This window comes from Carya illinoinensis, chromosome 2 (genome assembly GCF_018687715.1).
Source record: "Carya illinoinensis cultivar Pawnee chromosome 2, C.illinoinensisPawnee_v1, whole genome shotgun sequence".
NCBI lineage: Eukaryota > Viridiplantae > Streptophyta > Magnoliopsida > Fagales > Juglandaceae > Carya > Carya illinoinensis.
Genome location: NC_056753.1, coordinates 31036347 through 31108435, shown reverse-complemented (window position 1 = coordinate 31108435; position 72089 = coordinate 31036347). Strand labels below are relative to the sequence as shown.

Here is a 72089-nt window from a genome sequence, read left to right as displayed (position 1 = left end):
TGTGCATATAGACTTCGCATTCTACGTGCATGGTCCTAAGCAGACAGGGGAAACTTGAACAATTCATGTTCATTTTTCCTTCTGATGTTCTTAGTAGTAAGCTGCAAAAGTGCAGAGTTCACAAGGGTGTTTTTCTATCAAGTCGTACCATGCAATAGATGAAGTAAACTACGTCCGGGAATGTACTCATAGACCAACAGCTTCTCGTCTTTTCGGTAATGGTAAGCCAAAGGCGTCAAGATATTCTGGTGACGTTGGTTGGCGAGCCGCCTCATCTCTGCATCAAAAACATCTCTTCCGAGTGTGTTCATTTCTTTCATCCTCTTCACCACCACTGCCACCCCATTAGCCATCACGGCCTTGTATGAAGACACCAATGCCCCATTTTCAAGCACCTCTGCGGATGCCTTCATCAAATCCGACAACCCAAAGACACCCTTTTCGTCATTCACCACCACCAATTCTCCCATCCCCACGCCCTTGCCATTAATGGATCCTTTACAGCTTGAGTTGTTGCCCTCCTCTCGCATTGAATCCGCTTCTTTCCCATTTGGCACAGACTGAGATACGTGCACCTCAACGGCTTCTTCCTCGACATCTTCAGGGGCATCCAAATCTTCTCTATTACGCCTGAATCTCACGATGATCACTGCAGCAATCGAAATAAACGCCACTACTGATGTCATGATCGCGGCAATCATCTTCTTTGAACCGTCCCCATTGCCGGTGGTCGGCTGATCAAGTGCCTTTTGGCACTCCCTGCCCAACTTTTCCCCACAAAGTCCAGCATTCCCGGCAAATGAACTTGCATTAAACCTAGAAAAGCTGCTAACCGGGATTTCCCCTTCCAATCTGTTGTTTGACACGTTGATCGATGTCAATGTCGGTTGATCTAAAGAAGGAATTTCTCCAATAAATTGATTGTTTTCAAGATGCAATTCCATTAGATTGGGAAGTTGAGCTAGTGAAGAAGGGATTTTGCCCGTAAGTTTGTTGTCAGAAAGATAAATTTTCTTCAAGGAATCCATTTTTGCGAAGTAATCCGAGGGAATTTCACCCGAAAATTGATTCCCTGACAAGTAAAGGGCCTTCAAAGCACCTAACCGGTTGAATTCGGGGATCGGACCCGAGAAGGCATTATTTGTAATGCTAACACTTCTAAGCGCCGGCATTTCAAGCAAGGCTTCAACATCTATCTTCCCCGACAAGTTCATTCCTTCAAGGCGAAGTCCTGCCACAATGCCTTTGTAACAAATTAGTCCGATCCAATAGGCCCCTTCTTTGCATGGCGACGAGCCAGGCACCCAAGAACTTAGCGCATCGGCTTTTGTAAATGATTTTTTGAGCTTAAGCAAAGCTTTAGACTCGATTATAGAATGCGTCGTGGGAGAAAGGACCAAGAAAATGTATAAGAAAAGATATGGCCGAAGGAGAAGCTGAGCCACGGCCATTACTCAGCCGGTATCTTGATGCCCAAGGAAGGCCTTTTGGCCGCTGAAGATTTTGTTGTAATCTTTTTTTTCTTTTTTTTTTTCTTTTTTCTTTTCTTTTTGGGTCTTTCTCCGATTTGCCGATTTTTGGTTCTTGCTTAATTTGATGGGCTATTTGTGAATGGTGTGCATTCTTCTGGGAGAGTGCGAGCAGAGCCACAAAATGAGAGAAACCTAAGGGAGACACAGAATTGGAGCCTTCTGAATGAAAAGTTGAATTGGTCAATTCTCGAACATCAGAACACATCTTGAATTCTATCAATTATCTATATATAACTAGCAACGAATTTTGCAAAACTAACGGAATTTCATGTTATACCTTACCTCCTGAATTCTATCGATTTTTAAAAAAGTTTTTGTTTTTGTTTTTTTTTAAATGTTTTCTTAAAAAATTTCTCATTTTCTTTATTATCTACTTCTATTTTCCAATACGCATACAAAAATACCTAATAAAATAAACGACATAAATCTATTTAAATGTCTTTACATCACATATTATTTATGTAACATAATTTAATTTGAAATATAAATTTTATATTTTAAATTTTACAAATCTAATTTAGATGTCTGCGAGATCTTTAAATAGCATTTTTCAAATTCAAATTCATTTCCTATAATCTTGTAGAATCAGACGTTAGACAATCTAGCGATTGAGTCTTGATGTGGTGTTAATTTTTGGTTGCACTTGAGGGGCTATCGGTTATGGTGGTACATCAATATAGCTAAGGAAATCAAGCGACGGATTTTCTAGCACGACAGGATGATATGGGATTAAATGTTCGATATGAGGGGCATCATACTTTACCACGGCTTTTGAAAGGCATAATCAGACTTGATAAACTGGGGCTCCTTATGCTAAGGATTGTATATGTTAAATTTAAGATTTTAAATTTTGTGTAATTATATATCTAAATATGGATTTTGATGATAACAAATGAATTCAAAGAATAAAGAAGTCTCAAATTCAAGTTGTCTACACAATGGAGTCAAGCACATCAAAGAAACAAGCATGAGCAAGAAGGGAACCCGTTCACATTAAAATTATAGAGTAATGTTGTAAATCTTTTAAAAATTTGAAATTAAAATTAATGTTCAAAATTAATATTTTATCATAAAGCATTAAAATGCATTTTCCACATGTGCATGAATATTTTGAAAATTAAATTTAAAAATTTTAAAAGATGATTGATTGTCATCTTTTACATATGCATATCTTGATTAAAGGGTTGAACTTTAAAAATATTAAAGATAATTGATTGTCATCTTTCACATGTACATGTTTTATTTGAATATTTTCAAAAGCGATTAATGTTTTTTTTTACTTATGCAAAAGGTAGATGATTTTGTTTGAAAATTTTGAAAAATAAAGTGTGCTCCTTTTGTCATATGCAAAAAGTAAAAGATTAGGTTTGAATTTTTTAAAAAGTAAAGTGTGCTCATTTTGTCATATGTCAAAAGTAAAAGATTAGGTTTGAAGTATTTTTAAAAAATGAATGATGCTGTCTTTGACAATTGAAAAAGAAGAACCTTTTATTTGAATTTTTTAAAAAGTGAATGATATTGTCTTTGACATGTGAATCTTTTTAAATTTGAATATGAAGTCTTATGTGCCTATAAATAGATCATTTAAGAGTTTCACATTTACAACACCAAGACAATACAACATTCATTCAAAACTTTTACTCTCTCTTCTCTAAGCATTGAGCCTTAATTCTTGTTCATTTTGAGAGATATAATTTGTGTTGTATTGTTCTTATTCCACTCATTGAGGAGTGTTTTCTAATAACCTACTCACTATCAGCTCTTGTATCAGTAAAAGGGTGTGTATAACCCTTGTGCATGTAAAAAGTGTTCTACACAGGGAATAGTTGAATCACCACGTGTAAGGTGATTGTAAGTGTAGAGAGTGTTATACACGGATCCTTTGTAGCGGTGTTGTTCAAAGATGTAATAGGTTTCTATCTCCACCTAAAAGAGGTTTAATAGTGAATTTGAAAATCCTCAATGGATAACTTGAGGCGAAGATGTAGGCAGTGGGGCCGAACCTCATTAACATACTGAGTTTGCTTATCTCTTACCTTTACTCTTTATATTTATTGCTATTTCGTATTTTGTTTATATTTTATATTGTATATTTGATTTATAATTGTTATTTTTTTTAATACAACTTAATTCACCCCCCTCTTATGTTAGTCATATAGGCAACATTATAGCTTTTGTTCTTAGAATAAGTTGATTTGATGCATGGGGTTTTTTTTTTTGTAAAGTGTCCTATTATTTAATTGTATTTCTCCACCATAAGTGAGGGCTCCTTAATAAAATTGTGACGAAACTGCTACGTAAGTAGCTACCAGCTCTTTGGAAAAAAAAATGTGGTGTTAATTTTTGTTCTTTAAATAAAAAGACTACTTAGACAACCTCAATCCTTCTTTCTGAGGGGCTCGACGCCCACCAAGCAACTTTGATAGTCTCCCTCGAGTAAGACACATGGGTGGTTAGTCCGACAACTAACCCTAGTTTTTATACATATATATACACATATATACACACATAGGAGGGGGATTGGATAATTGGTTCTTGAGAAAAAGACTGATTTGATTAGATAAAATTAAGAATCCAGAGTTTATATAATTATTATAATTTTTTTAAATTTCCACATAAAATTTAATAAATAATTTAATTTTTTTAAATTTCAAAATAAAATATTAACAAATTATATTAAACAATATTTTATTTAATTTTCAACAAAATATTTTATCTCATTTCATATAAACTGTGTAACCAAACGATGCATAGTATTGCCAATTGATCCAAATGATCTTGGCAACTAACCCTAGTTATGCGTTATGTTAGCGTGTGTTCATAAAATCAAGGTGAGTTCTCTATCTCTTATTGAATGGTAAAAAGCTACACAATTTCTTACCATTCACACAGGTTCTACATATCACATTTTTTTTAATTTTTATTATTTTTCTTTTATCAAATATTTAATATATGAATAATTAATCAAATAATTCAATTAGTTTAAGAAAAATAAACTCTAAAAAAAATTTAAAAAAAAAAGATGATGTGCGGAGGTTTGGGAGGTTGAGTAGCATTACTCAATTAAATATTGGAATGTTAGGAACTTAGGAGAAATGGTGTACATTATAAAATTAAAATATAAAAATGATTTTGTATTTTTGGTCCTTTTAGTGCTCGTTTTAGTTAGTTTGAAAGCTTGAAATTTATTTTAAACAGTTTCATTTTTTTTTTTTAAAGAAAGGAGATATGTACCGTAAATTTATAAAAAGTACTTGAAACTCTTGAACAAATTATAATTATACCTTTTTAAAATCATCAAATTAAGGCTGTAAAAAAAATAGTGAATAAGTAAATTAGACCGGATCAAACCGGTGAGATCGGTTCTGTCCCGAGTTTGATTTGGTCCAGTACCGATCAAAATCGGTCCTGTTTCGATTTTATTTTTAAATAGGACCAGACTGGTCTATATATATATATTAATTTTTTATATTGTATATAATTTTTATATATAATATATAATTATATATAAAATAGTTTTAAATTATATGATAAATTATTAATTAATATAATATTAAATTTTAAACTCTTATATCATTTTGTTTATTATATTAATAGTTATACTAATATTATATAGTGCATATTGATAATTATACTAATACTATATATTATAATATAATATAATATATCACTATATTATAATATATTGCAATATATTATCACTAAAGTATTATATACTCTAATGTACTATATTATATATAATATAGTACATTAAAACAGAAAAATTAAATCAAATTAGACAAGAAACTAAGTACCTATTTAAGAGGGTAACCGGTGCGTAATAAGTTTTAAAAAATATAAAATCGGTACATACTAATTTAGTCCTAAATTTTATTCAAAACTAAACTAAATTAGACCAGTTACATCTCTACATCAAATTGATACTGATGTTAAAAATATCATGTAAATAACGCTACATTTTTTTAAAAGTCATTATTGCAAATTTTAAATGCATGTTAGCCAGCCAACAAACAACTTTTTAATTTTTCAATAAATTACAAGCTTCAATATAAAAGTTGGATCATCGGGAAGCAAATTAAGGCACTGCCTCCTATGCTCCCACCAAAATTGATTAATTATAACATCATATTTTCATTGTCAGATGAAAAATGATTTGTGGGAATTTAAAGTCATTCCATGCAGACCTTTAAAAAAAAAACAAAAAAGACTTAGTCGAGAAAAACTCTTTATTTATTTATTTATTTTATAATTAATATAGTATTGTCATATCCTTTCAATTGCACTTTGTGCCATACATAATTTTGTACAAAAGAAAATGCTGTAATTTTCTGAAGCTTGCTTCCTCATTTTTCTCATTTATATATTTAATTTTTTAAAATTTTTTTATTTAATAATTAAAAAGGTGACTTTTAATATATTAATATATTTTTTATTTTTTAAAAATATTTAAATATGTTAAAAGATTGTATTAAAACTATAAATTTATTTTTTGACACCAAATTCAAATCAATCTATTTATAATTTATATATAATTTATTTATATATAGATTATTATATTAAAATATAATTAATATATATAATTTATTTATATCAATTATTTTGAAATGGTATATAAAACGGTATTAATATTAAAAATTTTTATTTTAATATTTTGATCATATTTAAAATATTGATTTAAAGATTATAAAATTATTATTTTTTAAATGTCGCGTCAATAATTATAATAAAAATTGAAATAAAAAATAACGCCGTTGTGACGTGAAAGTTGCAACACGAGAATTGAGTCCGTGCGCGACTGTCACAATGAAGTGGTGCCAATAGCGGTGGGCACGCCCTAAGGTGTAGGGTCGCGAAACGTGGCGACCAAAATCAACCTCACTTAAAACACCTCATTGTCATTGTTATCGAAAAAAAAAAAATGTAATTGTTAAGTCAAATAGTTATAATAAAAAATATAAAAATAAAAATATATAGCATCATTGTTTTTTTTTTAAGGAAAATAAATAGCATCGTTAAAGTAGGTGGTGGTGGAAGATGACAAGTACGTAAATTGAGTGATTCACTGTAAGTGGCGCCAGTAGCTGTGGGCTTGCCGCTGTAAGGCGCGTATCACGAAACGTGGGAATCAATGCCGACAGGCGACACCGTCAAAAATGACATGACCACCCTACTAGAATTGTCCAATGGACAATGCTACTCTAGATAAAAGCCACGTATGAATTTAAAAAATATATATAATTTAGTAATTAAATAATTTTTAAATGATATTACGAATTTTTTTAAAATATACATATATTTAAAAATATGTAAAATAATAGTAATAATAAAGTAGTCTTTTAGATGGCCACTGGCCCACTATCTGTAATTTAAAGAATGTTATGTATCATTCTATATCATATATTTTATATATTAAAATTTTATTTTTATTTTTTTATTTTTATTAAAATAATTAAATTATTTTATGTGACGCATAAAGTGTAAAGGTGATAAAAAAATTTTTCCTATAATTTTTATGCGTGGCTGTAGCATCATCTTGTCGAATTGTTTTTCACGTGCTCTGATTCTGAACGAGTCTCGTCGAAACGTGGCTTTGGCGCCGCTTGCTTTAATGGGGATACAGTATACACTTGGGCCCACTGACTACTGGTCCTACCGTTCTATACCTAACATCGTCAATGTTCTAACTCCGTCAGTTCGCTAAGTTACTGAAGTAGACATCTAAATTCCTCGAAACACAAAAGTACCCTCAAACAGTGAAACTTTATTCGCTTTAGATCCGAAAAAAAAAAAAAAAAAGGGAAAAGCAGAGGTCAGTTCTAAGAAAGCCAGATCTGACCACAACTCAGCGGGTGAGTTCGTAAATGCATCAAACTGGGTAAGCATATCGAGGATGACGGCGTCTCTCTGTACAATTGTACGTTGACTACTTTTGTTTGAGTGAATGCTATGACTCTTTCTCACTTATTTTCTATTTTATTATCTTCACGCAAAAAACATGTGCTTGAAATCAAAAGGTTAAACATTTAAAAGGAATCTATCTAAATTCAAAGAATAGAGAAAAAGCAAAACAAAAAGAGAAATGCTATACATCATCCTACACCACACACTTTATATATTAAAATATTATTTTTTATTTTTTTTATTTTTTATTTTATTTTATTATTATTAAACTAATTAAATTATTTTATTTATCATCCACACACTACATATTTATTATAGAAAAAATAAAAAAAAAATTAAAATAAATATAATGTGTGAAGTGTGAGGATGACAAGTAGATTTTTCCAAACAAAAAAACTGAGAGGAGGATAGTCAAGGGCTTCTCAGGTTCAAAAAGCACACGCCCAGTCTCGTTCCGAGCAACCAGTCATTTCCCAAGCCCCCCACCCCGAACATTCACTCATGGCTCCCAAAGCAGAAGAGCGTTGAAAGCACCAGGATTTTATTCTTGTGCAAGCATATCTGAAGCTGCTTATAGCCAGGAAACATGTCGAATCCCAGAAAGGCACCGGAGAAGTCCAATTTTGCACAGAGATGCAATCTCTTGAGCCAGTACTTTAAGGAGAAAGGAAGTTTTGGAGATCTTGGCCTCGGGATGAGCAGGCAATTTGAATCCAAAGGTTCTATTTCTTTATTTATCTTCGAATCTTTACTGGGTAGCCTTATCGGTCGCGTTTGCTTACTATAAATCGTTTGATGTTGGCTTGTGTTAATTGGTTGTCCAGAAAATCATGCTGCTTTTTTTTCGTTAATTTTTTTTCCCCTTCTCTTGTATTGAAACTGCCTATATTCAGATTGATGTACTCTTGGTGCTTTTAATTAAGTTTGATTTACACGGAGTGTATCTACGCTTTTAGATCAAAGTTTCTTATAATTTGTTAATTGCCCATTCACGTTGCAGAAACTCCCGAAACATCTCTGCCGGCGGCAACCACTCTGGATTTATTGAAAAACATCGAGAATTCAACTGATCAGGCTTTGAAACAAAACGGTGCCGTGGCTCCCTCAAATGCGCAACCCAAGGATTTCCTTCTACAGCTTGGTTGTTTTGGCCCCCAAAACGCGATCGACAATATCGCTGCTAATAGGACTGATGTCACTGATCTCAGGTGTGTGGCCATTTGTGTTTTCTTTCTCCGCCCACTAATATATAAACAGATCTTAAGAAAAGTACCGTCGTTTATTTTTCTGAGGCTCAAAGCTAATTACCTCAGATTTGATACCCATTAGGCCATTAATCTCAGACTTTTATACGATATGTACCATGTGAGATTACTGAAGACCCCCAAAACCTAATAGTACCAAGGGTACATCAGGAAAAGAAAAATTCATGCACGTATAGAGCTTAATTTTATGCATACAATTAACTTTTATGGGCATTAAATCTTCTGTGCTTTATCTAAATTAGCAGTAGTATCTGTTTTGTAGCAGTACGAAACCGGAAATCAAGGAGCCTGAAGCATTATTGACAAAAGAAAAGAAGCCCGAAGCAACACCTCAGATGACAAAACAAAAGGAGCCTGAAGCAACAGCACAGATGACAAAACAAAAGGAGCCTGAAGCGACAGCCCAGATGACAATATTTTATGCCGGCGAAGTACACGTACTGAACGATTTCCCGGCGGACAAGGCAAGGGAGATCATGGCCTTGGCCAGCAAGGGATGCTCTAGCATTTCAAGAGGCTCTACGTTTACTTCTGGCGGGAAAAATCTTAGATCATCAGGATGTTCTACGGCTCCCGAATCAAGTTCTGTAGCCATGCACAAAAAGAATACCACCCAAGGACCCCGTCTGCAAGCTGCTGGTTCTGGTAATATATTGCCCCTCCTTTTTTCCCTGTGAATGGTTTGCGAGGAGCTGTTAATGAAGGGTTACGACTAGAGACCTAAGAATTAACATTCTTATTGCAACTTTTTTTCTACATCTTAGATCTTCCGATTGCAAGGAGGGCTTCGCTTCACCGGTTCCTTGACAAGAGGAAAGATAGGTAAGCACTTTTTCGGAGCTAAAAATTAAAGCAGAGATTTTTTTTTTTTTTCTTTTTCATTTTTTTTATGGTTTTAGTTTTTGTTTGATTGATTAATAAACTAAAATCCTCTGGTTTTTTTTTTGGGTTGTTTTTCAGGGCTGCGGCAAAAGCACCGTATCAAGTGAAACCACCTTCCGAAGCCTCTCCAGATTCCGAGGAAAGGAATGATATAGTGACTGCATGGTTTGGGCATGAAGATCAATCTTCAAAACATTTTGATCTTAACTTATAGCGACTGCCACCAGATCACCATTTTCTATGACATAGGTTCCTGATCCCTCCGGCTCCGGCGGCTTCAAATCCTAACTATACATGTAATACTTGCAAGGCATTCTGCACTTTTTATGTTTTTTTTTCAGGGTTCTCTTATTTAGAAAACTTTGTACACGTTATTAATCGATTAGATCCAATTTCTAAAAACATGAAATCTCGAAAAATTCCAATTCCATGTCGTTTGCGTACATATCTCGTGTGGTTAAAAATTCATTCACGTGAAGGCTCCACCCAGGTAAAAGCTGTTCCAAAAAAATTTATGGGCTTGTTGGACTCCTAGAGCCATTTTGTGTAACGTCTCATACCCGCATGGGTTAGAGAGTTCTCTCACTTAAAATCATGTATCGCAATAAAGATATAAGTTTCAAATTCTCAATTACACATATATCTCATTCTTTTAAACTAACCATTCCAAAATAATTATTTAGAAACTCTGCAAAGTCTTAATATAAACTTAAATCTCTCAACATATCATATCATCGGAGCACTACAAATTTACTTAATGACATTCTCCAATCACCATAACATCCTATTTGTGCTTATTCCGTTATATTTAAATAATCTCACATATACTCCTTAACCTTGATACTCAATCAAAATATTTAAATTATTTAAAAAATATTATGGAGAAAATGAGTGAGTTATCAACAACTCAATAAGCATAGAATTATATATGCTAGTATGTAAATATGAGTCTTTTCACATAGTTCATAAGCAGAATAAAAAATTTTAGTTCCAAAATAGAGATCCAATACATGTTATCAAAATATCAGAGCGACAATTCAAAATATTCATATTCAAAAGTCATTTGGCATAGCATAACTGAACATTATCATCATATTATCATATTATATCATATCATGTTAGAATATAGACCATGTTTAACCCTTATGATAGGGTTGTGCTATCTCCAGTAGCCAAACCGGATAGAGACATAAGTGAATTTTTTCCTTATCATTTTCGGAGTTCCGAGTGTGCACACAGAAAAAATCACAAAAAAAAAAACCACTTTGTTTCCAAAGTTAATACACTAAGAGATAGTGAAGTTGGTACCTGTGACGCCCCCAAATTCCGTTTGGGATCGGACGGACATTTGAAGCGTCGAGACATGCAACACAAGGTTACCTGCCCCTGTTCATGACATATAAGATGCAATATTCCTAACATGCATCTAACAATATGCAATATTCGCAGCGGATAAATTTTTTCTTTAGCAATACTATGCACCAAATTGAAAATATCCCAAATGCTTAAAACATACTTCATACATAAAAATCCATTGAACAACTAAGATCACAACACTAGTCCAAAATGGTTATGATCCAAAAAGTAGTAGAGATGCAACTCAATCGTACAAGTAGTAATTTACGTTAATTACTATATCAACATTTATGTGGCACCGTCACTTAGTCAACTATGTCTAGTTGATCAGCTCCTGATTCTCCTTCAGGTCCTGTAACAAGATCTACCATTCGGGGGGAATGGTAGTTGGGACTACCAAAGTGAGATTTGATTACAAATCTCAGTAAGTTAACAAAAAACTTCTACACAAGCTAATGATGCATGCATGACAGTAAAAGCATAAATGCATAATCAAATTCATAAGTAATTAAAGCATAACTTGGCGTACAACATAGCATAATTGACATAACTTAAATTGAAACATGAACTGAACTTGACCTGACATGAACTTGATCTGAAACTTGACTTAGCATGAACTTGCTTTGAAACTTGAAACATGAAAAATACATACTCCACAGTTGTTGTGGCCCCATGTATTTTACGTGTAAATACATACTCCACAATTGTTGTGGCCCTATGTATTCTACGCAAACTTGACTTAACATGAAAAATACATACTCCACAGTTGTTGTGGCCCCATGTATTATACGTATAAATACATACTCCACAGTTGTTGTGGCCTCATGTATTCTACACAAACTTATTCTTTAACTGCTTAAATACATACTCCACAGTTGTTGTGGCCCCATGTATTCTACGTGACACAATTGCTGTGTCTCATGTAGTGTATGCGTCACAATTGTTGTGACCCTATACATAAGTAATCAAGATGAAACGTGACTGGAATATGAAAGGACTGGAGCCCTGACGTAACATAACGTGATTTGAACATAACTTGAAATACATGACCAACTTGAGATAGAAATATTTCGTAACATTGCATAACATATAATAGACAACATATTTAACATGACATACTTGCAATAGTGAATATTACATGACTTGACATACATGTAATAGATGGCATACTTAGCATGACGTACTTGTAAGGTACATTAATACATAACAGAATATATTATGTAACAGATAAAAATTTATGACAGAATAAATTCTGTATAATAGACAATTACGTGATAACTTGGCATGGCATGACATATATGATAACATACATACATACACTGTAGTTCCTTTACTTAGCACACATACACAGTAGACTGCTAGTAAGTTAAAAGCTAACTTACCTCGATCTCCGCATTTCTTATAAAATTTCAAGTGCGATCACGAGGAACTGTAATTAGTGATTCTAAAAGTTAGAACTAAATCACTAAAAATTTGAAATATGAAAAATACTAACTTAAAGAGTAAAATTTTTATTTTACTCTCTACATGTGGGAAAATGACCGTTTTACCCATAACTTAAGGATTTTGCATACTAACTCCAAAAGTTTCCAAAATTTACATTTCTCATGTAAATTTTGTCCTAAATTTAAATATCAACTCAGAAAAATTTAAAACAAAACACAACTATGAAGAACACACTATGATCGAAACATCCATAGGCCATTTCCCTTTATTTTTGTTGCAATTCCTTCCAACTTCAAAACTCATGCTTAAACCAAAATTTTGCAACAAACATCTTCCAATCCTAAGTTCAAAACCATACTTAAAACATTCATTTAGAAAAAGCTAATAATCAACACCAAACTTTTTTGTAAAAAGATCCAAGCACTTGAATCACAAGTTTTGACCTTAAATCAAAACATCTCCAAGAATTTCAAAAATCAAATCTTACTTCTAACATATTCATAATATCATCCTAACATCAACCATGTTTTAAATCATCAAACTAAAGTCACCAAAATCACAAAATAAGATTTGGAGTTTTTGGTTTTACACTTAGTCCAAAAACAGAAACTTTTTCCTCAACTAGTTTTGATAAATCTCTTGATCTATGACTTATAAATATATGATCTTCAAACCAAACCATTACATGGTTTAAAAAGATATCCTAAAACATATACAAGCTTCTAATTCAAGATCACATGGTTAGAAATTAACCAAAACATAAATTTAGCCAAGAATATCCACACTTTGGCTTATCTGAATATCTCTTTGCATAAAATTTCATATCTTTGAAACTAACATCAAATATCTTCAAAATAATAATATAACATGTATATAAGATGTTTAGGATCCTCCAATAAAATTATCAAAGTCATTAGAATAGGTTTAGACCACCAAAGAGTTAAACTTTCTCAAAACAGAAATTGTTTTTCCTCTTCCAGTTTCTAAGTTTCTAAATCTAAGAAAATCTTTCATCAAAACCTTTAATCATGCAAAAATCCTCAACCAATAGTCATATATACATGTTAACAATACTCCATAAAAATTTCGGACCAATATCTATCCATTAGCTTGGTCAAAAACTCCAAACTATAACATATTCTCCAGTTTATCTCCCAGAATGACCTTTCTATAGTTTACACAATATTTGACTGACCAAATGATCTTCAAATGGGGCAAATAAGATATCCATGTAAACTAGACTAAAAAAGGAACAACTTATATGAAGGAGACTTTATGATAAAACACTTACAAAAGTTTCGAAATGGGTGTACAAAAGACCTCCTAAAAGCTGTCCGAGAGAGAGGGTTTGATATTCTTTTAATGGAAAGTGTAAATGAAGATAATTTCGTGGGGAGAGGTGGCTGGAGATACTTATGGATGAGATATGGAAGAGATGAGGCTGGACTTGAGAGTTGAGTGTAGTTTTCTCCTACCCAAAAAAAATCTATAAATGATTATCTTATAATATTCTATCCAATAATATCTAAAAAAAAATCAACTTAAGATATTTTTATCTAATAATATCTATCAACTCAAAATATTTTTACCCAATAATATTCACGAAATTTACCTCAAGATATTTCTTTTTATCCAATAATATCTACGGTTTTGAACAGACGTTTTGTCCGAAAATATGAAAAAATGTTATTGCGCCATAAGACTTTAAATAATCATCCGAGTCTAATGGCACAAACTATAATACATTTTGACACTTCTAACTATCTCCAATAATCAAAAATACACTTATGATGCCATAGTAAATAATAACACTAACTATATAGTTAGACAAAAACCTATACGATTAATGGATTCATGAAAACTTATGGGGTTTTCACGAGGTTCCTAAAGTTAATAAAAATTTCACAATTGAATTTCTAGCGGGCTGTTACAGTACCAATCATATAACAGAAGCCACAGTTTTACACCTGTGGTAATGTCAGAATAGAGAACAGAAATAGATTCAAAATCATCAAATTAAAGCTAGGAACAGAATCAGAATGTCATACCAAAATTTTTTCAGATGCCACATCATATCAAAATAGAGTTATGATCATATACATATCATCTTCAAAATCAAACCAAATTTAGAGCATCTTCACATAATCAAAATAGACTCAGAACATTTCACATAACACGCACAAATTTTCATATTTCATATTCACTCTTTTTGCACAGTTCAGAAACAGAATATCAAAATTTTGCTAATGTAAACACTAGTCATGACAAAAAAATCTTTCTTTTTTCTCCTTCAAATACAATGAGTGATGCAGAACGAAATGACCAAAGTTGTTTCCAAATTTCCTTTCATATCAAACACGCATATTTTCTATAAATTAACCGCAATCTATCTTTTATGCAATGTCTAGCGGACTTTTTAACTTCTCTTAATTTCCTTACAACAGTGTCAATGGAACCAATGTTTTGAATACCGTACCAGATATTGTACTGGTCAAGGCACTGGAATGAAATATTTCGATACCGATACCGTTTCGAGATAGTCGATATATAAATAAATTATATATATAAATATATATATATACAAATTATATTTCAAAATAATAGTCTATATATGAATAAATTATACATGAATACATATATATAACTTATAAATAGTTTTGTCTGAATTAGGGGTCAAAAAATGAGATTACAGTTTGAAAAACTAAAGGCCGAAATACTAGCCGGTACAGGCCGAAATATAGGCCATAAGGCTAGTATTTCGGCCGGTACGAAACAGGTACAATACCTGTACTGGACCAGTGGCTGGTATGAAATGTACTGACCAGTACGGTACAATATTAAAAATAGTGAATGGAACATCAATCATCACTTATAATATATTCACGTAACTTGAGTAAATTTTCAATTGAGCACATGCTTTGCAACTAAAACATGAGATATAAAAATCTATATTTTCTTAATGTCTAAAAATCCTCGAAATCCTAAAATATCGGCTCTCCCCAAAATACTTTGATTTTCACATATTTTTTGCAAATAATTATATGATTTAACTCTAAAAATATTACCAAGCCCAACATCTAATTTCTCTCAATTTTCATCATCAAACATATCATGATAAAATAATAAACTCTAAAATGGTTTTTCCTCCAATATCCACTTAAAAAAAAAAAAAAAAACCTAATGTTTGTAACCCAACTTCAATTTCCCGACATTCCGTCATTTTAAAAAAATAATCTAATATTTGATAGGCCGATCTCTCACAAATTCATATAAGCCATAATGAACAAGTTTTACGTTCAAGTATGTCCTAACTTGTGACACCACTCTCAAACATGAGAGGGTATCAATGAGCTAGAGGAAGAACAAACGAACACTCTCAAACATGAGAGGGTATCAATGAGCTAGAGGAAGAACAAACGAGAGAGAGAGAGAGAGAGAGAGAGAGAGAGAGAGAGAGAGAGAGAGAGAGAGAGAGAGAGAGAGAGAGAGAGAGAGAGAGAGAGGCCAAAGTTGGGTGAAGGTTGTTTACGGCAATGCAACCATGGGTGCTTCAATGCTGGCTATGTAGATGGGGTAGAGTTGGCCTAGTAGCTCTCGACTTGGGTTTGTAGCAGCTTGTAGTCGCCGCAACGTGGTACATCGATGAAGCTACAATGGGTGCCCATGCATGGTTCAGGGTTGGCCAAGGTGGGATGTGGCCTTACATAGTGGTTCTCGGCTGAGACGGGGATGTTGTTAGTCTCAAGACTGCTATGTTTTTGTTGTGGAAAACAAAGGATGTCGATTGGTGTTCCCTCCACCCGTGTGCGTGTTTCCATGGGAATGGCTTGAAGTTGTGTCGATTCGAATGCTTTAGGCATAGGCTTGTAGCGATCTTGCAGCAGCATGGCTTTCAGTCTTCACATGGCACTATTGTACAATGGATGATGTGGAGGGTTTGACGTGGCTATTGCGGTGTGGAGGAGGCTCGAAAGGTAGTGGTTACGGACTGGAATAACCTAGTAGTGGCGATGGGCAGTGGTGCTTGGTTAATTGTTGGGTTTTTTTTTTTTTTATAAATGTGTGTGAGTGAAAGGAAACATGGACTTCTGTGCATCGGTTTGGACTGTGTATTGTGGTTTCTATTTGATGTTGGGTAAGGGTGGTGGGGCACAATTGGGGTTCAGTGCTTAGTGGTTCTCAATGTTGAAGTTGCTTTGGTTGTTCCTGTCGGTTTCGTGGTGATCTCTAATTCTCTCAACTGATTTGGTTGTTTTTAATGTAAAACAGTGACTTGGAAAGGCTAGTGGCTCGCTTGATGTGAGGTGGTAGTGAGGCTCACGATGGCTTTGGCATGATTAAGGCTTGCAAAGGGTTAAATTCGTTGAGTTGTTGCGTGGGGTGGATTGCAACAGTCTATGGTTGTTGGCTCTTGGTTTGATTGTTAGACGTGGGTGTTACCATGAATTGAGTGGAGGTATGACACACTATAAGTGTGGAAGATAAATTGAGATGGAGTGCAAAGATGGGGCATGGGGAGATAGAGGGTAGGGGTGCTACCCACACCATACAGTGTGGAGTAGACTCATCCCCGCCCCCCGCCCCTGCATGGGGCGAATGGGGAATTCCTTTTCGGTCCCGCATAACGGGGTGCGGATTGGGGGGCAATCCGTCCGCTCACCTCTTACTAGGCCTTGGGCCTAGAAACCGTTGAAATGGGTCAAAAATGGCCTACAAGCTTTTCTTTTAGGCCCAAAAAAGTTTTTAGGCCATTTTCAGCTAATAAAATTATAAATAAAAAGAAAAAAAAATAAAAACTGATTAAAAAAAAAGTTACATGAATAAAAATTGATTTTATGGCTAATAATCACTAGTCAATCTAGTCTACTAAAAAAAAGTTACATAAATAAAAATTACTAGTCTAATACCAAATAAATTAATGATAATAATTAAGATATTACAAAATTGAAAGGCTAAACAATTACAAAATTACAAACACAAAAGTGTCCAATGGATATTGTATCAACATTACAAATCGTTGAATACAAAATATGAACAAATGATTCAAATTTTGAATATTCTAAAGAGAGAGCTGTCAGCTATAACTTGTTTTTTACTGTGACACTTGGAGCGGCCCGGGTTTGAGCACAAATTTATATTATAGCGGAGCTAGACGTTGTCTCATGTGTTGCTACAAAAATTAATACTAAAATTATTATTGATGAAATCGAAATGAATATAAATAAATCAAAATAATAAAATTAAAACAATTACCAGGTGGTCCAAATCTAGACTGATCACCACCACCCTCCTCATCGGTCTCCTTAAAATCTAAAACATCCGGAGCATGAATATTCTTTCCTATCGTCCAACTCTGTGTGCATATCAATGCCTCCACAGTTATAGAAGACAATGAACTACAGAAATGATCCAATATGCGACTTCTGATACTAAAAGCTGACTCTAAGGCAACGGTGTTAATAGAGATGGCTAAAATACAGCGGACAATCTTGGAAAGGATGTGACATTTCTTTGCTGCATTCTTCCACCATCTTAATATATAGACATTATCATCATCATCTTGGACCATATCCGCTGACAAATAGTTATCTAACTCCGAAACCACCTCCATAGATTGATGGATTAGTGTGTGATTCTATGCGAGGGTCTTAATCCACGGCATTCTATGCTTCTTTGTAGGAGGTCCGGTCACGGTATCTGTAGAAGGTGTTGGGGTAGGTGTATGTATTTTGGATGCAGTACCATCATTAATTGCATTAAACTTATCGTACAATTTAGCCAGGGCATCTCAGGCCAATTCACTAATAAGATCAACCCATGCCTGATCGTGAGCAAGTTCCAAACCATATAACATGCCTGAAACTTTCAGACAGGGATTGAAATAACAGCCATATATAACAAAATATTCATTCTACTCAAATTTTTCCAATACCTATCATATTTTAGCATCATGATCACTGTCATCCCCCTCATCCTTTAATTGGAACTCCTATGCATATCTTCTAATTCTTCTTTCACCTTACATATTTGTTGATAAAACCCATGGAATCTAGGATACAAAAAACCAGATATATTCAATGTAACATCGTAAAAAAATATGAGAAAATCAACAAAAGTAGAAATTGCCACCCAATCATCATCATTAGGCTTTCCTAATCCCCCATACTCATCAAAGTATTTGATATATTGGATTAAAATGTTGTATTATATTCTTGGGTCATCTCCAACATCACGAAGGTTGAGTTTCATCTGGTAGAAATATCAGTACAAAGACTATTCTTTGATGTTATGTCCGCAGCCTTTACAATAATTTTGAATTTCTCCAATCTAGAAGGAGAATAGCTCACAAATTTCACAGTCATTCTAACTCGTGCAACCAAGTCATCAACATCTTTCAACCCCTCAGTAACAATTAAATTCACAATATGTACAGCACATCTAAAATGCAAATATTCACCACCCAATAATGTCTTATTTGTCTCTTTAAGATAATTATTTAGATATCCCAATGCAACATCATTAGACGACGCATTATCAATCGAAACAGTCAAACCTGTGCCAACCCCACTCTTTTATTGCTGCCTCTAAGGCCTTCCCAATCGCGTCATCCTTATGATCAGTTATTTGAAAAAATTTAATAATTTTTTTGTGAAGAACCCAATCAGAATCAACAAAATGCATAGTCAACAACATGTAATTCATATTTTGGATAGAAGTCCAAGTATCGGTAGTGAGACAAACTACCAAACCCACCAATTGACCCTTCAAAACATCGTTATATTTTCTGTATATCTTTTTAATATCTTTTGCCATAGTGTGGCGAGAAGGAAACGTAAATCTCGGTTCTAACTTTTGGACAAATTCTTGAAATCTTTTACCCTCCACAAGCTGAAAAGGCAGCTCGTCTATGACAATCATACGAGCTAACTTTTTTTTACACTTATCGAGATTATAATTCGTATACCCCTTCAATATTGGACTCCCGGCCCCACTACTCACATCCACCATTTGTCTTAATCCAATATCTAGTCTAAATTGATCATTCTCTAATAATGATTTTAATATTGGACTTTTATTACAGTATTCCTCTAAATGGACTTTCAACTAGGATGTATCATGTTTTCTATAGTGAAATCCATATATTTTTTTACAGTGATTATATTTAGCTTGTGGGTTGTTGGGGTCACCACCCTCTAGTTTGGTAAAGTGAGACCAAACTATGGACACAGGTTTCTTGCCCTGTGTGGGATTGGGGGTAGGGCAAGGTGTACTCCCTGTAGGGGTGGAGTATGGTTAGATTTTGGGGTAGGGGTATTAGCTATGATAGGAGAGCTATCACTGAGATCCGGATCCATTTGAGAAGACATTCCTGGATCCCTAACGCAATAAAAAACTTTCAAAGTGCAATCCAACACAACACATAAAAAAATAAAAAATAAAAAGGTATAGTGCAATCAAACACAAGACATAAAAAAAATGTAATAATACACCAAACAATAAACAATGCAAAGTGCAATGATTGAAACCAATTTAAAAAAGTTCATGATATTATTAAGTAACATTTTCTTAATCACTAAATCAAAAAAAAAAACTAAAAAAAAAATAATTGTAACCGTAAGTATTATGAATTAAAAGGGTAAAATTAAAAATGCATAAATATTTGTTTATTTAAATCGTGCAATTTATTTATTTATTTAAATATTAAAATCATTGATTTAAGTACACAAAAATCAGTATAATTGTGCTAATATAAACTTCAATTAAAAAGCTAACACATTAAATTGTAGGATAAAAAAAAAAAAAGGTAGCGTCATGAGAATTGAACATTTAAAATATGAAAAAACTATATTTTTTTTATAAATTTTAGTGTCATGAGACTTGGACATTTAAAATGAAATTTAGGGTTTCTAATCACTAAATAAAATTAGGGTTTTAGATTGGAACCCTAAATTAATTTAGAGTTCCAATCTGAAACCCTAATTGATTAAGGGGTTTCAATCATGAAACCCCTAAATCAATTTACAGTTTCCAATCATTGAAACCCCTAAAAAATATTAGGATTTCAGATTAGAATCCTAAATTATTTAGGGGTTTCATCAAATCAATTTAGGGTTTCCAAAACAATAAAAACTACAAAAAAAAAAAAATCAAACAAATTCATAGAATCAATCACAATCATAGATACAATACAATGAATACACATGCACAATCCACGAATCCACAACACACAAATTCACAAATTCTCCTCCTCCATCCTCAATTCAACCTATCCTTCCTCCAATCTCCGATCAAAACTAAAAAAAAAAAAAAATAATGGAGAAACTGAAACTGGGTTGTGGAGTGACTTACCTCTGCGACGGCGAGAGTGAAACTATGGAAGTTGGATATCGTGCATCCAGCGTTGTGCGAGAGAGAGGAAAGAACGAGAGTGTGACTCAAAAAGAGAGAGAGAGAGAGAGAGAGAGAGAGAGAGAGAGAGAGAGAGAGAGAGAGAGAGAGAGATGAGAGAGAGAGAGAGAGAGAGAGAGAGAGAGAGAGAGAGGAGTGTGAGAGTGAGAGAAGAGTGTTCGAGAAGCGTGAAGGAACCAAACCAGAAAGGGAAGGGGGCACCAGAGGGGGAGAATTAAACACTTAATGAAACGATGCCGTTTTGTCATGGACAAAACGGTGCAGTTTCATTAAGTGACTTAATTCAACCCATGCTTTATTGAAACGACATCGTTTTGTCACATACAAAATAGTACTATTTCATCTCTAAAATGTTTATATTATATTATTATATAATATATATTATATATATAATATACAAAGTGGGGTGGGGGAAAGACGGAGTGGGAGCAAAGTCCATTTGTCCCTCGCCTCCGCTGGGGGACTCCCATACGGGCAAGATCCCCCATCCCCCGCCCTTGCAGTGCAGATACCCCACCCCATACGCCGTTTTGTCCATGACAAAACGGTGCTGTTTCATTAAGTGACTTAATTCAGCCCAAGCCTTATTGAAACGGCACCGTTTTGTCACGTACAAAACGATGCCATTTCATATCTAAAATGTATATATTATATTATTATATAATATATATTATATATAATATATAAAGCGGGGGCAAAGCCCCTCCGTCCCCCACCTCCGCTGGGGGACTCCTATACGGGCGGGGGGTTCCGTCCCTTGCCCTTGCGGTGCGGATACCTCGCCCCGCATATGCGGGGGTGGGGCGAACGGGGCGGCGCAGCGGGGTGCGGGGCCACGTTGCCCACCCCTAATAGAGGGAGAGTTGAAATGTGATGTGAATGGGAAGTATCGGGGATGAGAGAAAATGAGGGAGAAAAATCTAGGAGAAAGAGGAAACTGTCGGGTGAGGGGGAGAAAAGGCAGGAAAAAATAAAGAAAAATACTAGTCACATAATGATTACATAAAAGTAATCTCACAAATTGATATAATTTGATATGATTTGTCAGATTGTAAAATTACTTATATTGTAAAACAGATCTGATGGATTACATAAAACCATGTCAATTTATGAGATTAATTTTGTGCAATCTCTTTGTGGTTGTAACACTCCTAAAAAATAAAACTCACTTATCAGAAATGTTGCCCTTTTCCTCAGCCCATGACTTCTTTGTAGGCCTGGCCCAGAGAGTAGGCTTGGATATTACATTTTGGGCTTGAGGTTCATTTAAGACAAGGCTCCTTATGAATTAGGACTATCATTAATTCAAAGGTTAGATTAAGTGCGAATCTTATGGCATGTGTTCAAGTTTGAGTCAAGCTCTTTAGCCTTGGTTTGGATAGCAAAGTCCTCCAAATTAATTCCATCTCATCTCATTCTATCACATCTCATCTCAATATCCAAACACCACAAAATAAATATTTTTTAATTTTAAATAGTAACTTTTTCATCTGATCATTACCTAATAATTACAATTTTTCTAAACTTCCAAATAAAATATAAAAAACAATTTAATTGTTTCAAATCTCAAAACAAAAATTATATTAAAAATTATGTTCTAATAATATTTTAATTTTATAATATTTTTATTCAATTTTTTTCTCATTTTTCAAAACTCAATAAAATATATTAACTCAAATAATTTAATTGCTATTCACAAACTATTTCACTGCTATTTATAAATAATATCATCACATCTCATTATCCAAACGAGACCTTAAGATTACAAGTTTTAAAGTAAAATTTCCCCCAATATCTTGAAATTAAAACATAAATTTTTTATGAAAGAATTTTGCGTTTCTAGTTACATACACACGCCACTTGCTATAAGGTCATTACAATCATTAAAAAAAAATTAAAAAAATAAAACATCAATACTTTTTATGTTGACTTTCACATGGTTGATGTATTGGCTGTTTGAGGGCGAGGATATAAAATTATAATGTTAAATGGGAAGTCATGGAGCATGGATATATGTTCTAGTTTCAGCTTCAGGCCTTAGATGATGGATGGTGTTCTTTCATCTTTGTTAGCAACTGAGATTTTTCACCGTTCTTCTAAAAATATGATATTTTTAGTACGAAATCAATATGGAATCAACACATCCATTATATTCTATCTAATTGAATATAAAGTATTGCAATGTACTTTATAATAATATTAGATATAAAAATACACGTTGAAGCAGCCAATTTAATTATTATTATGATTCAATTGAGCAGAAAAAGAAGATTAAATGGGGAGTCGTCTGTGGGTTATGAAGGAAGAGAGGGTTGGAAGAAATTATGGTAGCTTAATATTCAAGAAGTCACAAAGATGTTTGTGTGGAAGACCCTTAATAATTGTTTACCTACAAAGGGGAACCTTTTCAAAAGGAGAGTGGTAGATAATCCTTTATGTTCCATATGTGAGAAAGAGTTTGAAACAAGTTGTCATGTTGTTTGGAGTTGCCTCGTTGCAGTTGATATATGGGCTGAGGATGGTAGCCCAGTTCAAAAATGGGTATTAGGTAAAGGGGATATAGAGATAATATGGAAAAACATGGTGTAAAGGCTGAGTATAGAAGATGTGGAATTAATAGCTACTGCAATGAGATGTATTTGGTTGAGGATAAATAAATTTTTATTTGAAAAGGACTTTACTAGTCCAAAAGACATTCTTATACAAGTTAGGCATAATGTTACAGATTTTTAGCTAGCTCAAACTAGCAAACCAGAGACCATAAAGCGAGTAAGGAGAGACATGGTAAAGTGGAAGGCGCCTGAGAAGGAGATTGTTAAACTAAATTAGGATGCAGCTTATGACAAAACCTCTCAACAAATGGAGGCAGGGATAGTAATGTGTGATAATGAAGGGGAAATGCTAGTGTGTTTGTGTATGTCCTAGTCTAATGTTGGGTCCCCTTTTGTAGCAGAGACAATTGCATTGTGAAGAGTATTGACTTTATGTACAAAATTGAATGTCTCGGAAGCAGTTTTTGAAGGTGATGCTTTGGATGTCATTCAAGCTACCAATAGCAAAGAGGAAACGTGGGAGTGGAGTGGGTAGTTAATTGAAGACATAAGAAGTATGTTAGTAAATAGATCTTTTTGGAAAGTCCAGCATAAATACAGAGAAGGTAACAAATTAACTCATTTTTTAGCAACTTTTGCTTACAATGTAAAGGAGGAACAAGTATGGATAGAAGATGGCCCTTAGGTTATTTTAGTTTCTTTTTACAGGATAAGAATTGTATTGAAAACAGTTGATTAATAAAGGAGGTGATGTTTTGATTTCAAAAAAAAAAAAAAAAATATTATTATGATTATTTGCAAGGTAAAATGAAAAACTCAATCTCTTATCCAAACAATTCTTATAGATTCTCTATATAATTATAGACTCGTCATTATTTTTTTTAAGAAAAATTATATGCAGTCATTTTTGCGTACTTTTTATATACTTTATTTATGTGATTGACTAGATCACTTTTTTAATATAAAATAATTGTTTTAACTAATCATATAAATGAAGTGTACAAAAAATATGTAAAAATGATTATATATTACATAACTTTTTTTTTTATATTATCTTTTCATTATTTTATAATGTAATATAAATAATTAAAAATAATTTATTATATTTTACTTATAAAATGATATTTGATCTCACCTTATAGAATTCTAGAAAATGGAGGGAAAAAGAAAGACACGTACAATTCCTATAAAGAAATGCTCTGCACAAATATTTTAATATTTTCTAATAGTAGATGCAATGTTTGGATTAAAAAAAAAAAAGAAAAAAAAAATTCCTACAAAGAAATGCTGGTGTACTCTTATCGCGATTCACAACAAAAGGCTTCTCTATAAATAGCTGCCCACACTATCAATGCTACTCCTTGAGTGGCCTCGCTCTTTCTTATTTTTTTTTTTTCTTTTTTTTTTTTTTGGTTTCTGTCACATTCTCTCTCTCTCTCTCTCTCTCTCTCTCGTGGCCCTTACCCGACCCCCCCCCGTCCCCCAACCCTACCCTCAGTTTCTAGGAGCATCGATTTTCTCGTAAATCGACGGGAAAATGCAGCAACAGAGGCTGAAGCAGCAGCAACAGGCTTTGATGCAGCAAGCGCTTCTTCAACAACAGTCTCTCTACCACCCTGGCCTCTTAGCTCCTCCTCAGGTTCGAGCTCTATCCTCACACTTCCTTTGATTTTCGGTTTTGATATTATCGGTTCCATTTCGCACTCGTTTTCGCTTCGATTTTCTTCTTCTTTGTTTTTGATCGACCAGTTTTGCAAGTGGTTAGGCGGAATTGGGTTGTAGGAGCTAGGGTTAGCTCGGTTTCTACTTTCTACGAACCTGTATTTGAAAGCTAAGGTTTCCGATGTATTTTGTTTATCTAGGGTTTTCTTTATTTCTATTTTGGTTAGAGAGAATTGGATGGGGTTTTGAATATGACATTACCTAATTTTTCCTTGTTCTGTGCCTGGTTACTGTGAAAATTTTGGGAATTCAATGGGAACTAAAAATTCGTTGAACGATGTTCTGTATACTATTTTGGTGTTGTGAAAATGAAACGCTATCCTCTGACGAGCATGTTATCGTATCAGGATTACTTGATCGTGGGCTGTAATACAAGTCAAAATTTTTCCAGATGAATTTTTACCAGAGATCCTTGTTTCAATGTTTATGGGCCTTTTGATGAATTTGCGTTATATCTTTACCATTTCCTTATTATTGCATCATAGAAAGGTTTAGGTATTGTGCCATACCATGAGTGAACTCCTCTTTTTAGCTGGTAGAATCTCTCTTGATTTTGTATCTTTATTTTCTAGTAAATCATTGAAGTTCTATTCCTTTTCACATGCATTGAGAGTCTTTGTGGTTGTGTTGTTCATGTCAACAGCTGATTGGTTGCTCTTGGCTACTATTTTATAAAGTTGTGCTGAATAATCTGTGTTTGCGCGCCTATCAGAATATGGAAAAGGACCCAATAAGTGATACTGGACGTTGAACTTAAAGTTTCGGTTTGGTAGCATTTAACCAGTTTGGAAGTGGTGGGCAGTAACTACAGTAGAAAATTCCTGTGATATGACAGTATCTATCAGTTTGAACAGCACTAAAGTAGCATTTTTCATCTGTAATTTTAAAATTAGCGAGGACCATTTTGCAGGAAAAATTTCCAATGAAATTTAATTTTTTGGAATTATATTTCATTGCTCACCATCATTGCTAAAACCACCCTTACACATTCATTTTTGGACACAGTACCCTTTTTGTGGCAAAATATCATTTCTTTTTCATTTTGCCTTTCATGCACTTGGAAGTAAATTGTAGGCATTGCGCTTAAGGCTTCCTTGGCATTACGCGCTGGAGAGAGATTGCATCACACAAAGCTCAGAGTTTAAGGTCTGAAATTTCAGCAAAGGATATTCTCTATTGAATAGTAAATGTCACATCCATATAGATTATAGGTGACCTAAGGAGAACCCAAGAAACATCTGAACTCATACTCCAAAAGGAGCAGTCAATGTTTTTTTGATAGTTAATCAAGAAGTTTTATTCATAGAAGTAAGCAAAGCTCAATTACACAGGGAGTATACATTAGAATAACCTAATTAGAGTTTACAATCAAAATGAGAAAATCATGGACCTTTAGCCCATTACAAACAATGGCCCCCGCCCATAACAATGTTTTAGAAAAGAAAACTTTACACCCATCCATTGTTCTCTTGCGATCTTCGAAGCTTCTATCATTTTTTTTCCTGCCAAATGCACCAACATATACATGTAGGAACCATTCTCTAGATTGCTGCCACTTATAAGTTGCCTCGGAGGCCTTTCCAGCTTGCAAGGAAATCCACCAGTCTAAGAGGCATGACACATGACAGTCCAATTCTCGTGAAAAAATCATCCCACCTGATCCTGGCCACCTCACAATGTAAAAGTGAATGATCTACTGATTCACAATTCCTCTTACACATACAAAACTAGTCTAATACCATAACCTGACGTTTCCTTAAATAATATGCGGTGGGGATCTTGTCCAAAGATGTTGTCCATACGGAAAAGCTGCTTTTGAAGGAGCTTTCATCTGCCTTATACTCTTCCATGGGATCATGGTCATTCCAGGTCGTTAGAACTCAGTAAGACGATCTAACTGTGAGTTTACCTTTCTTGGAAGGGCAAGCCTCTTATCTATGGTACCCTTTGTCATGCTTACGGAATAAAATGCCGCATAGAACTCTGTGATAGTCTCCAACTTCCTCAGGCTACCCTAATGAATCTACATTCCATTGAGGGGAGCAACTAGAAAAGACCCAAGAGATCAGCTATTGCTGCATCATTTTTTTCGTGCGAACTCAAAAATGGCAGGGAAGGTGTCTTGGAGGCTTCGTTCACTCCATTTATCAAAACAAAATAATGACTTTTATGCTACTATCCGTAGCATTTAGTTTGTAATTAAGTAGAAACTTCCAATTGATGTGATCATAGGCTTTCTCCATGTCTAATTTGTAAAGTAACCCGAGTTTTCTAGATTTGGGTTGTCCATCCAAAACTTCATTTGCTATTAAGACCAAATCTAGGATTTGTCTACCTTTGAAAACTGAGTTTTGTGGCTTCGAAATTAACTTTTCCATCACCGTACTCAATCAATGTTATAGTTAGTAAGGAGCCAATATGAGACTTGACTCCTATATAAATAGATAACTTACAAATGGTAATAGTACTTGGACTTTTTGGGCTTTGAATGCCATCCCATACCAGTTAACTAGTAAAACCCACAGTATGCCCAAAGTAAAGCCTAATGGATCAAGAGCAAAGCCTATATCAGAAATGACGAGTTTACAAAGGCACCCCTAATTCCTAAAAGAAAACGTAACTAAAATAGAAGAAACAAGCCTTTTGCTTCCTGTATCACATCATGATTAATGGCTTATTTTTGTTTGGAGAAATAGGCTCGTTCTAGTTCAGATTTTTATATTTTTAACCTTCAATTATGATTTGAACCTGAAGTTGTAGTCACAAATGCTGTAGGATTCAGTTATCTGCCAGAAAAGAGGAAAAATGTGTCTATTCTCTCAACTTGATCATGGCATGTAGTATTTTGGAAATGGAAGTGGAAACCAAAGCATGTGAATAACATAATGTCCAAAAGCGGAGCATCCTATGGGAGTTTCTAGGTATAGTGTTGTTTTAGGTTGAACAAGGGAACTCTATTTTCTTACGTGCTTTAGGTCGGTCTGCTTATAGGTCTTTTCTTTTGAAATGTGGCAAATACCTTCCCAATTTGGTTTAATCCTTGGATTGAAATGGTCTTATGTTGGTAGAGCGATATTTTTGTTTTAGTTTGTTCTTTTTATTTTCTTTTCTTTTTTCACATTTTGGTTTTGCAGATTGAGCCAATTCCAAGTGGAAATCTGCCTCCTGGTTTTGATCCAAGTACTTGCCGCAGTGTGTGAGTGTTTGTCTAGACAATTTTCTGTTTATCTTTGTTTTTTTTTTTTTTTTTTTTGGTTTGATTTTGTGCTTGTTTCTTAAAGCTTGATTAGCCTTCACACTTGTGAGCCTGTTCACGCTACTTTCATATTCCTTATTCCTTAACCAGAAACTGATAGTAACTCTCCTTTGAGTCTCTTGAGCCATACGAAGGGCTATCATTTATTGATTTATTACCTTTTTTAACCTATGCTGCTAAAGTCATTGAGGATGGTGTTAAGTATTATGATTAGGTGTAAATTATTGCATGTTTTGAGATATGGGATTGATTAGATATATTTTGGTCCCCCCCCCCCCCCCCCCCAAAAAAAAAATACAATTATCTCTTAATCTCTTTACTGTTATTTCTTTTGAGAAGTAAAGATAAATCTTTTTACTATTGAACCACAGATACGTGGGAAACATCCATACACAAGTAACAGAACCACTTCTACAAGAAGTTTTTGCAAGTACTGGCCCCGTGGAAAACTGCAAGCTTATTAGAAAGGAGAAGGTAGTGTTTCACTTATCTTAGATGGTTGTCCTTTCCTTTTTGGGTATCTGAATTGGTTTATACTCAATCATTCCTAAGTTCTTCGAACTTAATTCAACTGACAACTTAAAACAAAATTTTGTTGTTTTCTCTGCTTTTGCAGTCATCCTATGGTTTTATTCACTACTTCGATCGCAGATCTGCTGCACTTGCTATATTGCATCTGAATGGAAGGCATCTGTAAGTGAAATGCTCAATATTTTTTTGATCTGTCTTTTTGGTTTTCTCTTAAATCTTTTTACATGATTTTCAGGTTTGGGCAGCCTATCAAAGTTAATTGGGCATATGCTAGTGGTCAGAGGGAGGATACATCAGGTTGATGCTTTTTTCACACATGCACCCTTATACTTGCAATCAGTTTGCATTTATAAGCACGGGCTCTTTATTTTACTTGTAGTAACGCTGTGCAGGTCACTTCAACATATTTGTGGGTGATCTCAGCCCTGAGGTTACAGATGCTACATTATTTGCCTGCTTCTCTGTTTATCCTAGTTGTTCGTAAGCTTCAGATCTCTGATTCCTCCTTGATTCTTCTTCTTCTTCTTCTTTTCTTTCTAGGTAGACTAAGATGCTTGAAGAAACTTTTTAAAACTTTCGGGAATAAAAAATTCATTAGTAAACGACCTTATTCATGATGTGTGATGCTTACAATAATACTTCATGCCTTATTGGGTGCACTTAATCTAATAGTTGCTGGTTTCAGAGATGCAAGGGTTATGTGGGATCAGAAGACTGGGCGGTCAAGAGGATTTGGGTTTGTTTCTTTCCGGAGCCAACAGGTGATGATTTTGTTAGTGTCTGCTTGTATTTTGCATTTCTTTTCTGTTGTTATGTTGTTTATTACCATAGTTTTGACATTTTCCCTGCCTACTCAGGATGCACAAAGTGCAATAAATGACTTAACGGGTAAGGGGTTATCTTGTTATATTTTATATTTTCTTTGTTCTGCTATAATGAAGCTGCAATTATTAGCTTTAAGATGCTTTATTTTGGGTGAAACCCTGAGGTAAAACTGTGGATTTAGCTCATTTTCTTGAATTCATTTATTTATTTATTGTTAAGTAAACGATTTTATTAAATAATGATAGGCATAGCCTAAGTAGACAAGAATTGAATCCATTTAATACAGCTGAGACTCAAATTTAGTGCAAAAAAAGGGATTAGATTTAGAAAATAAAATTAAGAAAATAAAGCATTATTAGTACTAATATTATATTCTCTAGAGTTATTTCTTTTTTTGACATGTAAAAAAATTGATCAAAATGTTTACACATGAAAGGGTTACTTCTTTCATGTATCCATGCCCTGTGTGCCTATAAAAAAAAATGTCCCTGCCCTGTACATATTGTTTCCATTCAAGACATATACCTTGTATATTTCTTTTTTCTCAAAAAAAAAAAATAAAAATAAAAATATACCTTGTATATTTCTTTTATCCATTCTGTGCGACCATACTGTGAAGTGCGGGATTAATTTTTCAGGGAAGTGGCTTTTTCTTGTATACTCCCTGTGTACTCGGGCTTGGCCTATTTACGAGGATCAATAAAATTTATTTACCTATCAAAATTTTTTTTTTTCAGGGAAGTGGCTTGGCAGTAGACAGATACGTTGCAACTGGGCCACAAAAGGTGCTGGTTCCAATGATGACAAGCAGAGCTCAGATGCCAAAAGTGTGGTAGAACTAACAAATGGTTCATCAGGTGAGTCCAGTTGGGTGTGGATCACCATTATACTGTTACCAGTCCAGTTTCTTTATAATTATGCTCTTTTCGGAGGACTGGATGGTGGGAGCGCAGATTTTGGCCTACCTAAGTTCAAATTTTTGTCAATTCTCCTCAGACTTCATGACTAACTGTTGTTGTGCTGAGCATATGAAATCCTTTGCTTTGTATCTTCATTGTGCAGAAGATGGCAAAGAGACGGCAAATAATGACGCTCCAGAGAATAACCCTCAATATACCACTGTTTATGTGGGCAATATTTCTTCAGAGGCAAGATACCATCCCTTGTATTTCAGCTTCTTGTTTTGTTCATTTACATGTGCACACATACACAGCATGCTCTCAGATACAAATTAGTATTTGTTCTGCTGTGGTTGTGAAAGTTCTATTTACTTACTGTGGGTTACAGCAATGAGGTGAATTTCTGCACTTTATGCCTTCCAGCTTCTCAGACTGACTCCATAAATTTTCTGAGAATAGGGAAGGGGAAATATAGTATTTCCTTTCTTATGAGCTCTGTATGTTACTTGGAATTATCTGTATCCTTTTGAATATGTAGGTTTTAGTCTTTTAGGCTTTTAAAAGTCCATCTGCAAGTAATTATATTTTTTCCTGATTGCAGGTCACTCAGCTTGATCTCCATCGCCACTTCCATGGTCTTGGTGCTGGAGTTATTGAGGAGGTCCGGGTCCAGCGAGATAAAGGCTTTGGTTTTGTGAGATACAGTACTCATGCTGAGGCAGCCCTGGCTATTCAGATGGGAAATACTCAGTCATATCTTTGTGGTAAACAAATTAAGGTGTGTTTTCCTGCTTTTTAGTAAGGCTATATTGTCGCCACAGTAGGACATAGATTGTACTTGCCCTTGCTTGCGGTGGTGCAATACTCATGCCAAGGCATCCCTAGCTAGTAAAGATGTCTTTGCTAGACAACTTGGGTCATTGTTTAATGATGCTTTATGAATAAAAGGACATGCTTATGGTAGATTTGTTAGGTGGGGTTCAGACTTCTTTTTCTTCTCTTTCAACTACTCTCTCATAAGTTTTATGTGGCCGGGCTTCACTTCAGATTCAGTAACCTTTTTTTTCAATTGCTGTTGGTATTGATATCTCAATATTTGGTATGCAAAATGCTGTTTTTAGTGTTTTGATGTACACCACATAACACTATCTTCTCAATTCTCGATAAATCAGTAAAATACTCCCATGAAAAATTAAAATCTATGGTAACTGTAATATTTTTGGTGCTAATATTTGTATTAATTTTTCACAATAGTAGAATTTTTTATTCCATCGATTTAACTAGTAGGGAAAGTTCCGAGAGTGCGGTGCACGGGACTGGTGTTTACTTTGCAGGGGTGGGTCTGAAGGGCCATGCCTTGAAGAGGTTACCCGATATAAAAAAAGAAAAATAGAATTTTTGAGATTTTTGCATATATGGTTGTTTTTGCGTTACAATTTCTGGATGAACTAAAATATCATCTGGCAGATGATTTGGGAATCTTTAATAGAATTGTTTTATATATATATATATAAATATATATATATTTTCTCTCTCCCTCTGATTAATTGGGGATTGGGTATATTGACCCTTAAATCTGTTTCTCCTTGTTTGTAGTGCTCTTGGGGTAGCAAGCCGACACCACCAGGAACAACTTCAAACCCACTCCCCCCACCTGCAGCTGCACCTTTACCTGGCCTTTCTGCCACTGATATTTTGGCCTATGAGCGGCAACTAGCGATGAGCAAAATGGGTGGAGTTCATGCTCTTATGCACCCTCAGGGGCAGCACCCTCTTAAGCAGGCAGCGATGGGCATGGGTGCTGCTGGAGCAAGCCAGGCTATATATGATGGTGGGTTCCAGAATGTTGCTGCTGCTCAGCAGCTCATGTACTACCAGTAATATACGCAATGAGAGTTTGGTTATATGGTGATATCCTTATATCCTGCTTTCTGCAGAATTTCTTTCAGTTTGTAATCCTCTAGGAAGCTTTATATTATCTTCTTCTTTTTACCCCGTTCTCCAACGGTGAGGTTGTTACCCAATATCATTTCATATGCTTGCTTTCTGTTTCGATATTTGTATCATGATGTATGTTTTGTGTTTTCTACTTTGTAGTGATGATGAGTGATTAATGATATTATTAGAGGGAATACAAACCGTAGTCTCGTTTAAGGCTTTTCAGTTCAGAGTAACTTGAATCTGCCCATGCATCATTTGTTTTGTCTCATTTCACGTTTCCGTGCTCTTGGATATGTACTAGTGCAAAACCTGATGCTACAACCCCAGTCGCTCGAAGAAACCAAAAATAATTACGGAAGGTATTCCACATCAACTGACCTTCAACGTAAGCACGAAAATGAAATGATCCGCGAGGCAATGTTGTTGACGTGGATCATCGTGCGCATCATTACTAAAGAAAACTAGTTAGTTCCGAGGGACACATAAGTCTGTTTCCAACCTTGCAATATATTTGTCATAAAATTTTGCAGCTCGTTCAAGGTCTCCAAGCTCAGTGTAGCAATCGGCAATTGCTCCATAAGCTTTTGTGTTTCCTGAGTCCTCCCCTTCTCTCTCAGAGATTGCCAAAACCGGGGAATGGTATCTGATGGCTTCCTGGTACTTGCCTTTGCCGTGAGGCTCCTGGAAGATCATCATCTTTGAATCAGAAGAATTTGAGATGAATAGCTACCATGGTAAAATCACAACTATATGACCCAAGCAATTATGTTTTTTTAGCAAAACAAGTAAACGAAAAGAAGGCTTAAAACAAAATAATAATGGTAAGACCAGGATCCCTGGGCCATGCCTTTGGTGGTTTGGTTTGTTGATTTTGTATTATAAAAGTAATCATAAGAGGCCAATTGCAGGATAGAGAACGCAAACAAACCTAAACCCCCAGCAGCCTTCTTCTCCTCTGCAGGATCATTTGAATTCTGAGCAAGCTTAAGAGCTGTTTTAAACTCCATCAAGGCCTTTTCCAGTTCTTGATTCCTCAAAAAAATTCTTTCCAGTCTTCAGTCGAGAAATCAACTCATGTTTCTTTGGATCAACTATCACTTCATTCTCTGATATTCTTCCACCAACAGGAGCATAACTCAAGCTAGGCGCATAGGACTCAATTTTAGCTTGCCTTCTTAGAGCTGCATTGATCTGGCGCATTTGTTCATTCAGCCGCTTCAATTTCCCTCTCCTTTGCCGAGCAACCCACCCTACCATACAAGCACTCTGCAATTAGGGGAAGAGTGTGCATAACATAGCTGTAGATCTACACTTCAAATTCATAATATATATACACACGCGTGTGTATGTATCAGGAAGGGTAGCATGGGGCTCCTTTCCCTTAATTCACATAGCCACTGCCAATTATAATCCTTACAATGAGGTAAGAAATGAAAATACTTCCAGGTGATATTTCTAATATTCTATTCCAAACTGAAAAATGCTACTTTATGAAGAGAGAACGAAATCATCCTATATTTCTGAAGCTTGGATGTCCTAATCAGCTGAGTCCATTGTCTATAAAGCGATCCTTCCTCTAAAAGTGAAGAGAGACCAAGGAAATGAAGATATAACGCTAGAGGCGGCTGAGACATTAACAATTCATGCATGTTGGGAATTGAGTAGGCAATTTCCATGCCTCTCAATATTAAACTTCTACGTGGCTGCCTGGGTTAAAAACCTGGCCCTTGGATCGTTCTATATGAGGCACTTTCTTACACTTTTTCGTCAAGATAATAAAAGAATGAACTTTGCAGTAAACAAATGAAATTGGTTTTTAAAGGACAAACAATTCTACCCAAAAAATAGAGAAAAAACCAGATATATATTCTGAAGACATTCTCCAAAGAAATCATAACCAAAAAAACTAGAGAAGGCCACGAAGCCAATGGTACCTTACCTCCAACAGTAGCTCCTAGCCTCCTATAAGGGCCACAAACAGCAGTAATGGCATGTTCATATTGAAAACAGAGTTATGAGCCTCGCATGTTTCTACCAGAGCTTTAAGAGGTGTAGTTAACATCAAGGCATTACCAACAAGAAATGCCATCGTCGGGGTTCTTAACTGCAGTACTTAACTGCATGTTCCTCTGTCATACCGATAATTATTGATCAGATGGAAGAATTGACCACAGTGGTCGCCGTCGAGGAGGAAGATGAAGAGGTGGAAAGAATGGAACCTAGAACACATAAAGGGTAATTTGGAGCTCGTGTATATCGCTTGAAACATTTACGCTGACTTAACTTATTTGTTTTTATAGTGATATATTGTTCATTTTTGTCGTCGGTCAAATGAAATCCAAATCATGAAAATTTTATTTAGCGAGTTGTCTGTTGAACTTGATAGGAGCGGCTAACTTGGAAGGTAGATGTTGTACTAAAAAAAACAAGAGAAAACATAGAAACAGCCGGCAACAAAACTTTGCATAATATCGTTCTCCAAGGCAACCACAATTCATAGGAAATACATTGCCACTGATATTGGGGAAGTCACCATCATACCTGGCGTTGTAATTTTGCCAAAATACGGCAAATCTCAGATGCCCCCCCTTAAAGTAGCTCTTGAGGACAACACAAACCTCCCCACTTCAGATGAAAGAGACGCCAGCTTCCCTGATTCAGTCAATGAATATATTGGCATGTTATTCAGAGGATGATTATCTATATTGGAGTCGATTTACAAAACCCTGAAGAGATATCCACTTTCAATGATGGTGGTTTGATGAAATATAATGCATTGCACATATAAACACGGGTGCTGCTAGTATGGGACTGCCCACTGTACAAATTGTATATCTTAATTTTTAATTTTTTAAACGTTTTTTAAACATCTGCAAATATTTTAAAACATAAAAAAAATATATTAATACTCTAAATGTCACTTGTTTAAGTAAAATATATATATATATATATATATAAACAGTTAAAATGAAGGAATAAATGATAGTATCTATAAATATAGCTTCCATTTTTTTGGAAAGTTTTAGTTTTTATTTATTATGCAAGCCATCATCAGAAATCACGCAACACGTACCATCTTTTATTTTTTAGCTTCTACTATAATCATCCCTCGATGATCTAAAATACCCTGGATTCAAATAAGAATAATGCTAGATTCCCTGCTGTGGAATTCTACTGGGAGCTACTGCTTTTAATTTTTTTTTTCTTTTTCTTAGTGATTCAAATTTTTTTTAATATTATTATGAATTTTTTTTATATATTTTTAAATATTTAAAAGTATTGAAAAATGATGTGAAATAATAATAATAAAAATATATATTTTTTAAACCGGGAGCACCAGCGGTGGTTATCCCAGGCTCCTTCAAATAAAGTCCACTTCATTTTCCTTCGTATTTGTTTTTTCCTCGGCAACGAAACGGAGCTTAAAATATGAAACTGTTCAAAATCAAAAGGTAATTGAGGTCGGTTCGAGCCCATTTTTAAGATTTTAAGCTTAAAGAGCAATAATTTATTCAAATATCAGAAGAGATCATAATAAAGCAAAAAGGTGCAGAATGATTGGACAAGAAAGAAGTGATTGCATTGCATACGCCATGGGAGGGATAACTAACCGGGAGCAAGTGATTTTCCGGGGAGTGGAACGAGCGATGGAGACGGGGGAGGTTTCGGGGAAGTGAAGAAGCAGGAACAAAGGAGCAAAACCGTCATTGCTTCGGGTAAACGTCATTGCCATCTAAAATTTTCTCTCCGTACATTCTGAGAGAAATTTTTCTTAGCGTAAACACCAACACAGCAACTCCCATGGAGAGTTAAGGTGGTTTTTAGGTGCTGTTGTAATGGGTTTGTTGAGAGAACTTGTGATAGAGTCAAAATTATTTATTCTTACTAAGGTAGGCAAACATCTTCGTATTATTGAGCGAAAATGGAAGAATGAACAAGAGCTTTGGTTAGAAGAAAACTCTGTTCAGTGGTTGCGTAAGACCTTGGAAGTATGCTTAAGTGGTGAGCAAAAGGAAGTCTATAGCACCATCAGGGAAGGGCATCGACGTTTGCTTGCTCAGAGATGTCTCAATGGTAGGGGAAGATTCATTGTGGTGTCTGTGTACAGGGAGGATGGAAAAAAAAGTTCCATTTTCATTCCGGAAGGGGAAGGGGGAAGTGGATGGAAGAGAATGAGAGATGTGCTGGAGGAAGCTGTGATGGAAGGACAAGGAAGGGCTGCCGGCATGCATGGAGGTGCTCAGCCATGGAAGACAACTATGAGGTCGTATAAGGAGGCATTGGTCCATGATGGTATGGGAGGTGGCGTGGTAAACTCTGACAGGAGATGGCCTCGAGCCACTCATGGTGTACATTTTTCAGAAGGAAACAATGTAGGTGACAGAGACGTGGGAAGGAAAATTGAGGAGCTGTAGAGACAGGTATGGCAACTGCAGTGGGAGGTGGCTGAAATGAGAAAGGTGGTCGGGCAATATAAGGCAGGGGATATAAGTGAGAGGGGATGGAAGGGGCCGGGCCAAGTTCTGAGGCCCACGGGTAAGGGAAAGGGGAATGAGATTTTGGAGTATGGGTTTAAGTGGAGACAAAAACCTGGGCTGAAGATAGGGCCTCAGCCCAAGGCCCAGCCTATTGGCATTTCCGAAAAGGGCTCAGGTTCACAACAACCTGGCCCCAGCCCGTGGCCCGTTGGTCTGAATCAAGATAAAAGCCTGGGCCAGGTCACGGCTCATAAGCTTGAGTCAGCCCAGGGTCAACCCGAAAAGATACCGGGCACCCAAGTCACGGCCCATGTGTCGGTCTTCAGCCCAGAGATCACAGCTCAGGAGAGAACCGAGCCTTGTGTTCCTTCGTCGGAGCAGGCGCGACGGTCGCCGGCGCAGGGTAACTCGTCGGAGGTGAGCCAGAATCTGCCGATGCTGACAGTGGAGCTCTCCGACGACGGTACGCCTGAGTGGAGTGGCCGGAAAACCGTGACAGAATCCTCAAATCACCTTCTGAGGCAGATGGCCTCTTTTCTTTCGCCGGAAATGGAACATAACTCGCCGATGGGAGGCTTAGTGACCCTTCCGACGGTGGATGCACAGGATAACGACGCCTTCTTGTGTTTGGAGGCTGGTGGGATGCCGGCAACAGAAAATGGTCTCTCGGTGGACTCTGTCAGTGAGGAGTTGGGGTGTTCTGATGATGAAATGCTCTTAAGGCATTCTCAGGGCTGTTTAGATATCATAGGGGTGGAAGAAGCTTCGTTGGTTGAAGACACTTTCCATAGGCAAGGAGTTCAAGACATGGATGCAGTTCTGAACAGTATGGTTCCTTTACAGATAGCTGTGGTAGCAGGGGCAACACAAGATGAAGAGAGTGAGCCAATACCCCTAAACTCCTTGAGTCCAGAACAACCTAGGATTTCAGATTGGGTTTTTAATACGGTAAAGGAAATTCAGCATTTGGTGGGATTGAGGTGTGAAGGGTACGAAGAACAGTTCATGGCTCTTCTTACAGTTATTGAATCAGGCCATCATCAACATAGAAAAGCAGAGTCAAAAAAACAGAGAGAGTTGAAGAGGTTAAATTGGTCCATGAATTCGAAAGGAAGTGCTAGTAAGGAAAGGACCAAAGGGAAGGGGGTGACATATTCCAAGTGAAACCAAAAATTGTATCTTGGAACGTCCGCGGGTTAAACGAGGTTAGTAAGCGTCTACAAATAAGACACTTACTACGTGAGTGGAAGGCGGATATAGTGTGTTTACAGGAGACAAAGCTGAAACTAATTAGTAGAAATATGGTGCGAAGTATATGGAGCTACACATATGTAGACTGGGTATACTTGGCAGCTAAAGGGGCATCGGGTGGCATTTTAGTGATGTGGGATAGAAGAGTGGTGGAGAAAATAGAAGAGTTTGTGGGAGTTTGCTCGGTGGCTTGCTCTTTTAGAAGCGTGGAAGATGACTTTAAGTGGGCTTTTGCAGGTATATATGGTCCTAACCTAGACCATGAGAGAAGATTGTTGTGGGAAGAATTGGCTGGAGTACATAGTTGGTGGGACCTTCCTTGGTGTATAGGTGGAGATTTCAATGTAACTAGATTTCCAACAGAGTGTTTTGGGAATCGAAGAATGAGGCCAGCTATGACTAATTTTTCAGAGTGTATTTTTGATTTGAATCTAGTGGATTTACCACTAGTGGGGGGAGCTTGTACCTGGTCCAATAATCATACATGGTCTAGACTAGATAGATTTCTTATCTCACTAGAGTGGGAATGCCACTTTCCAGATATGTGGCAAAAGAGATTGTCGCGTTTGAGTTCGGATCATTGGCCTATTTTGTTGGATTGTGGAGGGGTTCATAGGAGACGTAGGTCCTTCAAATTCGAAAATATGTGGTTGAAGGCAGAGGGTTTTGAGGAAAAGGTCAGACAATGGTGGTCTTCTTATCAGATACAAGGAACCCCTAGTTTCATTTTTGCAGGTAAATTGAAAGCTTTAAAAGAAGACCTAAAGCAGTGGAACAAACAATCTTTTGGAGATATAGGGGAGCGTAAAAAAAGCAAGGAGTTGGAGATCCAAGATTTGGAAAGAATACAAGAAAATCGGCCCTTAACACAAGAAGAAATAGCTGTAAAAAAGGGGTTGGAAGCAGATCTGGAAAGAATAGTAGTTCTTGAAGAGACATCATGGCGTCAGAAGTCAAGAGCGTTATGGTTGAAGGAAGGAGACCGAAGTACCAAGTTTTTTCACCAAATAGCTAACTCACATAGAAGATACAACAACATTGAAATGCTGAAAATTGATGGAGTGGAGTGCCGGGATGAGTCAGTGATAAATCACCATGTAGTAGACTTCTTTGAGCATTTACTTTCTGAACAGGTGGGTTGGCGACCTAAATTGGAATGGCTTGCTTTTGATTCTATCGAACATAATGAGGTAGACCGATTGGAGAGGCCTTTTGAGGAGTTGGAGGTTTTTGAAGTTGTAAGGAAAATGGTAAAAGATAAGGCGCCGAGCCCTGACGGTTTCTCGATGGGTTTTTTCCAATCTTGCTGGGCTGTATTAAAAGATGACCTCATGAAGGTTTTCCACGAGTTTTACTCTGCCGGAAAGTTTGAAAAAAGCCTTAATGCTACTTTCCTTGCACTTATTCCAAAGAAGGTAGGGGCGGAAGAGATTAAGGAGTTCTGACCTATTAGCCTAGTAAGTGGGGTCTACAAGATTGTCTCTAAGGTACTAGCGAATCGTCTGAGTGAGGTAGTGGGAAAGCTTATTTCGAAACCTCAGAATGCTTTTGTTAAGGATAGACAAATCTTAGATGCAGTTCTTATTGCGAATGAATGCCTAGACAGTCGGTTGAAAACAGGCGAGGCAGGGATTATATGCAAGCTGGATATGGAGAAGGCATATGATCATGTCAATTGGGAATTCCTTCTGGATCTTTTGGGGAAATGCGGGTTTGGAGAGAGATGGTGTTCTTGGATTAGGTGGTGCATATCAACGGCGAAATTCTCCGTCTTGATAAACGGAAGCCCAACTAGGTTCTTTCGTAGTACACGAGGCTTGAGACAAGGAGATCCGTTATCCCCTTTACTCTTTGTTATTGTGATGGAGGCACTGAGCAGGATGTCATCAGCCTTGGTTACGAGTGGTTTTCTAACTGGTTTTAAGATTGGCTCCCCGAATAGGGGACTTGTTAATGTCTCTCACTTGTTGTTCGCAGATGATACTATTTTCTTTTGTGAAGCAGATCCTAACCAGCTCAGAATTTTGAAGGCCCTTCTCCTGTGCTTTGAAGTAACTTCCGGATTGAAAGTCAATTTGGAAAAATCTGAGATGGTGCCTATTGGAAGTGTTCGACATTTTAGACAGTTGGCTAGCATATTGGGATGCACAACTGCATCTTTACCCATGACTTATCTGGGACTTCCACTAGGGGCGGCGTCGAGAGCGGTGTCATTATGGGAGTCAGTAATTGAGAAAGTGGAACGTCGGCTTGCCGGATGGAAGAGATTATACTTGTCTAAAGGCGGACGGATTACTCTAATCAAGAGTACTTTGTCTAATCTACCCACATATTTTTTGTCTCTGTTTCCTATTCCAGCAAGTGTTGCTCTTCGGCTGGAGAAACTTCAAAGGGATTTCTTGTGGGGGGGGCTGGGAGCGGAACAAAAATTTCACCTTGTTAAGTGGGAAAAGGTATGTAGCCCCATCTCGAATGGGGGTTTGGGCCAAGGTTTTAAAAACCGTTCCGTTCTGGCCGGAATGGCCGGAATTTTTCGTGCCGGAACAGTGACCGGAACGGGATAGGTACCTATTCCGTTCCGGGTCAAATTCCGGCCGTTCCGGTCAATTCCGGCCGGAATTCCGGTATTCCGGCCGGAATAGTAATTCCGGTCCGAAAAAAAAAAAAAAAAAAAAAACTCTTGTAAATAAGTTAAAAAATAATGAATAAAATTATACTTTTAGAATTCAAATACCCCTTTTCGTGCACTAGAAGTATTGTTATTTTTAATAATTTGTCTATTCTTTAATTTTTTTTCTTTTATTTTTGTGTCTTAACTCAAGTTTGTGATTTTTTTCAATATATATTCATTTTATAAATCTTTAATTCTTCTATATATATATACACATATACATATCACACACTTACATATATATGTATTTATTTTATTAATTGTTAGTTTATATATACATATAAATATTTATATATAATATATAATTAATCCCGAAACGGTACACCGAAACGTACCGGTACCGAAATATTCCGTTCCAGTGCCTCAACCGGAATGGTCTCCGGAACGGATTTCAAAACTTTGGTTTGGGCATTAGAGATATGAGAACCTTCAATCGGACATTACTAGGTAAATGGCTGTGGAGATACCATAAGGATCCTGATACCTTGTGGAGGACGGTAATAGAGAGCAAATATGGGGACCTATGGGGGGTTGGTGTACAAAAGAAGTGAGGGGAGCATATGGAGTGGGCTTGTGGATACATATAAGAAAAGGGTGGGAGGTCTTCAATCGATATACTCGAATCCGGTTAGGAGGAGGAACCCGTATTAAGTTTTGGTACGACACTTGGTGTGATCATGTGGCTCTAAAGGAATCATTTCCTTCTTTATTCAGAATTGCAAGAGATATTGATGCTTCAGTAGCTAATGTACTGGAAAGATCAGGGGAGCAAATTCAATGGAACATCCACTTCAGTAGGGCGGCACAAGATTTGGAGATGAGCAGTATTGAAGCATTTTACAGCCTTTTGTATTCTATTAAACCGGGTAATTCACAGGACAGTCTTTGGTGGATACCTACAGCTAAAGGTACTTTTTCGGTACGCTCGTTCTATAAGTCTCTTTCTCAAGAGACACCTGGTCAGTTTCCATGGCGAAAGATATGGAGACATAAGGCGCCACCCAAAGTAGCTTTTTTTGTGTGGACTGCAGCATTGGGTAAGATTCTCACAACTGATAACTTGAGGAAGCGTAGGGTGATCATCGCAGATTGGTGTTGCATGTGTAAGAAGGGAGGTGAATCGGTGAACCATCTCTTAATACACTGTGAGGTAGCAAGAAGGTTATGGAATGAGGTCTTTGGCAGATTGGACTTAGTTTGGGTGATGCCGAAGACGGTGGTCGGGGTTCTGGCTAGTTGGAGTAATTTGAGAGGAAATCAACAAATAAAAACGGTGTGGAAGATGATCCCTATATGCATCATGTAGTGTTTATGGCGAGAGCGCAATGACAGGACTTTCGAGGACAAAGAGAGATCGATGGAGGATTTGATAGTTTTTTTCTTTAGAGCTCTTTGTACATGGACCATAGCGGTTGATTTCAATGGTTTGGGATTACATGAATTCCTTATAGCCATGGATCAAACATAGAACTGGTCACTAATCTTTGTATAAGGCTTTTGCCTCCTTTTTGATAATATAATTACCTTTACTTATAAAAAAAAAAAATAGATGCTCAGATCAGATGCATCACAAAGATACCAAACAAACTACAACATTCGTTTCCCGTTAGGGTTTTTTGCTTTGCCCCAAAAATTCCCGAACTTTCCCATCCTTTTTCTCTTTTATTTCCCCCGCCTTCCCATGAGCTAAACACTACCTTGAACCCTCGTTTTCTCAAAACCCTCTGATATGGGTATCTCCTTTAAGATCTCAAAGACCGGTACGAGGTTCCACCCAAAGCCTCTGCTTCCTCCCGAGGTGAAGGTCGTCGACGACTTGTCCGAGACCTCCAAGGATAGCTCAAGGAAGCTCCAGGTAAAATTTTATGAAATGATTCGATCGTTTGATTAACTACTAAGTCCGGTTCGCCAGGAAAAGAAATTGAAATTGAGAGAATTCGAAAGTGGAGGAGAGAATAGAACCGGAAACGGAATTCTAGTTCTTTGATTTAAACTTGGTTGTGTGTGCCTAGAAGCTGAGAGTTTTGGTATATAAAGCAGAGAACAACAGGCATACTAAAACTGAAAATCTAAAACTTCTCTGTGTGTTTTTTTTTTTTAAAAAAAAAAAATCAGAAATTGAAATACATATCTATACATTTTCTTCTTTCTGAAAGAAAAAATAATGATTTTACTTTCGCTTATATTGCAACGAGAAAAACTCTTTTTTTATGATTTGGTCTGAAGCTTATCAAAAAAAAAAAAAAAAAAAATGATTTGGTTTGAAGCCCTTGAGTTGGCAGGCTGGGGAGTAGGTTTGATGTAATACTAACTTTAATTATATTAATTTCCTTGTATGATAATTTCGATTGTGTTACGATACAGTGTGATCTTATTGAAGGAGCTGAAGACGCTGCAGGGGTGTCTGCACCATCCTGGTCTTCTGAAGGACTTCTTCCTTCTGCAGGTTAGAGGCATCGTTGGTTTAGTTGGCCACATGGTCAGGTTTGGATCCTGATGGTTTTGTTCCCTTCTTGCAGAGAATGAAGTTTCCTTCACATTGAACCTATTTGAAGATGGATACTCAATTGGAAAACCCACAGAGGTTTGTTGTAAAGAACACTAACTGGATGAAACATTTGTTGAAGAATAAGTTGAATGGAAAAAGTGACTCCTTGTATCATTATATGTATTTCTTTCTAATACTATATGCTTATGAATTTTCAGAATGAAGCTGCTCATCAGGCTACTCTTCAAGATGTTCAAAAGTTGTTACATCCGTATGGTAGAGTGTCTGAAACTCTCTTCTCGGTAAATTTCTACTTGTCCCTCACGCCACCTTTTTTTCAAGTTTTTTTGAAGAGGTGTGCGATTCGAACAAAATATCCTCTTTGTGGCTTCTTTGGTTGACGTTTGCACGCACTTTAGGAGTGCAGTGTTTGCCATTTGGGTTGTTTGATTAACACAAGAAAGTTCACTCTTAACAATTTGTGATGTGGATTATCCAGTGCTGGATTTATTTGTGCAGACCTTTGGTCTCATGTGGTGCAAGTGGTGAAAAGCTTTTTTTTTTTTGAATTTCTTAGGAACTACTTTATTTACTCTTTTTATGAATGTGCAATGCGTCAGTCTATTTACACTATGCACTATTACTTGCCTTCGGCATCATAACCACTGTCTATATATCCTTACAACTTTGCCTGTATTTGCTATAGGCTTTTCTTACTCTAATCTGTTTCCCTCTTTATTTGTGAATCCATTTGGAGGCAATTGAATCTGGCCGATTGCCTGGCGATATTCTAGATGATATACCCTGCAAGTTTGTTGACGGCGCACTTGTATGTGAGGTGAGTCATCTAACTATGGGGTTTTACTTTTACCACACATATTATGAATGGTTTCGCTCATCAGAATAAATGATAAATAGAAAACTTAAATGAATAGTACAAATACTAATAGTCATACGTATATGCTGACAACATATATGCATGAATGCATATGTGCAAGAGGCGAGAAATTGCTTAAGCTCACTAACTTTCTTTCCGATGATGTCATGATACTGCCTGATGGGCCCCAAGGTGGACCAAGGGCCCATCACTGCCACACAATTCTTTACCGCAATTGTGGACAGCTGTATTGTTAGCGAATCCTGTTCATTTTAGGTGGTCATTTGAACCATTTGACCAACAGCAGCCTGCCTCTCTACCATTACTGCACAAGTCGTACTAGACTATCCTTCCCCAAAAGAAGGGGAAAAGAAGAAGAAGAATAAGCCAGTGAACCATATGAAACACCTCCTATGCTCGCACTGTTTTAACCACCATTATGTTGGTATTGGTATCATTGAGTTTGCCAATCACAAGAAGTGTACTGCCTCCACCATTATATGAACTTTTATGAACATCTAATGTATACTGTTTTAGCCATTCATACCGTTGACCATCTCTTAGACGTTTAGGTTGTGATATGATTATTTAGTGCAATTTATATTTAGGATTCTTATAATTGCATATATGAGATTTTTGTAGGTGCGGGATTATCGGAAGTGTGCTTTTTATCAAGGTTCTGGTGATCCGAAAAATAATGGATACCCTGTTGTTAGTAAAGTATGCCTTAAGATGTCATTGGAGAATGTTGTGAAAGATATTCCATTGATATCGAATAATTCTTGGACTTATGGCAATCTGATGGTAAGTACGATTGGCACCTCATCTCTGGCTACTAAATTTCTATCATGTATTGGAGTGAATTCTCATGTTCATATTCATTCAAATGCAGGAAGTGGAGTCCCGCATATTGAAAGCATTGCAACCACAACTTCATCTAGATCCTACACCTAAGTTGGATAGGCTTTGTAATAACCCAGTTCCCACAAAGGTAATGAATTGTTAGATAAGAGTTCATGTCACTGATCTGGAGTATGACTGTATCTTTCTTAACTATCTCGCACTCCATTTGCAGCTTGATTTGTCTCTTTCCAGTGTCCGGAAAAAGAGATTGAGGCAACCACCTGAAGTTACTGTCACTTCTAGTATCAAGACGCATGGGAAGACAGTTTGCATAGATAGAGTACCAGAAAGCTCTAACTCAAGGTTGGGAGATACAGGAATCATTTCTGGAAATGTGATGCCACAGCAAGTACATGAAAATCTCACTGCACAACATGTTGGCCCAACAAACATGTTAGCCTTAAGACCAAAGAGCTTTGTATCAGACGCCTCAGTTTCTGCACTACCTGTTGCTTCCCATCAACCAAGGTATCAAATGGGGGTTGGGACCCCCAGAAGCATGCAGGATCCTGGTTCAGGACTTGCTATTAATGCATCAGGGGCTTCTCCTGCTGGGCAGGACATGATGATCTCTTATGCTGAAAATGTGAACTCAAGTGTCTCTGTTCTTGGAAAGAGGGAGAGTCAGGATGGGCAAATGTCACCCTTATCCAGTTTTAACAAGAGAGCAAGACCTTCACCCGTGGCTCTTGACGGAATGCAACAGCAGCAAATAGGGCCGCATGGTGATGGACTACACCGTTCGGACGTCAATTGGAAGAATACTTTGTTACAACAGCAAGCAATGGCAAGGGGAAGTCCATATGCAAATACTGGCATTCAAAAGTTTTCCCAGCAGGTGTTTGAAGGTGCTCTGAACCAGGATGCTGGGACAATGCCTTTCACTGCAGGACAACAGGGAACACGATATGTTACCAAGGAAGAGCATTTTGAGATAGATAAAATAGATGGTTCAGATATCCACTGCAGTAAAAATGATATGCAGGTGATGGAAACAGAAACAGGCCATTTGGACCCGCAGCAAGCACGGCGGCAAAGATTACCACATAATTCATTCATGAGATCTAATTTCCCCCAGACATCTTGGAATAATCTTGGTCAGCGAATGGAAAAAGATCCAAGAAAAGACGACCAGCTCCATAAAAGGAAATCAGTTCAAAGTCCTCGGATTTCTACTGGTGCTTTGGCTCAGTCTCAATTATCATCAAAATCAGGGGAGTTTTCTAGTAGCTCAGTGGGACCCCACTTTGGACAAGTTGCAACAGCTGCTGCTCTTGTAGCATCACAAAAGGAGACAGCAATAAGCACCTCAGTTCCTTCTGTTGGTGGGGCCACTTCTTTGGCTTCCAGTGCTAATGATTCCATGCAACATCAACACCAGGCCCAAATTGCTGCAAAGCGGAGATCAAATTCTCTCCCTAAGACCCCAGCAATGAGTGGAATTGGATCTCCAGCTAGCGTTGGTAATATTAGTGTTCCATTAAATGCAAACAGTCCTTCAGTTGGATCACCACCTTTGGCTGATCAAACCATGCTTGAAAGGTTCTCAAAGATAGAAATGGTGACAATGAGGTATTCTGTTTAAGTGCTGCTTTCTTCTTTTAATTATAAAAAAAAAAATGTAGGCTTCTTCGTTTGTAGTGTTATCTCTATACTTTCTGGCTGCTTGAACTGTTAATATCGTCTTCATCAAGATGGATGGGAAAAATGTCCTCATCCCATCCTTTGAATATGTTAAAGCTCTTTATCATACTTGTTTTCTAACCCCCTACAATAGTCCATGAAGGGTTAGACAAGGGATATTTTTGTCAGATCTAAGCCCTGCCACTTTTAATTTTGATCTCAGGCATTATTTTTTCCTTGCTGAGATACTTGATAGACAATTATTCACCACCTGCATTTTTTTCTTATTTTCATTTTTGTTGAAATTCCTTTTTGCTGCACCCTGCATGTTTTATACAATGCAGAAGTTTCAGGATGTATACATTTCCCAAATCATATTAATCTACATTCTATGGCAGCATAGTCAATCCCATCCTGTTATGCATGTTTGATGGATTTCTGTTTCAGGCATCAACTAAACTGCAAAAAGAATAAGGTTGATAACATTAGGAAGCCAAACACATATCCCCTTCAACCCCTGTCAACCTATCTCTCCACTGCTTCCAATAATGAAGATCTCAAAGATGATGCGAGCACGAGGTCGTCGTTATCTAAGTCACTTGCAGGTGGCAGCATGAATATCTGCAAAATAAGAGTCTTAAAATTTATGCAGCCAGAGCGTATACCTCAAGGTTTGTTGTTTTATGAGTGTAAAATATGTAATCCATTGTGATGCTTTCATGATTCTCTTCTTTTACTAAAGTTCCACTTTTGCTTTTGTAGAAAATGCTGTTTCGTATAGGGTAAGAACTAGAATGATCATGTCAGAGAAGCCATATGATGGTACGGTAGCAATGCATTATGGAGAAATAGAAGATGGTGATTTTCTGTCTGCAGAGGATCGTCTTCCTTCATTACCGAATACGGTAAGTTTTGTACAAATTCTAAATTTGCAGTCCAAGAAGGATTCACCTGTTGATTGTTGAATTGGTTAACACGGGCTATTTTCAGTTGGTGATATCAGCACAGATGATTCTCTGATATTTGATCCTGTTAAGCCATCTCCTCAGTTGGAACTTGGAAATTTTGAATGTGTTTTCTAATAATTATATCTACTTATTTTGTGGTTTTCTTTTTTTTGCACCTTTAATTCTCATCTTGTCTTCTTTGAGACCCTTTATTTTGCAGCATCCACTTGCTAATGAAATGAAGGGTAATTGTTGTTGATTTGGATTGAGGCAGGAAAGCTTAGCACGGCATTAGTTTTGTGTCTTTTCTGATAGTTTTTTCTAATTATGTTTTTTTATTTTTTATTTTTAATATATATATTTTATGATTATTATTACTTCTATTTTTTGGTCATTTTTTATAATTTTGTCACTCTCATCTATATATATCTAATTCATGTGACAGCACTTTGCGGATTTGCTTGCCTCCCAGCTTTGTTCACTGGTACGTATTCAGAAATGGTCTAAAAGTTCACAGCTTTGTTCTCTGGTACCCCTGGTTCTCTTTTCTTTTATCTTATCATGATATATGTTGATCAGATGATACGTGAAGGATACGTTGTGGAAGATCAAGTCCAAGCAAAACAAACCCGCACGAGTCTTCCCACAGCCAGTCAATCAAATACTGCTGGCAGCCCTCGCCATTTGGTACCTGACATTCAGCAATTTCCAGAAGCAGTTCCTGGTCAACAATCGAGTGAAGTTGCAAAGATAACTAACAGTGGTAAAACATCTCTAAACTCACCTCAGAATCTGTTATCGAATGCAAGGATGCTGCCTCCTGGAAACACCCAGGCCTTACAGATGTCTCAAGGACTCTTTTCCGGGGTTTCAATGCCCCCGAGGTCGCCACTGATAGACCCGCAACCATCACTTCATCAACAGCAGCAGCAGCAGCAGCAACCACAACAACAACAACATCATCAGCAGCTGCAGCACCGGCAACAACAGCAACAGCAGCAGCAGCAACAACAACAACAACAACACTCCTTGATTCAACAGCAGCAGCACCAATTCCAGAGGTCACCTATGATACATCCAACCAATTCACTTTCACACTTGTCTGCAATCGGGCAGAATTCCAACATGCAGTTGGGAAATCACATGGTCAACAAGCCTTCTGCTCTCCCAATTCAGCTGTTACAGCAGCAGCAGCAACCACAAATGCAAAGGAAGATGATGATGGGACTTGGAACAGCTGTGGGTATGGGAAACATGGGCAATAACGTGGTTGGTCTTGGAGGCCTTGGCAGTGCCGTGGGGATGGGAGCTGCAAGGGGAATAGGGGGAACTGGAATGTCAGCACCAATGGGGCCTATCTCTGGTATCAGCAATGTGGGGCAGAACTCAATGAATCTTAGCCAGACTTCAAATATTAATAATGCAATAAACCAGCAATTTCGATCAGGATTGAATTCACAAGCTCTCATGGCATCAAAACTTAGACTGGCACCGAACAGAGGAGCAAACATGTTAGGGGGGCCTCAGTCAAGCATAGCTGGGATCTCAGGAGCCAGACAGATACATCCAGTCTCAGCTGGTCTTTCAATGCTTAGTCAGAGTCTAACCCGGGCTAACATGAGCCCAATGCAACGGGCAGCAATGGGGCCTATGGGTCTGCATAAGTTGATGGCAGGAATAAACCCTCATATGAACCAACAGCAGCAGCAGCAACAACAATTACAGCAGCAGCAGCAACAGCAATATCAGCAGCAGCAGCAACAACAATTTCAGCAGCAGCAGCAACAATTTCAGCAGCAGCAGCAACAATTTCAACAGCAGTTGCAGCAACAACAAGATACCACTTCACAGCTACAGGCTGTTGTTTCACCTTCACAAGTGGGCTCACCGTCAACCGTGGGAATTCCACAGCTAAACCAACAAACCAGCCCTCAGCAAATGAGCCAGCGAACACCAATGAGCCCACAGCAGTTGAGCTCTGGGGCAATCCATGCGATTAGTGCTGGTAATCCAGATGCTTGTCCAGCTAGCCCACAGCTGAGCTCTCAGACCCTTGGTTCGGTCGGTAGTATCGCAAATTCTCCTATGGACCTACAAGGTGTGAATAAGAGCAACTCTGTAAATAATGCATAATGATGCTTAGAAGACTCAGGATTTTGCTTCTCGAGCAAGTTATTGCTGTGCTGGTCCAAAGCTTTTCCCCCATCACATTTACGGGGAAGTTCGTTTGTTATTTACTTGGTCTCCATTAAAATGATATATTCAAAGAAATAAATTAGATTTCAGGATACCACATGCTTTAGGATCAAGTGTGAAGTGTATAAACTATCTTGTAGGCGGTGCAGGGCAAATGGCTTTGATTCATGCGATTGTTATTTAAGGATTGTAATCTTCTGAGAGGATGGAAGACATGAAAACATGGTCTTAGAGAAGGCGTAGTGCTGTAAAAGGAAAAGGATCAACGTAACCTTATACGATTCGAAAACAACATTTAGACACGATACGCTACTTGTGTAGAGACTGTGTTATATAATAATTTTAGGAAAGTACATTTTAATGGACAGTTGATGCCCAGTAATTGAGTCCTTATTAACTGTTAAGCCAATAGAATTCTCTTCATTTAAGTTAAAATGGATTATACTCATTATCATTAGTATAATATTATCCTGACCTTTGGCATCAGAGCCCACTGTTTATTTCCTTTTTACTTATGCCCTCTCAAACCTTTTGATAGCTTAAAGTTAGAATATGACGGAAAATCTAGACTATTCATTTATTCATGGATGGGAAAGATTGATAAACTTTGTAGTATGGAGAAAATCTAGTGATTCTCAATTCAAATTCAATTAGGTTATTATCCTTTTTTTAGTTCTTTTGTTTTTGGTAATAAGGTTAGTATACAGTTTCACATGCATGTGTTAGTGACGTTTTTCTTTTGGGAGAGGGAGGGTATCTCTTAAGAACCTCCCACATTGACCAACAAGGAAACTGGCACAGAATATGTAAAATTCAATCTGCTCAGCTTTGTGCCCATAAATATTAATTACCAATTTTTCAGATAGAACTAAAGTCAAAATCAAAAGCCACACGAGTTGGAAAAGGTTGAGACGATCATGTTTAGAGTAATTCAATGTAAGTGTCACGAGAAGCATATTAAATGTAGCAACTAATAAACATTTATCAAGATTTCTCAATTTTTCTGAAAAATACTTTTTTGCACTTTATCTGGCCTTAAAAGGCAACATGTCTCTCTTTGACAGCTCCTTGTGTATTCCACCGAGGTACCTACTAAACTAGCTTCCTTAGCCCATGCCAATGCCCTACTGGACTAGCTTTCTTAAAATTCATCTTGAAACACAATTCAAGTATGCATGTGGATGGGCAACAGACCCGGACTCTAGAACCATTATGCCACCAGAAGCATAGCAGATGCGCGATTTTTTCAGGGTGGTCAGTTGGATCGCCAGATCTTTGTTTTGACCCAGAAGAGAAGGAAGACAAGTCCAAACATAATGGCAACCGGGGCCCATTTCCGAATCAATGCCTAAAATTGAGACGTATAAGCAGATAGGTAAACTTCATCTTGTAAACAAAATTCTGATGCATGAGAGAATCAATTCAATCTAGACAAACAAATGACAGCTTGAAGGAGGCTAATAAAAGAAAAATGTCACTCCTATCATCAAAATAAACGCAATAAAGATAATTTCGGTAACAGAGATTACTAGTAAGTGTAGGCTAATTGAAATTACTCATGCCAAGCTCATAGAACAAGAAATAACACAAGCCTCCTAACAGCACCCTCTGGGGGTATGTGTAGATCTAGTACCATAAATGGCTAAGACCATTAAGACCATTACAGTCACACGATCTTTCTTTCTCATCATGAATCTTCACTAGGAAAGGTGTCGTGTGTAGTCTCATCACATATAACATAACGACCTGCTTCTATCTACAACTAAATAAGAGTTCATGACTCAACTAAGCTGGATACAAAAGGAATAGACCAGTCATAACGAAACCATTAGCGTTGGGAATCCTCTCTATAAGCGATTCTGCGGTGAGTTAATTTGTATATTTTCATATCGTGTGTGTGTGCATGAGGCTGGCTTGTGTCCCCTGAGTTTCGTCCCCTGCTGGCAAGGGTTAAATATATTTCTCACCCTTTAATCATAAGGTATTTTACATATTGCCTCCCAAACTATCAAAATTGACACATTGCACCCCCAAATAGCACCAACCATCAAATAGCATCTTCTGTTAAGATCCGACGGAATAGATTGCGCCGCGTCGCCTATTAATCATCATCTTAACGGTCAAACTTGGACAGAGAGTGCTATTTGTCAATTCTTGATAGTTTGGGGTGCATAGTGTAAAATACTACGTAGTTTAGAGGTGAAAAGTGTATTTAACCTATTAGGGTATACTTTGGAAAATAGCAAGCTGTGAATTACCTTGAAGGGAAAAATAAACATTATATTAAGGAGTTTCTGTTTTTTAGAAAAAAAAAAAAAGAAAAGAAAAAGAAAGGAAAACATCATAAGCAACACAAAGTCCTCACAAGCAATGCCAGTGCACCAAAGAGATTGCAACTTCAGTTGTACATTTAAATATGTTCACAGAGAATCCTAATCGCAAGAGTTTATGATGATGATTCTCGTGTATATCATGAATTAGTGTGATGAAACTAACCTGTCGATTTAAGTCTCTTGCCTTAGCAGCATATATATGAGATTCTGATGCCAACCGACTAGACATTTCACTGACCTCTGCAACATTGAAATTTGAACGAGATTATACGATCTGCAATATGCACGGCATATGCTTTACAGATGGAAAACATAGAAGCATCTGTCAACCAAGGATAAAAAGTGGGGAAAATTACGAAGTAATTTTTTGTTCTATTAGATGAAATCTAGAGAAACATGTGACCTAAAAAAAAAGGGAGAGAGAGAGAGAGAGAGAGAGAGAGAGAGAGAGAGAGAGAGAGAGAGAGGAGTGTAACTACAGTTTTGTGCCGACACCATATATAATTTGATTTCACAAACATAACTTCACATTTGTAAGATTCTAAGAAACGATAGGATGAAGCTCTGTTTTTTTGCTTTCATACATAATACGGGTACAACAGTTGCTATAAATAATACAATGAGAGTTATCTACAGCAGATTTTATGTATACACTTCAAATACAAATTCGAAAATCAAATCCCAGGATTTATGCGACTCCTTCTCTTGTGCATGATATGCGGTGGCAGTTTGCAATATTAGCTTGAGATATGATTGCCATTCAAGAGGTGATTCGATCGTGTGCAAATATGCTGCATGGAGGTCTCTTCGAAGACAATAGCAAACACCAAATTTTTATCATAGCTTGTTAACCCGCATACCCACCTGTCTATATTTTTAAAGCCAATCTGGCTTGGCTCTTGGCCCTTCTCATGCCATATGACGAGGTTTCTAGTATAGCAAGGAACGATCCCTTTACAGTTGTATAGATGTCAATTGCTCTTGTTTTGAACAAGTTGAACATAATATCTTCTTGTTTTGAGTCTAAATACAACCATCCATCAACTAAACAACGTGCAGGCGTTTACAAGCACATGCATACGAGCACTTCAAGACATTGAGTGACGTTACCACGAACATGTGTGTGCAAAGAAATGCAGACCTGTTGACTCAACCAACCAATCGATCATAGAGACATGCATTACCGAAGGTAACAATCCTTAGCTTCATGATTCCCATACATTATGTTGCATAGCTTCAAACAAAAATCAGAAAAAAAAAACGATATGACAATGAAGGTATTTCTGGGGGAAAAAGGTGAACATCTTTCGGTCCAACTTTTTGTTAAAAATTTAGATCTCCCAAATTCACCCCCTTAGGATCTACCCTTTGTAGGAATAACAAAAAAAATAGAGAAATAATAACAATACAAGAAATTTATATGGAAACTCCAAAACAGGAGAAAAACTACCAGACCCAGAGAAGAAAATTCACTATGTGAAAAATTGTTACAATCACACAATTTTTCTTCTCACCACACCCACAAATCTATCCCACTAGTAAAACTTTCACTTTACACTTGTTCCCATTTTACAAAAGACTAATAGAGAAATTTAACGAAAGTCAAAAGTTACTAGATAAGCTTTCAACTGGTACACTTAAACTAAGATTTATAACCTTAAAAACTTGCCCCTTCATTATTTCCCACCGGTGTGAGACTAAACAAAGGAGCACAGTTTGTCAACAATCTCCACCTTGCGACTTTAACTGGTCCCACAGCCAAGCTCTATTTTAATGAAGATCTTCATAGCTTCCGCTATCATGCTTCACCATAAAAGCATACCCACTCAGAATAAACCAATTCTAAGCATTTCATTTCGGCCCATATCGAAAACAACCTTATTGAAAATTATGGTGTAACTTCCACGTTTGGCTCTCCTGGAAGTTCATTAGCCATCGACATGAATTTTCACCACACACCCTGCATCAATGTCAAACCAATGCCTGTGTACAAACTTGTGGACCCGCTAATATTAACACATCCTCTATCATGGCAACTTTGGAAATTAGCGGCATGCCATGAGGATGTACATGTCTCTTTTTAAAGATCAAAATCTTCCATGGAGAGAGACACAACATTAGCATCATTTCCAGTATCTCCATTTACTGACTTGGAACCACTTGCCGAACCTGCTCCAGCTCTTGGACAATTTTTCTTGACGTGCCCAGATTGTCCACACTTCCAACATACTACTTTCTTCTTCATGGAGTTCTTCATCTTCCAATTTCCAGCTGCTACCATTACTAAGTTCTCAAGTGAAACATTACTTCCACTACTTAGTTTTCTCTCTTTAGAAAAGATTTTACTGGTAACCTCTGAAAAAATTATTTTCTCCTTCCCATGTATCAAGATAGGTTTCATGTGCTCATAGGAAGGTGGAAGAGACCAGATGAGTCTCAAGACTTGATCCTTATCATCAATTTTAACTCCAATAGCTTCTAGCTCAGCGACTGCCATTGAGAACACTTAAATGATCTGAAATAGTTGTACCTTCACTCATCCGCAGTGTATGAAACTGCTCCTTCAGGTACACACGATTTGAGACGCCCTTCGTCTTATACTTCGTCTTATACAACTCTTCAAGTTTTTCCCAAAGTTCCTTTACCGTAGATATTCCATACACATTTGCAAGAACATTTTTGGCCAGGCATAGACGTATCGCACTTGTTGTTCTCAAATCCAGATCCTCCCAATCTTCATCGCTCATTTTAGATCTGCTCCTTTCACCAGTCATACTAGTACCAATGCTGACTTCAGGTAGACCTGGTCTGCCTTTCAATGCCTTGTGTAATCCTGATTGAATTAAAACATCCTTGACTTGTACTTGCCACAAGCCAAAATTGATTTTCCCATCAAATTTCTCCACCTCAAATTTGATAAGATTTGAAAGCCTACTTCTTGACATTGCTTTGATGAATTTTACTGTAGAAATGAATAGCACCTCACTAAGTCAGTTCCCAGGAAAGATTGGAGGGTCACAATGGACACACTTAAAATTTCCAATCTCCTAGACAGAACCTCCTTAGACTGTACGTATCCACACTACCACACTAAAGCTCCACCCCACAAAAAGAACCTAGTAGCTCTGATATAAATTGTTGAAAATTTAGATCTCCCAAATTCACCCCCTAGGATCTACCCTTTGTAGGAATAACAAGAAAAATAGAGAAATAATAACAACACAAGAAATTTACGTGGAAACTCCAAAACAGGAGAAAAACCACCAGACCCAGAGAAGAAAATTCACTATGTGAAAAATTGTTACAATCACACAATTTTTCTCTTCACCACACCCACAAAGCTACCCCCACTAGTAAAACTTTCACTTTACACTTCTTCTCCTTTTACAAAAGACTAATAGAGGAATTTAACTAAAGTCAAAAGTTATTAGATAAGCTTTCAACTGGTGCACTTAAACTAAGAGGTTAAGCCTCTTATTTATAACCTTAAAAACTTGCTCCTTCATTATTTCCCATCGGTGTGGGACTAAACAAAGGAGCACAGTTTGTCAATACTTTTCACCAACACCAAGAACTTCTTGAACATTGCGAGTCATTATTTGGTGCTCTTCATAGAGTTCATCATTCAACTTTGCTATATTCCGCTGGGTACGGGTGTCCTGATACAATTTCTTTATTTTCTGTACGAAGGTGTCTTTTAAACATAGAAAGAAATGGGAAAATAAAACCAATAAGAAGAAGTATCAGAAAAATGTTGTCAGAATACGAAGGACATAAAACAATTATGTAGAAAAAGTGAGCCCCTACCAAATTTGATGAAAGCATAAGGTCTGGCAGCAGTTTCAATTTGAGCCCTGTTGACACGCTCAAACTCATTCTTGAGGTCTTCAAGGTATTGAAAGGCAAGTTTCTAGGGATAAGCGCTGTCGCACATTGTCAATTAACAAACGCGTCCTTCAATAATATAACTAAGAACTTGGGTTAAGGCAATGTTAAGATCATTCCCGCATTCAGAGAAAAATCATTAATTTAATGAAGAATATTCTCATTTGCAACTAATGTAGAAAGTAAGTTCGATACAAAGGCTGCCATACCCATGACAATTCATATACGCAAAATAGGATAGAGTTATTTAACTGACAAATTGTGACGCCCCCAAATTTCGTTTGGGATCGGACGGACATTTGAAACGTCAAGACATGTAACACAAGGTTACCTGCCCCCGTTCATGACATATAAGATGCAATATTCCTAACATGCATCTAACATTATACAATATTCGCAACGGATAATTTTTTTCTTTAGCAATACTATGCACCAAACTGAAAATATCCCAAATACTTAAAACATACTTCATATATAAAAATCCATTGAATAACTAAGATTACAGCACTAGTTCAAAATAGTTATGATCCAAAAGTACTGGAGATGCAACTCCATCGTACAAGTAGTAATTTAACTACTATATTAACATTAACGATGCACCGTCGTTCAGTTGACTGTGTCTAGTTGGTCAGCTCCTGATCCTACTTCAGGTCCTGTAACAAGATCTACCATTCGGGGGGAATGGTAGTTAGGACTACCACAGTGAGATTTGATTACAAATCTCAGCAAGTTAACAAAAAAAAACTTCCACACAGGCTAATGATGCATGGATGACAGTAAAAGCATAAACGCATAATCAAATTCATTAATAATTAAAGCATAACTTAGTGTACAACATAACATAATTGACATAACTTAAATTGAAACATGAACTGAACTTGACTTGATATGAATTTGATCTGAAACTTGACTTAGCATGAACTTGTTCTGAAACTTGAATTAACATGAAAAATACATACTCTATAGTTGTTGTGGCCCCATGTATTCTACGTATAAATACATACTCCACAGTTGTTGTGGCCCCATATATTCTACGCAAACTTGACTTAACATGAAAAATACATACTCCACAGTTGTTGTGGCCCCATGTATTCTACGCAAACTTGATTTAACATGAAAAATATATACTCCACAGTTGTTGTGGCCCTATGTATTCTACGTGTAAATACATACTCCACAGTTTTGTGGCCCCATGTATTCTACACAAACTGAATGTACTCAAGATGAAACGTGACTGGAATACAAAAGGACTGAAGCCCTAACGTAACATAACGTGACTTGAACATAACTTGAAATACATGACCAACTTGAGATAGAAACATTTCGTTACATGACATAACATATAACAGACAACATATTTAACATGACATACTTGTAATGTATAGTAATACATGACAGAATATATTATGTAACAGACAAAAATTGATGACAGAATAAATTCTGTATAATAGACAATTACGTAATAACTTGGCATGGCATGGCATATATGATAACATACATACATATACTGTAGTTCTTTTACTTAGCACACATACACAATAGACTGCTAGTAAGTTAAAAGCTAAACTTACCTCAATCTCCGCGTTTCTTACAAAACCTTAAGCGCGCTTACAAGGAACTGTAATTAGTGATTCTAAAAGTTAGCACTAAATCACTAATAAATTGAAATATGGAAAATACTAACTTAAAGAGTAAAATTTCTATTTTACTCTCTGCATGTAGGAAAATGACCGTTTTACCCATAACTTAAGGATTTTGCATACTAACTCCAAAAGTCACCAAAATTTACATGCCTCATGTAAATTTTATCCTCAATTCAAATATCAATTTAGAAAAAATTAAAACTAATCACAACTATTAAAACTCCATAGGGCCGAAATTCTCATATGCTATTTCTATTGATTTTTGTTTCCAACTTGTTTTGATCAACCTTTTGATCTATGACTTATAAAGATGTGATCTTCAAACCAAACCATCACATGGTTTAAAAAGATATCCTAAAACATATATAAGCTTCTAATTCAAGATCACATGGTTAAAAATTAACCAAAACATAAATTTAGCCAAGAACATCCACACTTTGGCTTATCTGAATATCTCTTTACATAAAATTTCATATCTTTGAAACTAACATCAAATATCTTCAAAATAATAATATAACATGTATATAAGATGCTTAGGATCCTCCAATAAAATTATCAAAGTCATTAGAATAGGTTTAGACCACCAAAGAGTTAAACTTTCTCAAAACAGAAACTGTTTTTCCTCTTCCAGTTTCTAAGTTTCTAAATCTAAGAAAATCTTTCATCAAAACCTTTAATCATGCAAAAATCCTCAACCAATAGTCATATATACATGTTAACAATACTCCATAAAAATTTCGGACCAATATCTATCCATTAGCTTGGTCAAAAACTGCAAACTATAACATATTCTCCAGTTTATCTCCCAGAATGACCTTTCTATAGTTTACATAATATTTGATTGACCAAATGATCTTCAAATGGGGCAAATAAGATATTCATGTAAACTAGACTAAAAAATGAACAACTTATATGAAGGAGACTTTATGATAAAACACTTACAACAGCTTCAAAATAGGCGTGCAAAAGAACTCCTAAAAGCTGTCCGAGAGAGAGTGTTTGATAATCTTTTATTGGAAGGTGTAATTGAAGATAAGTTCATAGGTGCTGGCTGGACATACTTATGGACGAGATAAGGGAGGTGATAAGGCTGGAGTTGAGAGTTGAGTGTGGTTTTTTCCTACCCAAAATATCTATAAAAGATTATCTCAAAATATTCTATCCAATAATGTCTACAAAAATCAGCTCAATATATTTTCCAAATGTGGAGTAGACTTGGTAGAGTAAGGTGGCTAAAATATTTCCATGTGTCCAAATAAAATTTCGCTAACCTAATTTGGACATTACACACTGTTTTTGAAAAAAAACACTGCGCTTAGTATGTTTACCGAGGTTACTATTCACTCCAAAAATAAACGTAACAAACTTAGTACTGAAAAATCCTAAATATTCAATTAAGCCTAGTGGTGTAGACTATAATGTATTCTGACACTTCTAACTATCTCAAATAATTAAAATCGCATTTCTAGTACCATAGTGAGTGATAACACTAACTATGTTGACATGCTAAAACCTATGCGATTAATCAATTCGTGTAAACTTATGGAGTTTTCACGAGATTCCTAAAGTCAATAGAAATTTCACAATTGAATTTCTAGCGGCTGTTACACAAACTACATCTACATGGAACTTAATATCACAAACTCATCAATGAGTCTTACTATGTCACCATAATTGCGCATTGTGTTTGAAGCCTACCCCAAATTTATTTGGGATCAGCTAAGTAGTTGACTTGCCTGAGTCCTCTAGAGTAGCTATTATTGCATAATTTGGACTACACCAGACATAATACCAGAATTCACTTTTTCCTCGTACGTAATACGTAACATTGGAAAAATAATGACGCAAATTAAAAGAGCACCATGCATGCTTTTTTGAGAAATATTAAGGCAACGGGATGCAACCCTAGTAGACTAGCAGCAATTGACAGAGAAAAACCTTGGTAATAATATATAAAAAGATAGTAATAAAAATGTAATGGAATAACCACCCATGGGTAGCCTAAGTGGTAAGGGCGGACTTATGTGCATGATTCCTCTTAAAATCAAATTGCGATTTAAGTGAGAGGCTATGGTGGTGGATTGCTGTGCTAGTCTCCCTAGGAGTTTAGGTTCCATGGGTGAGTCCTAAGAGCTCTGCATTGGAGTAATTCCCTGTCATAAAAATTAAAAAAAAAAATGTAATGGAATGAAAACTTCGTGAGGATACTGGAAAATATAAGGGCCGGTTTCAATTGACATCCTTGAAGGCTCATTCTGACCTCTTAAGAGATTTTTAAACAAAGCCTTGACTTGCTGTTTGTAGAATTCAGCATCTTTTAAATTGCGGTTATCATCCAGTCCCTTTGCTAGTGGAAGACCTTCAGTAACACGGGCAATCATCGTCAACGTCACCATCTTCTGTTCACAACTTCTCAGCCATACAAAAAAATGAAAACAAACTCCAGTATGTTAGCCATTTAACCCCTGATTCGTGAGATGATGCGAAGCCAGGCCTCATCAAAGAATCAATTCTAACATACAACTTCACAAATCAGCTTAAGATCAAAATAAACAGCTAAATTCTTTTAATCTAGGAAATCATTTTTCTCTTTCCAATTTCCCATGATGCCCTTTAATCCTTTCCAACAATACAATGATTCAATTCGCTATGTCCAAAATATTTGCTTATAAAGATTACCAAGCAACCCTCCATCCCTGCAAATTTTGTCAAATAACTAGTGTCCCCAGTGCCATTTACATTCAGTATTGACAATCAGGTCTGCCACCACAACCCCGCAATTCAAATTCAAATCTCGGATTCCCATAATGCAACTCCCATTTTGACGGGAAAGAAACCAAACAATCAAAAATTGGTTCTTCTGAGAATCACAAGATAAGGATTTAGGCGGAAGTCTTCTATCAAAAGGCAGGACCAACATTAAAATATTTGTCGATTTTTGATGGTTTCATCAGAGCTTCATCCTGGTCATTTTGTTGTACTAGCCATGGGGAGAGGCATTGTTGAGAACCATTAGAGAGAAAAATAAAAGAAAAGAAAAGGGAATTTGTTACATTCAATGTGAGAATTATGAATCTAGAAAGAAAACAATTGAGAGAAAGGTTGTTGAAGCAGAAAGTTTCTGCTATGCTGTATTCATTGTACTATTCTCTTACAAGCTGTTGCAGCTTTATACAAAAAAGAAAGGAGAATCTTAACAAACTAAAGGAATAAAATGAATTCTGTACAGCTGTGTAACAAACTTTAAAATTACATAAAGGTATATGATAAAACAGTAAAAGAATGGTCCTTATGGTAAATGAACATGGGAACTACAATATGTATTCTGCACATTGGATGGAGGGTGAACTTGCATGTCAGAATCCTTGGATTGTCCACGATCAGCATGTGCTTCATGATCTGAGTCTTGACTGGTATGCTGTGTATGCTGCTCTAATACCTCCCCACAAGATGGAGAATAGATGTTAATTATTCCCATCTTGGAGAGATGTGAATAAAGAAGATAAGAAGGCAATGTCTTGGTGAAAATATCGGCCAGTTGTGAAGTAGTGGAGACATGAGCAGTTGTTATGGTGCCCTCTAAAATTTTGTCTCGGATCAATTGGCAATCCACTTCAATATGTTTGGTCCGCTCGTGAAATACAGGGTTAGCTGCTATGTACAAAGCAGCTTGATTGTCATAGAATAGATGGGCAGCTTGGGGATGGGAAATAGAGAGGTATGCAAACAAATGTCTCAGCCAAACTAACTCAGTGGTAATGGAAGCCATTGCTCTATATTCTACCTCAACAGAGGACCTGGAAATCACAGTTTGCTTCTTAGGTTTCCAAGATGTTGCCCAGATGACTAACACAAGAGGGGGGGTGAATTGAGTTGTATTAAAAAAATAACAATTATAAATCAAATATATAATATAAAATATAAACAAAATATGAAAGAGTAATAAATATAAAGAGTAAGGGTAAGAGAGAAGCAAACTCAGTATGTTAACGAGGTTTGACTCCACTACCTACGTCCTCGCCTCAAGCTACCCCTTGTGGATTCCCAAATTTACTATTTAACCTCCTTCAGGTAGAGATAGAAACCTATTACACCTTTGAACAACACCGCTACAAAGGATCTGTGTAGAACACTTTCTACACTTGTAATCACCTTACACGTGGTGATTAAACTATTCCCCGTGTGGAATACTTTCTACACGCACAAGGGTTATACACACCCTTTTTATGATACAAGAATTGATAGTGGGTAGGTTATCAGAAAACACTCCTCAATGAGTGAAATAAGAACAATACAGTGCAAACTATATCTCTCAAAATGAATAAGGATTAAGGCTCAATACTTAGAGAAGAGAGAATGAAAACTTTGAATGAATGTTGTATGCTCTTGATGTTGTGAATGTGAAGCTCTCAAATGATCTATTTATAGGCATATGAGACTTCATATTCAAATTATTCACATGTCAAAGATAACATCATTCACTTTTTCAAAAAAATCAAACATAATCTTTTACTTTTGGCATATGACAAAAAGAGCACACTTTCCTTTTCAAAAAATTCAAACCTAATATTTTACTTTTTGCATATGACAAAAGGAGCACACTTTTCTTTTCAAAAAAATTCAAACCTAATCTTTTACTTTTTGTATATGACAAAAGGAGCACACTTTACTTTTCAAAATTTTCAAATAAAATCATTTACCTTTTGTATAAGTCTAAAAAAGCATCAATCACTTTTGAAAATATTCAAATAAAACATGCACATGTGAAAGATGACAATGAATCATCTTTAATATTTTCAAAATTTAACCCTTTAATCAAGGTATGCACATGTGAAAGATGACAATCAATCATCTTTCAAAATTTTCAAATTTAATTTTCAAAATATTCATGCACATGTGGAAAATATATTTTAATGCTTTATGATAAAATATTAATTTTGAACTTTAATCCTAATTTTGAATTTTTAAGAGATTTACAACATTACTCTATAATTTTAATGTGAAATTGTTCCCTTCTTGCTCATGCTTGTTTCCTTGATGTACTTGACTCCATTGTGTAGACAACTTGAATTTGAGACTTTTTTATTCTTTGAATTCATTTGTTATCATCAAAATCCATGTGTAGATATATAATTACAGAAAACTTGAAACCTTGGGTTCAACAATCTCCCCCTTTTTGATAATGACAAATATTTGATAGAACCTGAAATCTGTATTAATACTTAAGCTCCCCCTGAGAATGTGCGTTAATTTTTCAAGCAAAAGTATAAATATAATTCCAAGCATATATAACAAGTTTAGCAATTCAAACAATATTAATGTTCTAGTCTAACACTTCTCCCTCTTTTGGCATCATTAAAAAGGATCTGCAACAAGTAAATGGACTGAAGAAAACGGTGCATTAGTAGACACTGTAGATAGTTGAAAAAAAATTAGATCCGTCCGTGACTCGACAAGTGTGGCTGGAGATTTGAAAAAAATTGCCTGATGTTATTGACAAACGAGATTGAAGGCTCCGAGTTTCTAAAAAATGTCATTTTCATCGATCGGGAAAAAAAAATCACATTGCTCTTTGATTTGGATGATAGCTCGTCTGGTTCTTTATGCTATCTCTATAAAATCAGTTTTAAAGTTCATCCAATCCGCATCAAGTTTTCTTCTCATCTCTATAACTCATCTACGTTCCTTCAACATTCTCGTTTTAAGCCTTCTATTCTTTTCTCAATGACTCATTCTTCTAACATTTCTCTAGATCCATCCATGAGGCATTCTGCACCTCAACCTCCTGTCCTTTCTGCAGCTGCCATTGGTGCCATGTTGCAGCAAGAAAATAATAATTTGGCTAATAAGTCAGATTCTGATGCTATCTATGACTTGGTAAGTCTTGGGACTCGCTACTCTTCCTCTATTGTTGCTTTTTCCCAGTGGCTACAAGCCAGAAATCAGGAAGTTGAAAAACTTAAAGAACAAATTGTTGTACTTCAACGAATTGTTCAAGAGTCTCACACAAGGGAAGGAATCATTCAGCAGAAGAATAAACAGTTGAAATCTTTATTAGATTCTTCATTCCGCTTGCCGGTTCCCATGGATAAGAATGATATGATATTGTATGAACTGAATAAGCGTCTCAAACATGAGGATAAGAATCTCAAGTTTATGTAAAAGTATTTAAAAAATCTATCTCTATTTTTATTGACTCTGGTCTATCTTTTAAGAGATATTCATAGCATACATCATACGTATTTCTCTTCTGATCATACATAATCTATCTTCTGATAAAGGTTTTGTGAAAATATCTGCTAACTGATCGTGTGTGTTTGTGAATTCTAGTACTATATCGCATTTCTGCACATGATCTCGAAGAAAATGATATCTTATTTCAATATGCTTCGTTCTAGAATGTTGTATTACGTTCTTTGAAAGATTTATAACACTTGTATTATCACATTTGATTGGAATGTGATTATACATGAGTTTAAAATCTTCAAGTTGTTGCTTCATGTAGAGAACTTGAGCACAACAACTTCCCGCAGCAACATGTTCTGCCTCGGCAGTAGATAGTGTAACAAAATTTTATTTTTTACTAAACCAGGAAACTAGTGCATAACCTAAGAAATGACATGCTCGACTAATACTTTTTCGATTTATTTTACAGCCAGCATAATCTGCATCTGTGTAGCTGATTAGATCGAAAGATGTGTGCTTAGGGTACCATAACCTTAAGTTAATTGTACCACTAAGATATCTAAGAATGCGCTTAATTACAATTAAATATGATTCTTTTGGAGATGATTGAAAGCGTGCACAAGCACACACTAAACATAATATCTGGTTTACTGCCTGTCAAATATAATAAGCTACCAATCATACCTCGATATACCTTCGAGTCAACTGATTTACCGGTTTCATCTTTATCAAGTTTAGTTGACGGGCTCATTGGTGTTCCAATTTCCTTAGCACTTTCCATCCCAAACTTCTTTAGTAATTGCTTAATATATTTTGATTGATTGAATAATGTCCCACTTTTTGCTTGCTTAATTTGCAATCCGAGAAAGAATGTAAGTTCTCCCATCATACTCATTTCAAATTCTTCCTGCATAATCTTAACAAAAACTTGGCACATATTTTCATTAGTAGCACCGAATATTATATCATCAACATAAATCTGAATCAAAAGAATATCATCATTTTCATATTTAATAAAAAGAGTTGTATCGATTTTTCCTCTTGAAAAATCTTTTTCAATTAAGAAACCACTGAGTCTCTCGTACCAAGCTCTAGGAGCTTGTTTGAGTCCATATAGTGCTTTTGTGAGTTTAAAAATATGATTTGGGGAAATATGGTTTTTAAAACCTGGAGATTGCTCAACATATACCTCTTCATTTATAAAACTATTTAAGAAAGCACTTTTAACATCCATTTGAAAAAGTTTGAAATCTTTATAACAAGCATATGCAAGTAGCATTCGAATAGTTTCTAATCTTGCGACTAGTACATATGTCTCATCATAATCGATTCCTTCTTCTTGATTAAAACCTTGGGCTACAAGTCGAGCCTTATTTCTACTAATGACTCCGGATTCATCTTTTTTATTTCTAAAAACCCATTTTGTTCCAATAATAGTATGATTTTTGGGTTTAGGAACAAGTGTTCAAACATCATTTCTTTCAAATTGATTCAACTCTTCTTGCATAGTTAGAATCCAAGATTCATCAAGAAGTGCATCATCAATATTTTTGGGTTCAATCTGATATAGAAAAGTAATATGATTGCAAATATTTCTAAGAGATGATCGAGTACTTACACCTTGTGAAGGTTCTCCCAAAATTTGTTTCACTGGATAATCTTTCACAAATTTTCACTGTTTGGTTGCATCTTGTATTAAATTTTGATGATCTTTCCTGATGGTTCCATGTTGAACTTCTTCTATTGTGTTCTCTTTGTTGAGATTGAGACTTTCCGTGTTATTTATACCTCCTGTTTCTTCATCAATATATTTCTTGGAGAGTGGAGAATTAGATTCATCAAATACTATATGCATAGATTCTTGTACAATTAAAGTCTTTTTATTGAATACTCTATAAGCTTTACTATTAGTAGAATACCCGAGAAAAATACCTTTCATCAGATTTTGCATTAAACTTGCTTAAATTATCCCTATCATTCAAAATAAAACATTTGCATCCAAATACATGAAAGTAACCAATGTGGAGTTTTTTCTCATTCCAAAGCTCATAGGGGGTTTTATCTAATTTAGACCTTAATATAACTCTATTTAGAACATAACATGCAGTACTTACCGCTTCGGCCCAAAAATAATTAGGCAAGTTGTTCTCATTGAGCATTGTTCTTGCCATCTCTTGAAGAGATCTATTTTTCCTCTCTACTACCCCATTTTGTTGAGGAGTTTGAGGAGGAGAAAAATTATGCACAAAACCATTTTCATCACAAAATGTTTCAATATTTTTATTAACAAACTCTTTTCCCCTATCACTTCGGATACTTGAAATAGTATAACCATTTTCATTTCGAATTCTCTTGCATAACTTGGTAAAGACATTATGTGCCTCATCTTTATGAGTAAGAAAGATGACCCAAGTATATCTAGAGAAACATCAACAATAACAAATGCATAATATTTTCTTCCTAGACTTGCAACTCTATTTGGTCCAAAAATATCCATGTGTATCAATTGCAATGGTCTAGTAGTGAAAATATATTTCTTGATTTTAAAAAAAGTTTTTGTTTGTTTACTAAATTGGCATGCATCACAAATTTTGTCTTTAAGAACAATTATTTTTGGTAAACCTCTCACAAGATCATTTTTTGAAAGTTTGGAAATAAGTTCCATGTTAGCATGACCTAATCTTTTATACCATAGCCAATTAGTTTCATTTTGAGCTGAAAAACAAATCACATCTTGTGAGGTAGTTTCTTTAAAAGCGATTGTATAAACATTGTTACTTCTAAAATCAATAAAACAAATATTACAATCATGATTATTCAAAATAATGCATTTATCCATTTTAAAAATAACTGTAAATCCTTTATCACATAATTGACTTATGCTCAAAAGATTATATTTTAGACCTTCAACAAGTAGAATATCTTCAATTATGAGAGAAGATTCATTACCAATTTTACCTATTCCCACGATCTTCCTTTTGGAGTTGTCTTCAAATGTTACGTGTCCTTTTTTTTTAGATCTAATATAAAAGAATTTAGTCTTGTCTCCCGTCATGTGTCTTGAACATCCACTATTTAAAAACCATTTATTTTTGCCTGTGGATGACTTCATACATACTTATAAAAACAATTAAAATGATTTTTTTTGTACCCAAGTTCTTTGAGTCCTTTATTTATTAGTATTAGAAGAAACAAGATTTTTAGGTACCCATATGGCCCTAATAGTCATTGTATGATTTCTTCTAATAGGACAAGTATGATAATTATGACAATTTCTATTACAGAAATTGCAAATAGCATGTGACATATATGAAGAACTTGAATGATTATAATAATATCTTTTTTTGACAAAATTATTTTTATAAAAAGAATTTTGAATATTGGTTTTTGATGTAGAAGGATTATCAAAGATATTTTTATAAGATTTGTATTTTTTTTTTGGCTTATATCTCAAGTCTGCCTTGTCAAATACACATATTTGACTACCAAGAAGTTTTTCAAAATTTCTTTTTCCATTCGTAAAGTTTTCAATAATATTTTCTAAATCAGTTTTCTTCTTATTCAACTCAAAATTTTCATCTTTCAAAATGATACTTTCTTTTCTTAAAATATCAATTTCGTTTGTTAAAGAAGAATTTTTATTTTTCAAAGCAGTATACTTGATACCCAATTTTTCAAATTCCTCGTATATCTCTTCTAAAACATTTTGCAATTCTTCACATGAAAGATTTTCAATATTATCAAGATTTGTTACCTCAATGTTATCTTTAGCCATAAGATAAAGATTTGCTGATTCTCCATTGCTTGCTTCACTATCTGAGCTACTTGAATCATAATCCCATGTAGTTTTCATTGCTTTCTTCCCCTTGTTTTGATCTTTCTTTAGGAGAGGACAATCTGGCTTGATATGACCAGGCTTATTGCATTTATAACAAATTAAAATGTCATTTTTACCTGAATCTTTATTGGAAAACTTTTTGAAGGATTTCTTCGGAGGAGTTTTATTTTTCTTTAAAAAAATCTGAATTCTTCTTGTTATCATCGCAACTTCTTCATCTTTGTCTTCATTTTCCTCATCGTCATCACTTTCACTTTCATGAGGAACAGCTTTAAGTGCCAAGCTCTTTTTTGGCTTTCCTTCTTCTTCTCCTCTTTTTAATGTGTACTCATGGGTGATAAGTGACCCGATGAGTTCATTGACTTTGAGCTTCTTGAGGTCTCTAGCTTTAAGAATTGCTGTAACTTTTGATTCCCAACGTTTTGGTAAAGAGTTGAGAATTTTTCTTACTATCTCCACCTTGGAATAAACTTTGCCAAGAGCTATCAAACTGTTTATGATGTTAGTAAAACGAGTGTGCATACTAGAAATAGATTCATCATCATTCATCTTAAACATTTCATATTCATGAGTAAGAATATAAATTTTTGATTCTTTGACTTGCGAAATTCCTTCATAAGTTACTTCCAAATTATCCCAAATTTTCTTTGCCGTAGCGCAATTCATTATTCTATTAAACTCATTTCCATTAAGAGCATTATATAATAAATTCATAGCAGTTAAATTTAAAGTATAAAGTCTATCGTTTTCACGATCAAACTCTTCTTCTTCCTTTTTGACCTTTACTCCATCAACCACTTTTGTTGGAATATAAGATCCATTTACAATACATTTTCAGATTTTTCTACCTTGAACCTGAAGAAATATTCTCATTCTAACTTTCCAGAATGAGTAATTATCTCCACAAAAGAGTGGAGGCCGACTGTTAGATTGACCTTCACCAAATGAAACTGCAATGTTAGCCATAAGATCTTAACTCAAAAGATAGTTAATCTTATAATAGAGCTCTTAGCTCTGATACCAATTGTTGCCCAGATGACTAACACAAGAGTGGAGGTGAATTAAGTTGTATTAAAAAATTAACAATTATAAATCAAATATATAATATAAAATATAAACAAAATATGAAATAGTAATAAATATAAAGAGTAAGGGTAAGAGAGAAGCAAACTCAGTATGTTAATGAGATTCGGCCCCACTGCTTACGTCCTCGCCTCAAGCTACCCCTTGAGGATTCCCAAATTCACTATTTGAACAATACCGCTACAAAGGATCCGTGTAGAACACTTTCTACACTTGCAATCACCTTACACGTGGTCATTCAACTATTCCCCGTGTAGAATACTTTCTACACGCACAAGGGTTATACACACCCTTTTTCTGATACAAGAGCTGATAGTGGGTAAGTTATCAGAAAACACTCCTCAATGAGTGAAATAAGAACAATACAGTGCAAACTATATCTCTCAAAATGAACAAAAATTAAGGCTAAATACTTAGAGAAGAGAGAATGAAAGTTTTGAATGAATGTTGTATGCTCTTGATGTTGTGAATGTGAAACTTTCAAATGATCTATTTATAGGCATATGAGACTTCATATTCAAATTAAAAAAGATTCACATGTCAAAGACAATGTCATTCACTTTTTCAAAAAAATCAAACCTAATCTTTTACTTTTGGCGTATGACAAAAAGAGCACTCTTTCCTTTTCAAAAAATTCAAACCTAATCTTTTATTTTTCGCACATGACAAAAGGAGCACACTTTCATTTTCAAAAAATTCAAACTTAATCTTTTACTTTTTGTATATGACAAAAGGAGCATATTTTATTTTTCAAAATTTTCAAACAAAATCATCTACCTTTTGTATAAGTCTAAAAAAGTATCAATCACTTTTGAAAATATTCAAATAAAACATACACATGTGAAAGATGACAATCAATCATCTTTAATATTTTTAAAGTTTAACCCTTTAATCAAGGTATACACATGTGAAAGATGACAATCAATCATCTTTCAAAATTTTCAAATTTAATTTTCAAAATATTCATGCACATGTGGAAAATATATTTTAATGCTTTATAATAAAATATTAATTTTGAGTCTTAATCCTAATTTCGAATTTTTAAGAGATTTAGAACATTATTCTATAATTTTAATGTGAACTTGTTCCTTTCTTGCTCATGCTTGTTTCCTTGATGTGCTTGACTCTATTGTGTAGACAATTTGAACTTGAGACTTCTTTATTCTTTGAATTCATTTGTTATCATCAAAATCCATGTGTAGATATATAATTACACAAAACTTGAAACCTTGGGTTCAACACAAGAAATGAGGGACTGTCCAAGAAAAATGCAAAACCCAGTTACTGATTTTCAAGTATCAGGGCATGTGGCCCAATCTGAATCACAATACCTTTAAGCTGAATGTCTGAAGTAGATGAGAGCAGAATGCCTTGTCCTGGTGAGGTTTTAAGGTACCTTAGGACCTTATAGGCTGCAGTAAGGTGGGAACTTGAGGGGTGATCCATGAATTGGCTAAGAACATGGATGGAATAGCTGATGTCAGGTCTTGTAATGGTCAAGTAAAGGAGTCGAACAATGAGTTGTCTATAGGGAGTGGGATCAGGTAAGGGAATGCCATTGGATTTACTTAGTTTGTGATTCTGGTCCATTGGAATTTTTAGTGGCTTAGAAGCAAGCATGCCCGAGTCTGCAAGGATGTCTAGTGTGTATTTTCTCTGACATAGGTGGATACCAGCAGGATTTCTAGCAACCTCAATGCCCAAAAAATATCTCAAAGTTCCCAAGTCCTTAATTCTGAAATGTTTGTTCAAAAAATCCTTGAGGGAAGAAATGGATTCAACTTTATTACTAGCAACTACTATGTCATCAACATAAACAAGTAGTGTTGTAAAAGAATTGGCAGTATAACAAGTGAAAAGACTGTAGTCAGATTTGGACTGAGTGAAGCTAAATTGAATTATAGAAGAGGAGAACTTGTCATACCACTGTCTCGAAGCCTGTTTGAGACCATAAATGCTTCTCAGTAGTTTACAAACTTGGTCAGGATGACCCTTGTGGTATCCAGGTGGTTTTCTCATGTATATTTCTTCTTTGAGCTCTCCATTAAGAAAAGCATTATTGACATCGAATTGATGAAGATGCCAACCCTTAATGGAGGCTAAGGCTAAAATAGTTTTCACTGTGACAATTTTTACCACAGGGGAAAAGGTTTCATGGTAATCCACACTTGGTTGCTAAGTAAATCCTTTGGCAACCAGTCTGGCTTTCTTTCTTTCAACTGTGCCATTGGAATGGTATTTGGTTTTAAAGACAAACTTGCAATCAATGGGAACTTTGCCAGGGGGTAGGTCAGTAATGATCCAAGTGTGGTTGAGCTCTAAAGTTTCAAGTTCAGCCTCAATTGCTTTACACCAATCAGGGTCCTTAATTGCTTGTTTGAAAGTGTGAGGATCAATGTGTGAAGAGATGGTAGCAGAAAAAAAAAAAGATAGGGCAGGTGATAAATGATCATAAGAAATAGAAGAAGATAAAGAGAAGGGAATACCTGATGAGGAAGCCATGTCCATTGATTGGGTGGGAGAGATAGAAGAGACTTGTTGACAATGAAAGTCCTGTAGATATTAAGGGGCTGTTTTGGTTCGAGTAGATCTTCTAAGAACAGGTGGAGAAGGGGTCTGTGAGATAGGTGGAGTAGGTGGGGAAGGAGGAGATAGAGAAGGAAGAGATGAAGTGGGAGCTAGTGTTTCTAAGGAGGTGGGGAAATTACTAATAGATGGAAATGAGGTTTGAAGAGGAAGTGGTTGCTGGAAAATTGTTGAAAGCTGGGAAGTTGGTGAAAAAAATTCAGGTTGGTGAAAGGGGAAGACGTATTCATGAAATGTCACGTCTCTGGAGATGAAAATTGTTTTAGAATAGAGGTCAAGGAGTTCATATCCTTTGACTCCAAAAGGATAGCCAAGAAGGACACAAGTTCTTCCATGAGGATCAAATTTGCTTCTGTTGTGGGATTGAGTAGATGCAAAGCATAAACAGTCGAAAATCCTCAGATGAGAATATGTTGGGGGAGAGTGGAAGAGAAGTTCATATGGGGTTTTCTTGAAAAGCAAAGGGCTAGGAACACGATTGATAATGTGAGCAGCAGTAAAATACAGTCATTCCAATAAAGGTTAGGAAGAATGGATTGAGTTTTTAAGGCTCTGGCTATGTTCAAAAGGTGTTGATGTTTCCT

At 35.9% G+C, this 72089-nt stretch overlaps 4 protein-coding genes and 2 pseudogenes across 6 annotated transcripts in view; 3 read left to right on the top strand and 3 right to left on the bottom strand.

The window, feature by feature from the left end:
• The window catches only part of LOC122295243 (pollen receptor-like kinase 3), a 2655-nt gene extending 1067 nt beyond the window's left edge, over nucleotides 1–1588 (bottom strand). Inside the window, exon 1 of the mRNA XM_043104341.1 lies at nucleotides 149–1588. Coding sequence (XP_042960275.1) covers nucleotides 149–1451 — 1303 coding nt within the window. The 5' untranslated portion in view covers nucleotides 1452–1588. The remainder of the gene's footprint in view (nucleotides 1–148) is intronic.
• A 6224-nt stretch (nucleotides 1589–7812) lies between these two features.
• On the top strand, nucleotides 7813–10023 carry LOC122300897 (protein TIFY 10A-like). Of its 2 annotated transcripts, none has more exons than XM_043111861.1 (5): nucleotides 7813–8152; nucleotides 8434–8641; nucleotides 8964–9343; nucleotides 9463–9520; nucleotides 9659–10023. In XM_043111861.1, the coding sequence occupies exons 1-5, from the start codon at nucleotides 8020–8022 to the stop codon at nucleotides 9792–9794; spliced, it is 915 nt and encodes a 304-aa protein (XP_042967795.1). In that variant the 5' UTR covers nucleotides 7813–8019; the 3' UTR covers nucleotides 9795–10023. The 2 variants fall into 2 exon arrangements, with proteins under 2 accessions (XP_042967795.1, XP_042967792.1); XM_043111858.1 differs by having other exon boundaries at nucleotides 7814–8152; nucleotides 8961–9343.
• A 14722-nt stretch (nucleotides 10024–24745) lies between these two features.
• On the top strand, nucleotides 24746–32744 carry LOC122300896 (oligouridylate-binding protein 1B-like). 2 transcript variants are annotated; one of them, XM_043111856.1, is made up of 13 exons: nucleotides 24746–24982; nucleotides 26140–26211; nucleotides 28200–28261; nucleotides 28693–28795; nucleotides 28938–29014; nucleotides 29088–29149; nucleotides 29245–29332; nucleotides 29538–29613; nucleotides 29710–29740; nucleotides 30415–30534; nucleotides 30740–30825; nucleotides 31178–31354; nucleotides 32173–32744. In XM_043111856.1, exons 1-13 carry the CDS (start codon nucleotides 24881–24883, stop codon nucleotides 32455–32457), a joined length of 1341 nt encoding a protein of 446 aa, XP_042967790.1. In that variant the 5' UTR covers nucleotides 24746–24880; the 3' UTR covers nucleotides 32458–32744. The 2 variants fall into 2 exon arrangements, with proteins under 2 accessions (XP_042967790.1, XP_042967791.1); XM_043111857.1 differs by lacking the exon at nucleotides 26140–26211 and having other exon boundaries at nucleotides 24748–24982.
• Nucleotides 32745–32963: 219 nt separating this feature from the next.
• On the bottom strand, nucleotides 32964–36225 carry LOC122301888 (annotated as a pseudogene).
• Nucleotides 36226–42438: 6213 nt separating this feature from the next.
• LOC122300894 (protein PHYTOCHROME-DEPENDENT LATE-FLOWERING) lies at nucleotides 42439–50182 on the top strand. The gene is made up of 12 exons (XM_043111855.1): nucleotides 42439–42772; nucleotides 43282–43363; nucleotides 43437–43501; nucleotides 43624–43707; nucleotides 44163–44243; nucleotides 44925–45086; nucleotides 45175–45273; nucleotides 45358–46757; nucleotides 47256–47479; nucleotides 47571–47713; nucleotides 48201–48239; nucleotides 48335–50182. Exons 1-12 carry the CDS (start codon nucleotides 42647–42649, stop codon nucleotides 49886–49888), a joined length of 4059 nt encoding a protein of 1352 aa, XP_042967789.1. The 5' UTR covers nucleotides 42439–42646; the 3' UTR covers nucleotides 49889–50182.
• Nucleotides 50183–50860: 678 nt separating this feature from the next.
• LOC122295227 lies at nucleotides 50861–60208 on the bottom strand (annotated as a pseudogene).
• Between the last annotated feature and the right edge of the window lie 11881 nt (nucleotides 60209–72089).

Excerpts from the sequence above, each read along its gene's own strand:
- LOC122300897 (XM_043111858.1), top strand. The coding sequence starts at position 8,020 with ATGTCGAATCCCAGAAAGGCACCGGAGAAGTCCAATTTTGCACAGAGA. Across the intron at positions 8,153-8,433 it reads CAGGCAATTTGAATCCAAAG|AAACTCCCGAAACATCTCTG; the intron begins GTTCTATTTCTT and ends TTCACGTTGCAG. Across the intron at positions 9,521-9,658 it reads CTTGACAAGAGGAAAGATAG|GGCTGCGGCAAAAGCACCGT; the intron begins GTAAGCACTTTT and ends GTTGTTTTTCAG.
- LOC122300896 (XM_043111856.1), top strand. The coding sequence starts at position 24,881 with ATGCAGCAACAGAGGCTGAAGCAGCAGCAACAGGCTTTGATGCAGCAA. Across the intron at positions 24,983-26,139 it reads GCCTCTTAGCTCCTCCTCAG|GCATTGCGCTTAAGGCTTCC; the intron begins GTTCGAGCTCTA and ends AGTAAATTGTAG. Across the intron at positions 28,262-28,692 it reads CCAAGTACTTGCCGCAGTGT|ATACGTGGGAAACATCCATA; the intron begins GTGAGTGTTTGT and ends ATTGAACCACAG.
- LOC122300894 (XM_043111855.1), top strand. The coding sequence starts at position 42,647 with ATGGGTATCTCCTTTAAGATCTCAAAGACCGGTACGAGGTTCCACCCA. Across the intron at positions 43,364-43,436 it reads AGGACTTCTTCCTTCTGCAG|AGAATGAAGTTTCCTTCACA; the intron begins GTTAGAGGCATC and ends CCCTTCTTGCAG. Across the intron at positions 45,087-45,174 it reads GGACTTATGGCAATCTGATG|GAAGTGGAGTCCCGCATATT; the intron begins GTAAGTACGATT and ends ATTCAAATGCAG.